This window comes from Numida meleagris, unplaced genomic scaffold (genome assembly GCF_002078875.1).
Source record: "Numida meleagris isolate 19003 breed g44 Domestic line unplaced genomic scaffold, NumMel1.0 unplaced_Scaffold218, whole genome shotgun sequence".
Classification (NCBI taxonomy): Eukaryota; Metazoa; Chordata; class Aves; order Galliformes; family Numididae; genus Numida; species Numida meleagris.
Window position 1 is genome coordinate 417228 of NW_018363981.1, and position 71279 is coordinate 488506.

The 71279-nt window shown below is 42.0% G+C and overlaps 3 protein-coding genes and 1 long non-coding RNA gene across 8 annotated transcripts in view; 1 reads left to right on the forward strand and 3 right to left on the reverse strand.

The window, feature by feature from the left end:
• Positions 1 to 1582: 1582 nt before the first annotated feature.
• Positions 1583 to 8598, reverse strand: LOC110390842. 3 transcript variants are annotated; one of them, XR_002433907.1, is made up of 4 exons: positions 8264 to 8598; positions 3200 to 3364; positions 2711 to 3099; positions 1583 to 2248 (listed from the first exon to the last, which is right to left on the reverse strand). It is a non-coding gene; the product is annotated as an uncharacterized LOC110390842 (long non-coding RNA). The 3 variants fall into 3 exon arrangements; XR_002433906.1 differs by lacking the exon at positions 8264 to 8598 and having other exon boundaries at positions 2711 to 2868; positions 2971 to 3099; positions 3200 to 3689; XR_002433905.1 differs by lacking the exon at positions 8264 to 8598 and having other exon boundaries at positions 3200 to 3689.
• Positions 8599 to 19231: 10633 nt separating this feature from the next.
• IGFBP3 (insulin like growth factor binding protein 3) lies at positions 19232 to 39252 on the forward strand. Its single transcript, XM_021382343.1, has 4 exons — positions 19232 to 23245; positions 26379 to 26605; positions 30853 to 30972; positions 36212 to 39252. Exons 1-4 carry the CDS (start codon positions 22870 to 22872, stop codon positions 36335 to 36337), a joined length of 849 nt encoding a protein of 282 aa, XP_021238018.1. The 5' UTR covers positions 19232 to 22869; the 3' UTR covers positions 36338 to 39252.
• IGFBP1 (insulin like growth factor binding protein 1) lies at positions 30979 to 55170 on the reverse strand. 2 transcript variants are annotated; one of them, XM_021382345.1, is made up of 5 exons: positions 54689 to 55170; positions 52710 to 52888; positions 50909 to 51037; positions 39176 to 39240; positions 30979 to 33000 (listed from the first exon to the last, which is right to left on the reverse strand). In XM_021382345.1, the coding sequence occupies exons 1-5, from the start codon at positions 55065 to 55067 to the stop codon at positions 32940 to 32942; spliced, it is 813 nt and encodes a 270-aa protein (XP_021238020.1). In that variant the 5' UTR covers positions 55068 to 55170; the 3' UTR covers positions 30979 to 32939. The 2 variants fall into 2 exon arrangements, with proteins under 2 accessions (XP_021238020.1, XP_021238019.1); XM_021382344.1 differs by lacking the exons at positions 30979 to 33000; positions 39176 to 39240 and adding an exon at positions 48847 to 49765 and having other exon boundaries at positions 54689 to 55166.
• Positions 55171 to 66187: 11017 nt separating this feature from the next.
• The window catches only part of LOC110390840, a 9243-nt gene continuing 4151 nt past the window's right edge, over positions 66188 to 71279 (reverse strand). For both annotated transcript variants that reach the window (XR_002433904.1, XM_021382385.1), the window contains exon 3: positions 66188 to 71279. This exon is cut by the window's right edge and continues 810 nt beyond it. The gene's annotated coding sequence lies outside the window, so the exon portion shown is untranslated.

Sequence of the window (71279 nt, forward strand, 5' to 3'; positions counted from 1 at the left end):
ACACTAATTTGATCCTCTTGGATACAGTCTCCTATTATATTTACAAAGATCTGCTAACTATTTAGTCTTTCTATTTAGTCTTTAGTATTTCTATTTCTTATTTAAGAACACTTTCATTCCATGTGACATTGAGTATCTAGCAGATATAAAGCCAATATTGAGAGATTCTCCTTTTTGACCCTTAGAATGACACCCAGATTTGGCCAAGAGGCAACAATACAAATTTTCTTTTGAAAATCCTCATCGCCTTCCTCATATTAGTATAATGAGCAGAACTCTTGGCAGATGGCCAAGGTAGCTTCTGGCCACACTGAATGGGAGCCCTTAAAAGCAGGGTGGAAAAGCCTAATTTCCCAGCAACCTCTTCTTTTAATGTAACATATAGCCCAAAGAATTAGTCTTTTCTCAGAAAAATTCCCCATGCCTCATCCTACTTCCTTCAGGCTGGAGGAAATCCAGTGAGACTCCATCCAACCTGCTAAGTGACTCTGTGAGGGAAAAAAAAAAAAGACAAAAAAAGGCCACCATCGCTAGATAACGTATCTGGATGGGTAATTTAAGCAGTCCTGAATATTTTAGGTTTCGCTATCTATTGCTGATACACAAGGTCCTAAGTGCTGCCTGAAAACATACAAGAAAAAATTGAAGCATTTAGATGATGTGTGTGGACACTACGGATTTTAGAAAAATCTGAGTTTGTGTTAGCTGTGCAACCTCAATTCTCTTTGTATTAATATATCCTCTTAAACTAAGCAAGGCTGTAGATTCTAACCAAGATGTCATGAAAAATTCATATGGGATTGTGGGGTATTTTTTTTAAGAATGGCAATAACTGAAAACAACATAATACTCCACTGCTTATTACGTGAGTTAAATAAACCTTGATAATCTTTTAGGAACTTTCCTCCTGTGGTATTCTGAATCTCTGTTTACAAAGAAGGCAATGGTAGGAATTTTGAGATATTTGTCTATATCTGAACTTCACCACTTAGTCATTTTTGAAGGCATGTGTTTCCTTCCTAATTTTCCATACAACTACCCCAGTACCTCAGAAACTGTAGTATATGTCAACATTGAATCTTTGCGTATTCTTCCTCAGTTTCCTCCTTTAATATTCCAACAACAAATTCATATAATTAAACTTTGAGAATAATGGAAGAGCTTTACTGGTAAGGATAGGGAGCTATCAGCACACAGATATTGTTACATGCTCTGAGTACATGCTTCAGTAAGATGTTTGTTGCTTCCTCTTAAAATACAGAGTATTATACGCAAATCTTGGGAATGAAGCTATTGTTACTGGTCAATGGGCAAAGCAGAGAAAACAGGAAAGCTCTTATGTTTGTACTATACTTAGAGCCAAGATCTAGTTTCCCTAGTAATGACAGGAAATGTTGAGCAATAAGATTCTTGCTCCAAGAATGACACTGAAAATTAGATGTTATGATGCTCCCTTTATAGAGTAAAGGATATGGATAAATAGCAAGTGAAATAGTGAATAGTGTGCTACCCTTAACAAAGAGAATGTTGCATTGCTATGTTCCAGAAATGAAACTTTATTTACTGCTTTCTTTGAGACGAATACTGTTGATGAAGAAAATTAGTTGATTCTAGACCACCAAATACATTATTAAGAGGAGAACAAAGGGGATTGAATAGAGTTGTAGATACTATTTATTAGTGATATTATTATTATTTAATAGCACTATGATATACACTGATAACATGAGAGACAAAAAAGAAGGAAAATCAAAAAGAAGAAAGGAAGGAAAGAAATGAAGAAAAGAAAGAGGGAAAGAAGGAAAGAAAGACAGAGTGAAAGAAAGATCAGAACAGCTGGAATTGCATTTTTCATTCAGAAAATAAAAGCAAAGGTTTATTATAGGAATGCAGAGATTGTTACCACCGCAGTGTCACAATGTTCCATGAGTCTGGTCCATAGTGGGAGTCAGGGAGGGATGGGTGCAGGTTCACTCTTTTTCTCTCCCTCGGTCAATCGCAGGGAGAAGGAAAACACAACAGTGGAAAAGACACACACCCAGATTTTGCAGAGTCCATAAACATACTGTCTGGTTCTTCTTGGGTTGCCCATAGTAACAGCACGTCCAACACAGGTGCAACAGTCCGGTACAGGCTTATCGGCATCAGAGAATCTGGGGCCTCCACACAAGGCCGAACCACTGTATCTTGGGAGTAGCCCGGAAGATGATAAGCGTCAAGACCCTTATCTTCCTTGTTCCTGACACCCCTGTGTAGACAGAGACACCCCCAGTTGTACTTGCACTCCACAGCAATCTTTGAGACAAAAGGAGTTTTTGTACAGCATCTCACACCACCCCATGGCTCAAAGATTGCAGGTGCTGAGTATCAATGACTATGGTGGTAATGAAATAGAGCAAGTGGAGAGGAAAGTAGGGGGAGTGTCAGGGAGGATAATAAATGCTTTACAAAGTATTAATATACAGTGCCTTACAAAAGGTTAATAATGGCACAAAAGTTAACATATTTTGGATCTCTACTGTACTCAACACTTAAATTCATGATAATATGATTTACTAACGAGAAGGGATAATACGAAGAAGACAAAATGCCATAAGTCTACCTGGGGCTTTGAGAGTACAGTATCCCTAAGTGCTTGCCCCCAAGATGTACTATCCCACACAGTTCTTACATAAGGTTTCTTAGGTTTGATTACAAGCATTGCTCTGACCTGTTGGACTTGTCCATTGGTATATGCAGTCACAAGAGGCAGAGAGCATCCAACATGTTGAATGAGCTGAACAAAGCATGGGATCAGGCAAGGTACAAATATAAATGCATCAATAGCACACAACAGCTAGAACAAAATGTGTCTCACCCGTAGGTTACCTGGAAGCCAAGAAAAGAAATCAGAGTCCAAGCCTTTCCAAGTTTGGACAGGAATGTGGGTTAGTTTTCATACACCTTGGGTGATCTGGTTTACAATATTACCATTGTAATCAATCTTCAAACAGTAGGTGGAAGCATTCAATTTACCACAGACCCAAACTTCTTCAGCCAGAAGGTAATCAAGAACCATTCAGTGCTGAAATACTGCCGTATGCATTTGCATGGCTTGATCTGCCAGGAGATTAAGGAGATAATTGGTGATAATTTTGAGGACAGCTTGTAGCCTAATTACACGATTTAAATTGTAGGTAGGTTCTTGAGCATCACTTACCCATTCATTAGGGTTCCATTTGCTGGTCCATAATGCTTAATTATGCGCTGAGAAGGCCAGTCATCTTTACCCCATGACTGGCCACTTCCACTTGTTACAGAGGTGTCAATGCATTGCCATTCTCATTCAAGATTATCATATATCTTGATTCATTACCATCATTCCCTGGGAGCAGAAAGAACATTGGGCGGATCATCCCTACAAAACATACCCTAGTCTAATTCACAGGTAGTCATTTGTAAGCATAATGGCCACAGATCCAATAATAGCCCTTCAAGGCCCAAGTGCCATTCTCAAATGGGCCCTCTGCCTTACTTCAGGGTGTTGGATGTCCCAAGGCTGTGTATCTTCACTCCAAAAGGAGTCATTCTTAGAATCATAGAATTACCTAGGTTAGAAAAGACCTATAAGATCATCGAGTCCAACCATCCACCTACCACCAATAACCTCACTAAACCATGTCTCTCAACACTATAGCTAAATGCTTCTTGAAAACCTCCAGGGATGGTGACTCAACCACCTCCCTGGACAGCCCACTCCAGTGCCTGACCACTCTTTCAGAAAAGTAGTATTCCCTAATGTCCAGCCTAAATCTTCCCTGGCGCAACTTGAGGCCATTCCCCCTTGTCCTGTCACTAGTTACAAGAGAGAAGAGGCCGACCCCCAGCTCACTACAGCCTCCCTTCAGATAGTTATAAAGAGCGATAAGGTTTCCCCTGAGCCTCTTCTCCAGACTGAACAATCCCAGCTCCCTCAGCCGCTCCTCTTAAGGCCTGTGCTCCAGACCCCTCACCAGCTTCGTTGCCCTCCTCTGAACATGCTCCAGGGCCTCAATGTCATTCTTGCAGTGAGGGGCCTAAAACTGGACACAGTACTTGAGGTGGGGCCTCACCAGTGCTGAGTACAGAGGGACAATGACTTCCCTACTCCTCCTGGCAACACTGTACCTGATACAAGCCAGGATGCCATTGGTCTTCTTGGCCACCTGGGCACACTGGTGGGCTCACCAGTCTGGTCACTGGTCTCAGCCGAGCATCGACCAGTACCCCCAGGTCCGTTTCATCTACACAGTCTTCCAGCAACTCTGCTCCAAGCCTGGAGTGTTGCCTAGGGTTGTTGCGGCCAAAGTGCAGGACCTGGCACTTGGTCTTGTTGAACCTCATCTCATTGGCTTCAGCCCAGTGATCCAGCCTGTCCAGATCTCTCTGTAGGGCCTCTCTACCCCCAGGCAGATCAACTCTTCCTGCCAGCTTGGTGTCATCTGCAAACTTATTGAGGGTGCTCTCAATGCCCTCATCCAGGTCATCAGTAAAGATATTGAAAAGGACAGGCCCCAGCACCAACCCCTGGGGAACACCACTCGTGACCGGTCGCCAGCTGGATTTAACTCCATTCACTACCACTCTCTGGGCCCAGCTATGCAGCCAGTTCTTTACCCAGCAAAGAGTGTTCCTGTCCAAGCCACAGGCTGCCAGCTTCTCCAGGAGAATACTGTGGGAGACAGTGTCAAAGGCCTCTCCCTCATCCACCAGATGGGTCACTCGATCATAGAAGGAGATCAGGTTGCTCAAGCAGGACCTGCCCTTCATAAACCCATGCTGGCTGGGCCTGATCCCCTGGTTGTCCTGCAAATGCTGCATGATCTCCCTCCGGACAATCTGCTCCATCACCTTCCCTGGCACCGAGGTCAGGCTGACAGGCCTGTAGTTCCCCAGATCCCCCTTACGACCCTTCTTGTAGATGGGAGTCACATGGGCAAGTCTCCAGTCTTCTGGGACCTCTCCAGTTCACCAGGAATGCTGATAGCCAAGCCGTTTTCCATCATCTATCTCCTCCACCAGCTCCCTCAGTACTCTTGGATGGATCTCGTCCGGCCCCATGGACTTGTGGCAGTCCAGGTGGAGTAGTTGGTATCTGACCGTTTCCTCCTGAATCATGGGGGGTTTATTCCACTCCCCATCCGAGACTTCCAGGTCAGAGAGTAGAGTACTCTGAGGATAACTGGCCTGACTTTTAAAGACAGACGTAAAGAGGGCATTGAGAACCTCAGACTTTTCATTGTCCTCAGTGGCCACATTCCCAGCCATGTCCAGTAAAGAATGGAGATTCTCCTTGGTCCTCCTTTTACTGTTAATATATTTGTAAAAGAGTTTCTTGTTCCCTTTTATCCCAGCAGCCAACCTGAGTTTGGGCTGGGCCTTTGCCTTTCTAATTTTCTCCCTGCACACTCTAACAACCTCTTTGTACTCTCCTGTCCCTTCTTCCACAGGGGGTAGATTATCTTTTTCTCCTGGACCCTCAGGAAAAGCTCCCTGTTCATCCATGCTGGTCTCCTTCCCTGCCGGCTCATCTTGCGGCTCAGGGGGACAGCCTGTTCCTGCACCTTCAGGACTTCCTTCTTGAGGAGCAGCCAGCCTTCCTGGACCCTTTTACCCTCCAAGACTGAATCCCAAGGGACCCTCCCTACCAGTCTCCTGAACAATTCGAAGTCTGCCCTCCGAAAGTCCAAGGTAGCAGTTTTGCTGTCCCCTCTCCTGGTTCCACCAAGAATTGAGAACTCTACCAGTTCATGGTCGCTATGTCCAAGACAGCTTCCAACTTCCACATCTCCCACGAGACCTTCCCTGTTTGTAAACAGCAGGTCCAGCAGGGCACCTCCCCTGGTAGGTTCTCTCACCAGTTGCAGAAGGAAGTTACCTTCCATACACTCTAGAAACCTCCTAGACTGCTTCTTCTGCGCAGTGTTGTATTCCTAGCATATATCAGGGAAGTTGAAGTCCCCCATGAAAACAAGGGCTGGCGATCACGCAACTTCTGCCAGCTGTTCATAGAACGCCTTATCTGTCTCTTCATCCTGGTTAGGCAGTCTATAACAGACCCCCACCAGGATGTCTGCCTTGTCAGCCTTTCCTTTGATCCTAACCCACAGAGATTCAACATTATCTTCCCCAGTTGCAAGCTCGATAACATCAAAACACTCTCTAACATAGAGAGCCACGCCGCCACCCCTCCTTCCTTGCCTATCCTTTCTGAAGAGCTTGTAGCCACCCATCGCAGCACTCCAGTCATGGGAGTGATCCCACCATGTTTCTGTAATAGCAACTAAGTCATAGTTTGCCTACAACACAATGGCTTCCAGTTCCTCCTGTTTGTTGCTCATGCTGCGGGCATTGGCGTAAACGCACTTCAGCTGAGTCCCTTGCCTCACTTGTAATCCTGATGCTCCCCTAGGGGCACCTCAGCAGGCCTGGTTTTATCCCCTTCCCAATCCTCTCTAGTTTAAAGCCCTCTCTATAAGCCCTGCCAGCTCCTGGGCAAGGATCCATTTCCCCCTTTCAGACAGGTGAGATCCATCAACAGACCTCAGGCCTGGTGCTGAGTAAACCACCCCATGATCAAAGAACCCAGAATTCTTGTGTTTGCACCAGCCTCTTAGCCATGTGTCTATGAGATGGGTTTTCCTGTCCCCTTTCAGTGTCCTTCTCTGTCAATGAAGGGATAGAAGAAAATACCACCTGTACTCCTATTCCCTAAACTAACCGCCCGAGTCCCCTGAAGTCATTTTTGATAAGTTTCAGGCTTCTGTCAGCAACCACATCACTGTCGGCCTGAACTATTAATAAGGGGTAACAATCAGAGGGGCAGATCAGACTGGGGAATTTTCTAGAGATATCCCTGACCCGGGCCCCAGGGAGGCAGCACACCTCCCTACAGGTAGGGTCAGGCTGACATATAGGGCCCTCCGTTCCTCTCAGAAGGGAGTTGCCTACGACAATCACCCTTCTGTTCTTCCTGGCAGAGGTGGTCTTGAGGCATGGAGTTGACCGCCTCACCCTAGGCAACTTTGCAGGCAGACCTCCTCCTGCATCCTCACTCACCTCTCTCTCAGGTTCCAGGGCCTCAAACCTGTTATACAGGGGCACCTGGGGAACAAAGGTGGGCCAGGATGGGGGTTGCCTGTGTTGCCGAGCTGGGACCTGTTTCCATTCCTCCTCTTCTCCCAGTTTGTTTTCCTCAGCTCGATTATGGCAGGTGAGAGGATCTGCCACCGTCTGGGGGGTATCACTCCGATATCTTCCCTGCAGAGAGTTACACCACCAGTCTATCTCCTGCTCACATTCCCTGATGGATCTTAATCTCTCTACCTCCTCCTTGAGCTCCACTACCATGCTGAGCAGCTCATCCACCTGCTCATACCTCACACAGGTGGAATCCCTGCCACCCTCCCCCCGGCAGCAGCAGGATCAGGCACTCCTTACAGCCTGAGACCTGAACAGCTACATCTCTGGGCAGGCCCTCCGTCTGGGTCGCCACAGCCTTCCTGAGGTTAGCCCGCTGCCTGGTAGAGACCAGGTTTAAACTTATGGTCTCAGTGACTGTGAATGCGAGAGCAGGTCTCCTGGGCAAAGAGGGACAGCATTTACACACCCTGCTCCTCCACCCACCTCTCACACTCACTGCAGTACAGTATGGGCAGTGTAGGCTGTGCTCACACACTGATTACCCCCTCCTTGTTCTCAGTGGGCAGCAAAGCTCCTTGCTAACTGCGTGTGATCTGTGGAAGGGAGTTAGCTCCTGCCCTCCCCGAGGCTACTAACAGCCTAAGGTCACGGATAAGATTAAGAGTGCCAGCTCCACTCCTGCTAGCTCAGCAGCCTGTCCACAAGTTGCCAGCTCCCCAGCATGAGCACCGCGCTTTTCCTGGCTTCAAAAAGCCCTAAAAAGAGCTTTTTTTGTGGCCCTTTTCACTTCAGATCCCTTGCCCAGTGCAGTCTTACCTGCCCCAAAGCTGGTTCTTAATTTTACTGTACCTACTTACCAACCTCTTGAGGGAAACAGGGAATGCAATCCATGGCCAACTTTCAAGGCCAGTTGGACTGCCACAAATCCAACGATTGCTAAGGTTGAATGCACAAGCTATCTTATACCCTAGAGCTATGAATGTGTTTTCCCAGTCATAAAGCTAAGTGAATTCCTCGCAGGCCACTGAGACTATAAGTGTGAGGAGGATAATTGACCAAAGCAGTGATGTCAGTGGTGCCACAGACATCACACGAACACAACCTTGGTGAGGAGGGAAGCTGTCAGGCACAGCAGCAAGATCAGCATTTTCTTCCTCGGGTACCTGAAAGACAAAAAGGAACAATTCTGGTCCTAAAAGAACCGGAGTTTAAAAGAAGGGAAAATCTAACTGAGGTTGATTTTATACATTTTACCCCGGTCATCCTCAGCCTTCTAGGTGTACTTATTGAAGAGTTCTGTTGGGATAAGGGGGACAGGCCCCCCCATTAGGTAGGTCAGCCAACACTTGGCCAGGGTAATAGTTGTGTCCCACTACTTTATCTCTGTCTGCATCAGCAGTGATGGGTACAAGTGATGAGGCTTTGGGACAGAAAGCATTAACTTGGGGACAATCATTGATTCCCCAATTCTCATTAAAAAAAAATAGTTTATTGGCCATAGTTACAAAAATAAAGTATGTTTTGTCAAGAGTTCTTCGTGTAGACATAATGTATCTATGGGATGCACAGCAGCCCAAATGGCCACCACTGTGTGGACATTTGCCTATATGTAAATAAAGGCATCGTTTTCCCTTGGCCAAGGTCATTTTATAAATCAAGAGTAGCTCCATCCTAGAGCAAAAGGCTTCCCAGTGGTGTGAAGGAAGGATCAGGCCCTTTCAGACTAAAAAGCATATGCTGAAAATAAAAATTAAAAGAAAAAGAAAGGAAAAACCCAGGTTTCCATTAGGTAGTGAAGATAAGATCAGACACTGCAAGCCACTGAAGCTCACTTGGTGTACACCAACTTATATCACTGGACAATCTGGCTAATAACATCACAAATACTATTCTCTTTCTATATATACTCTTTTTACTGTATTTGTGGACTTGATTGTGGCTTGTACATGTGTAGTAAGTTCATTTCTTGTTAAAACTGCAAGGTGGAATGAAATAAATCGGGAACATGTTAAGTCATGTGCTGGCTGATTTCCCCTGTAAAAAAAATAATTATTAATTTTCTCAGAGGAGGTGGCACCGGATTTACTGGCAGATTGAAATTATGGAAATGGACACAACTGAACCAATGCACAGACAACACTAAGAACGGCTAGTGTCCACAGGCCCACTTCAGAATTCCAGATTCCTGTCACCTTCTATGCTGGATCAGACCTGATTGGACCTGTGGTGACTGGCTGTCCACACGGCTGCCATGGCAACACCCACAAGCTGGGCTCAGAGCCTCCATGCCCTGGGCTAGGGGTGGCCCAGTAGTAGTGCCTAGCCCCATGGCTGGGTGGTGTGGTGGGCCGAGCACCAGCGCCCAGGGCAGGGAGACACGAGGGCCTGTGACATCGGTGGCCTTGGGGACAAAGTCAGCCCTACCTGGGATTGATCTGGGTAGATGGTTCTGCTCCCAGCTGCCTCACAAGAATCAGAAGGGAAGGCTGAGACTCATGTGCGTTGGTGCCACACATCTCAGTTCAACTTGGCTCATCTCAGCTCAGCATGACTCAGCACAAACAGCTTGCCCCCTCACCCGCCTGCATGGCCACCCTGCTTGCCAACACCAGCAGAAGTGCAGTCATGTAGCAATACCCTCCAGGGGCTGGCCTGCCCTCAGGTGGAGGTGTATACGTGCAGAGCCAGAGGACACACTTGTGTGTGGTGCTACTACTTCTTGTCAATAAGTAATTTGTAAAACCTTATGTCTAGTACCAAATAGGATGCACAAATCATATACTTAATACATAGGCAGTTTATCTAAGTTATTGGATTTTTCTTTGGGAGATGACTGGAAGAACAGCATTTTGATGTGAGCAAATGAAATAAAATTGCTAAAATATAACATTTTTCAAGTGGATACTCATTCTTCCACTCTCTCCTCCCACTTTCATATTAGTGTTACCTAAGTGCTACCAAAGCTTTAATTCTCTGTTTTTTCTTCATTTCAATTTAAAGTTATTTTATTAGGGACATTACAAAAGAAAGCTATTATTACAAGCAAGTGAAACATGCTGATGTTGACATAATAAACTCTTTACATAATAAACCTGTACAAAACTCTATTAGGCTCAAATTTTGTACACCTGGCTGTAGCTGACAACAAAGTTGTCTGCTTGTTTCCCTTTGAGACCACTGCTGAAGCTGTAATGGCAGCATTACTCTCTAGTCACTTTGTGGTATATCTTCAGTGAGAAGGAAGAGTTCTTACAAAAAAAGACAGCCGATCCATGATCATGTATCTATGCATAAGTATAAAGTCCTGGACAACTGAGCTAAATACTGCTGTGCCTCTGTGACTTCTATGAGCAAGGAAATGTCTTTAGTGCTATGGACCACAGGTCTGTCAATCCATAAGAAAAGAGCATACCTCCTGACTGGTCTCCTAATCTCTAGCTGGTTTTAGTTCAGAGGATTTTCTGTAGCTGATGTGGTTTGGCTATTTAGAAGCTCTCAGTAGACTTATCTTCCAAATATTTGTCTGATCTGCCCTTGACCCTGCACAGCCCCTTTGCATGCTGAAGATTATGAGTCTGTGTTTATACTTTTAAACTAAACAGTTCACAAGCACAAACTTTGTCCTGAAGAGCTTGATACTGCTAATTGTAAGTAAGAGCTGTGATACAAGGTAGTTGTTACTGTCTCAGACAAATCCTGGGCCATCTGAAGCACCAGCACACAAAGCTCTACTCTCTCTCATGTCTGGGACAGGAAGGTAGATGTCCACTGGGGCTATTTCCTGAAACGATAATCCCAGTAAGGCTCTGTGGTTGCTTGGTGACCTGAAGGAGATGTACTGGGCTGCTTTTGAAGAGGCTACTCTGTCCTAGGGGTTAGGAGAGCTTAGCAGTGCAGATATGAGTCTTGTCATGCTAGTTAGTGTTGAAGCCAGAGAATGCCTCTCATCTTGTTTTACCTAACAGCACATGTGCCAACAAACAGACAAACATCACCTTCTGTGTCACAAAGGTACTGAGAAACTCTTTGGCCTTCGTGGCAGGTATAGGATATTTAGTTTTTAAAGAACACAAGCATTAGTAACGTTCCAGGAATTTTCACTTCATACAGGAGATAAATTCTCTCTTTTATAACATCTGTAATAAGCTCTTCCTGTTAAGTAGTGAAGTGAGACCATCGCTAACTATAGTGCATGTGCAGTGAAATTGGAGATCACAGCCTGAACGAGTCGGCGAGCCGAATGACCGGCGCGGGGTAACCCCCATCAACCCTTCCTCCCCCCCTCCCGGTGGTACCTCCGGCCGTGCTTCCGAAAGCGCGTATGCACTCAGAGCCTGCGCGATTTGCCCCCGCCCTCGCCTTCCGCCTTCCCCTCTCCCCACTCCCGCGCTCTGGAGTTCGAACCGGAGAAGGCTGCATTCCTGAGCTCCCCCTTTTTCCGAACTGTTGCTGGGAGGGGTGAGTTAATTCATCTTTCCTTGTTACCTTATTCTATAGCGCCTGTATCTCAAATAAAGGCTCTGTCATCGCTTTTGTTTGCTTTACAGCATGGATAGAGGAGGGCATCCTTCTCAGTCCTTCTTGTGTTCCTCGTTGTCTTTCTTCCTGCCTAGCACCTCAGCTTCCAGGATTCACAGCTTTACCAATTCCATGCTGTGTGTGGTTCCCGGAATAATGGTGTTACAGAAGCAGTCAGTCAGTTTTGCTGTTGAGAAAGCACACATATTAATAAAAATGTAGGCCGCTTCAAAGCTTGTGGTCATTGAGAGTGTTGGTGGAGACTGCTGTCTTTCCAAAAGAGAGGGACTACCACAGCCCTGTGCCAAGGTGATGCAGGAAGGACTCTGTAGGAAACTGGGAACCTGCTGTCATGGAGCAAACACAACATATGGCAGCAGCTCTGCTCTACAAAAGAGCCTTGTCTTTAACATGAGATCACATCAAGAGTGAGAAAAAGATCCACTCTATGCATTCAGTGTTTGTTCAGTGTTATGATATGCCAACAAAGATGCCAGTCAACTTCTCACTACATGCAAGTTTCTTAACTAAAATCTGAACCTTGTTGACCATTCCCCATATGGATCCACACTGCCATCAAATAATACAGCTTTATATCTGTCAAAGCAAGAGTCTGCAAACAGAAGTCAGCTTGTGACACTGTTATATGAAGGCAGTATTTTTGTTTAATAGAAAAATTTCACACATTGTGGCTGACAGTTTTTTTAAGGAGAACCTCTACTCTGGTCACTGCCATGCTGACAAAAGGCAGCTTTTGTCAATTCAAGTTAAGTCATGGAGAGATCTGGTGTAGTTACACTAGTACAAAAACTGCTCTTCCTGTTTATACGCGTATGTATTTGTATGTATATGTATATGTACATTTAACATTGCATTCCTGTGGCAGCAAAGCCTGTTTATAAAGCTCCTACCCCAGCAAACCAAGCACCACAGTTTGTTGCCCTTGCTGCTGTGCTGCCAGTAGTGATTGCAGACCACCCTCTATAGCTCCTTGTTGAGAGACTAAACAGTCTAATGCTCTCCATCTATTTGAGCAAGATCATTTCACTTATTCATGTTGCAGTGTGAAGAGTTGCATCTCTGCTTCTGAGCAGATGACAAAGTGCTCTACAGAAATAAGTAGAAACAAGTAACTAGACATTGCTGTAGGAGAATTGAGTGCTTCATACTGTCTTCCTCAGAGAAGAAAACCATCATTCAGTTGTACTCAGAATCTGCATTGGAGGACTCTAAATCAGAATATACTGTATCTTGAGCAACCTCTTTGACTATCTTCCATCCAAGATAGTCCTTGCCATAGAATCCCCACAGAAAGGACTAAGATAGTCATATATTTGTACATCTACCAACACAACCAGTCTGTCAAACTATTTCAAAACTTTGATTGCTATAGAAATAATGATATTGCTATTACAATGTCATACAACAAGAATGATAAGATTATGGTGAATGAAATGCTCTACTTTTAAGTCTGCCTTTTGTTAATATGGAAATCATGGCAGACCATTGTAAAAATAATTCTATACCTAAGATTATGTAATTTTAAAATGAAAGACGTGGTGGTCCAAATTCTGGTACAAATACCACAACAAAGTGATGTATAAACTCTGCCTTTGGAGTGAATTGTCTTTTCTGATGAGGTTTGTGGCTATTTTGTATGTAAAATATATGTAAAATAACATCTTTCATATATAAAAAAAATATATATATAAAAGGATATATATATAAAAGGATATATATAAAAAATAATCCTCAGGCAAAAGAAACTTTCATTCTCACTGCATTAATCACAAATAATCTGTCATAATAAGTAAATACAGGCTTGTCACTGTTTTTTATTTGTGGGGGAATAGTTTCAAGCATCATATAGATGATGAAGGATACCGGCTGATTTCATCTGTGCATGTAGGTAGAATTCCAAGTATTTTTCTCTTAAAAAATTATGATCCTCATTCTGTCCAAAAATTCTTATTGCAGTCATCTCCAAGGTCTAGTAGACATTATCAGAACTAAAATGCATGAAAAAAAGTGGCATTATCATTTAAGAGTTCCTAAGCAATTCACTTTTTTACCAGCTACTGATAAGTTTAGGCAATTGAGAGATTTAAGACTGTTTAAGATTGGATCTTGGTCAACTCAAGGTGGAGGATCTTTATGTAACTTGGCCATAAATTTTCCAGTTGCTTGAATTTGCAAGATATACTCCTGTCAATGGCTACTCTAAAACCACTGATTTGTATGCAATTCAGAGCTCTGCTAAGATTTCAGATCACATATGCACATCTACGGAAGCAAGCTAGAAATCTTGATATGCCATGATGGGCTCAAAATTATCCATTTCCACTCACTAAGTAGAAAAGGGAAAAGCACAGTTTAGATCTAGCCTTGCCGAGTCTGACACCTGTCACATAAATGTTTAAGCAATTATGCTTTCAGGTGGTTGATTTCATAAAAGTTGAACATAATAGTAAGGAATAAATTATCAAAATTTATAATTAATTATTCTCCTTACACTGGCAAACGCTGCTGACTCTTATTTCCAAGGTCCATGGGACTATATCTTTTATTATTCTGGTGATTTATGCTCAGTCCTGAAAAGAAACAGAAAAGAAAATTTTTGAAAGTTTTCAACCTTTCAGTGACTTAAGTAGATCTTTTCGTTGTCACACTAAACCCGTGCATGTCTCTGATTTCCCCAAGCTGTCTTTGGTACTTTCTTCTTGTTTTTGTGATACTTGGGCTGTTTGTTTCTCTTCTAAGTGCATGTATAACCATACTCCAGCAATGCCCAGCTCCCAGTGAAATCTCTTCACCCACGCAGCTTAGCATCAGACCAACCATGTTCGAAGCCTTTGTTTTGGGTTGTGGCTCTCTATTGCTTCAACAGTTGCATACATGAGGAAATTTAACTGCTCCTATCATGTGCCCTGATGAAGGGTAACTCCTGCGCTCAACTGTTTCTGTTATATTTCAATTCAGTGTTAACAGCATTTTCCATTGCAAGTAGTCCAAAGATGATCTGCTTTCTGATGCTTTTGTTTGTCTTTGTTCTTTAATAAAAATGGAATTAAATTATACACAAAGTTTAAACCAGCTTCCATTTGCTTGGAGTATTATAAGGCTCTATTCTTTACTGAGCTGTGGCATTGAACGAACCATAATTATGGGCTCTGATTTTTGCTGTGAAGAGATGTATTTTATTTAGATGCCTGTAATACCATAAATTAAAGTGTGCACAATTATCATAGCAAATAGTGTTACAGTATGTCATGAAAGGTATTGCACCAATATGGAAATAATAGTGTCCCCAGAAGACGTAAAATACTGCCTTCATCTTTCTCTACAGTTTTAATATGTGGCTGAAAACGATAGTGCTGTTGCTTTTGAAAGTGCAAAATTCAGTTTAGCAAATTCATTCCAAATGTAGATTTCCTCAAAGAACTTTGTGGTTTTGTATTGTCTATTATTTCCATATCTAGTAGATCCCAGAACATGGGACAGCAGATAACGTAGTTCAGATTATTATTCATTGTTTTTAGTAGTTTTAACATCCCAAAGGAGGGTAGGATTATTTATATGTTTAATGATTTCCAGATTTTTGAGCTGGTAGTCTGTTCAGTTCTCTGGAAAAAAAATCTGAGGGCTATTATTCATCTTTCTTCATTCAAAGACACTTTTGGGCCTCTGGTTAAATTATTAAAGCAAAACTGCTTGGTGGAGTTTAGACTTATTTTCACTTTTTGCTTATCTCTAATTGAGAGTTAAAGAATTGTTTTAAAAAGTATTCCATTGCATTTCTTATTTTGATCGCACATATTAAAGTGGCTATGATTGTATGATCCATATTTTATTAGGGAATTTTTAATACAATTACATATTTTTATATCTGCATATATTTATCCATGTAGCTATTGGTGCCTTACCCCATTCTTGCCCTGTTTCAATTCTGCCAGCATTACTAGTCCTTTACTATCATCATTATGGGGAAGGCTGTCACGTTTTGAGAAATTTTATCTGATGCCAGGAGTACAATTTCAGTGGCACAGAGTGCTGAAGAAGCTGTTATCTAAGGTGAGAATAGAGGCTAAAATTGTTCTGATTGTTTAAGACTGTGTTCCTTTGAATAATCAACAGTTAAGTGTAGCTATGTATACAGTTACTGCTCTTTAGGAAATGGAGTCTAGGAATGACAACAGATTATTCCTATAATAAATATCTCAGGTCTTTGGATTAATACAGAAGTTGCCTAGCTTAGAAAACCTGGCCCAGTCTTTCTCTGAAGTGGCTTTAAATTTATCCATTCTCATCATAGCAAATTCTCAGTGTAGACTATTATAAGATGATTCAGTCCTTAGACTATTATAAGATGATTCAGTCCTTAAGATGATTTAATTTAGAAACAAAACAAATACCTTGAATAAAAAACTTCAATTGTAAGTAAAACAAAGTAGTTTATACTCATGCATTGCTTTCAGATAAGCTTATTTTTTGTAGTGCTAAGAAGAATTTTTGCTTAGAGCCACAGCAAAGACATTCAACACTCTTCTGAGTTGTGGAGATTGGTTATATGCAAGAGTAGCTATGCTGAAATTTGGAACCAATTTATTTAGAATTTTTTTTTGTTTTGAAATTTTCTAGCTAAACCTCGGGGTGATGTCATTTTCAAAAACAGAACAACAGGAAGCAGCAGACAGAATGAAATACCAAGTATGCATTGTCAAACATGACGTATGTATTTTAGTTGTCTTTCTAGGTATGACTTTCCAGACTGAAGCATGTGACTGTATTAAAAAATAATAATAAAATAAAAAGACAGAAAGAAAAAGAGAAAAAGTTTTTCTGTTGTGTTTCTGGGAAATTCTTCCTTTTTGTCTATACCGAATCTGAAGATCTCTTTCTGTATTTCCCATGTCTGGTTGCCACATTCATTCACAGTTAAGGACCTTCACTAATTGCTGCTAAAAGGACAGAGATTCCTATTATCTTTGATGGATTTAGGATCACGTCACTTGTACTGATGTTACAGCACTATGCCAGTCTTCTGTCATCAAGAGATATTTCATTGTTGTGGAGCTATTAAAATTTTTCAGCAAATACTAAACTCAGCCATCATTTGATTTTGTTATTGCTGTTCTGAATTGGCAGAAGATAGAAATGTTCACTAATGACATATCTGCAATCAACAAGGGATCTATTGAACCTTATTTGTGAGAAAAGCTGTTAAATATCTCATATCCATAAGACTTTCTCCTATAATTTAAAGTGTCTACCCTAATCCTTTACAGGTATAGCACTTGTTTTTCTTACAGAAAGGTGTAATTTTTGTGTTGTTCCTTGACTTTGCACTTTTATAATTCTGTGCATATTTCTACACTACTCTTGTAGTATGCAACTGTAAAGAAAATAGGTTTAAGACCAAAAACCTAACAGGTCTGTTAGGCATATGTTGTGCAATAAGCACTAAGAAGTGCTTAATAAAGCTTTAGAATCTACAAAGTAGCATTTTTAATTGAGAGTATACCAGCATCTCCAAAAGAATCACTTTACTTTTGAAGTTTTCTTATTGATTTGGAATTGAGATTTGAGACCTTTTAAAAGCGAATTTGCAGATCAGTATTTATTTATTACTTGATCTCTGTTGACATTCTCATGCTGGATATCCAAATTATTTAATTAATTAGCAGAGGTTCTCAAAATTATGAGTTGCTTTTAAAAGGGATATTATAAACACTTAAGTCTTACAAGAGATTGAAATTCTTGTCAAAGAAATGCAGAACATGAGTAAACAGAGATACAGTGCAAAATGATGTTAACTGATGTGTGTTTTTCTTGTTATTATTTACCTAACCTGAATTACTGTTAAAATGATGTTCATAATAATTGTTTCTTACAGGACTGTGGTCTGTCACTTCCTTCAGCACTAGCAGTCAGAGGAGGAGATGGAAACCATGGTGCAATTAGAAAACTATGACCTAGTTGCTATCACAGAAACATGGTGGGATGAATCACGCAACTGGAGTACTACGATCGAGGCCTACAAGCTTTTTACAAAGGATAGGCAGGGCGGGAGGGGTAGAGGAGTTGCCCTCTTTATTGAGAAGTGGATAGACTGCAATGAGCTGTGTCTGATAAACAGCCACAATCAGATTGAGAGCTTGTGGATTAAAGTTAATGACCAGACCAATAAGGGACATGTGGTGGTTAGGGCCATCTGATTAAGGGGAGCCTGTTGACATGGCCTTCTTACTTCAGCTACAAGAGGCATCGCAGTTGCAGGCTCTCATCCTGATGGGGGATTTCAACCACATGGATGTTTGCTGGGAAAGCAATATAGCAGACTGCAAGGAATCCAGAAGACTTGTGGAGTTTATTGAGGATAAATTCTTGATCCAGGTATTGGACATTCCAACCAGTGATGAAGAGTTACTGGACCTGGTGCTCACCAATGCAGATAAGCTCATTAAAGAGGTTAAGAGTGAAGCAGTTTGGGCTGTAGCAACCATGCCTTGGTTGAGTTAGTAATCTTGAGGAGTATTGGCCTGTCAAAGAGCAGAGTCAGGACCACGAACTTCAGGAGATCAAACTTCCATTTGCTAAAGGAATTATTGTATGGTATCCCCTGGAAAACTGCCTTTAGGGATAGAAACAGAACAGAGATGACAGTTCTTTAAGGAGCACAAAAGCTCTCCATTCCCTAACATAAGAGATCAAGCAGAAGAGGCAGGAAACCATCATGGCTGAGCAAGGTCCTGCTGGTCAAACTCAGAGAGAAGGAAATATACAGACAGTGGAAGCAGAGACATGTGGCCTGGGAAGAATACCAAGGAGGCTGTGGATGCCCCATCCCTGGGGGCATTCAGGGCCGGGCTGGACGTGGCTCTGGGCAGCCTGGTCTAGAGGTTGGCAACATTGCACACAGCAGGGGGGTTGAAACTTGATGATCGTTGTGGTCCTTTTTAACCCAGGCCGTTCTGTGATTCGCTATGTTGTCCTGGCATGCAGAGGTGGGATCAGGAAAGCCAAGGCGCAGATGGAACTGAACTTGCCAAGGGATGTGAAAAATAACAAGGGGTTGTCACGGTATTATCTAAGGGTCTGCGTCCGTGACAAGGGGAACAGGCCCGAAAGAAAAAAAACGAGAAAAGAGGAAGGAAAGAAAAAAAATTGCCGGCGATAAAGGCCAGCCCCTGGGCGGTCCGGTGGCTAAAGCGGCAGAGAAGCCGCGGAGCCGCAACCTGGGAAGACAAAGGGAAGAGGGAAAAAGAAAAAAAAACAAACAAAAAAACAGCGGCACCAATCTGAGGAGGAACAACCAACTTTACTAAATATATCAAAATGAGGCTAGTAGAATTATATTAGAGAGTTTACAGGCTGAAAATCTTACACAGTAAACTGCAGGAGGACCACGTGCTTTCTCCGCCGGGCAGGAAGGAACAGACCCTGCGTCTCCCACGCGGCTTCACCACCCCCTCTCACGCAAAGACCCCTGGGGAGTGCACCTCCTCCCCTCCCCCTCAGAGGGCCACACCAAAAAAGGCAGTTTGCAGTAACCAGGGAATTAACTCTTTAACTGCCCGTACCTTACATGATGTAATGATGTGGAATACCGACAACAAAAAATCACAAAACCATAACAGGGGTTCTACAGGTACATTGATCGGAAGAAACAGGGCAAAGAGGGAGTGCCACCTCTGATAAATGAAAAGGGAGAACTGGCCACAGTAGACATGGAGAAGTCTGAGATACTCAGCAAGTTCTTTGCCTCAGTCTTCACCAGCACCCAGGCTTCCCACACCTCTTGTGTCACTGAACCTCTAGGCAGGCGTCAGGAGAGCAATATCCCTCCCACTGTAAGAAAAGAGCAAGTCAAAGGCATCTTCGTGAGACTGAATTTATATAAGTTTGTGGGGCTGGATGACATGCATCCTGTGATCCTGAATGAACTGGCTAAGCCACACTCCATCATATTTAAAAAGTCATGGCTATCAAGTGAATTCCCTGGTGACTGGAAATAGGGAAGCATCAATCCCATTAAGAAAGGGAGAAAGGAAGACCTGGAGAACTATAGGCTGGTGAACCTCACCTCAGTGCCTTGGAAGATCATGAAGCAAATCCTTCTGGAATCTACGTTAAGTTAAGGAGGTGATCTGAGACAGTCAGCACAACTTCATCAAGGGCAGATCTCATGCCTGACCAATCTGGTGGCCTTCTGTGATGCAGTGAAGGCAAAGGAGGGCAACTGATGTCATCTACCTGGACTTCTGCAAGGCCATTGACATGGTCCTGTACCACATGCTTGTTTCTAAATTGGAGAGATGTGGATTTGAAGGCTGGATTATTCAATAGTTAAAGAATTGGTCTGATGATTACAGATAGAGGGTTGTGGTCAGTGGCTATATAAGTCCAGGTGGTGGCTGGTGACAAGCGATGACTCCCAGGGATCCATCTTGGGACCAGTGCTTTTCAACATCTTAATCCATGATATAGACAGTAGGGTTGAGTGCATCCCCAGCAAGTTTGCTGATGACACTAACCTGAGTGGTGAAGCTGACAAAACAGATGTAAGGAGTGCCATCAAATGGGACCTCAACAGGCTTGAAAAATGGGCCTGTGAGAACCTGAGAAGTTTAACAAGGCCAAGTGCAAGGTGTTGCTCTTGGTTTTGAGCAATCCCAGATACGTATACAGACTGGGAGAACTACTTGAGAATAGCCCTGCAGAGGAGGACTTGGAGGGGGGGGATGACAAGCTTGACATGAGCCAGAAGTGTGCACTTACAGCCCAGAAGGCCAGCTGCATCCTGGGCTGCATGAAAAGAGGAGTGCCCAGCAGGGCAAGGGAAGCAGTTGTGCCCTTGTACTCTGCACTTGTGAAGCCTCATCAGGGGTACTGCATCCAGGCCTGGGGGCCCCAGTACAAGAGCTGCTGGAGCAGGTCCAGAGGAGGGCCACAAAGATAATCAGATCAGATTAGATAATCAGAGAGCAGGACCATCTCTCTTATGATGAAAAGTTGAGAGAAATGGGCTTGTTTAACGTGGAGAAGAGAAGGCTCTTGGGAGATCTCATTGCAACCTTTTAGTACCTGAGGGGAGTTTATAAACAGGAGGGAGACCAACTTTTTACCCTTCTTAAAAATTAAAGTGATGTTTGCCTTTTCCTAGTCACCAGAGACTTCACCTGAGAGCTATGACTTTTCAAATATAATAGAGTCAGGAACTTTGTTCAGGACCCTGGGATGCATGTCATCAGACCCCATAGACTTGTAGATGGTCATTTTAAACAGGTGGTCTCAAACCTGCTCTTCTCTTAGAATGGGAGGAATTTTACTCCCCCAACCCACACCTGGAGGTACTGGGACTTGAGAGACATGGGAAGGCTGACTACCAGTGAAGACTGATGCAAAGAACTTGAGTATCTCAGTCTTCTCCATGTCTGTTGTTGCCAAATTCCCCCAAACAATTTATTTCTCCTTCGCTTTCCTAACTTCATCGGCTCCTAAATTCAGTTCTTGTTTGTTCTTTCACACTGAATCCAGATACTGTCTTGAGACAAAGCAGCAGAGAACAGTGTTTATGGCAAATCCAGTACATTTTTTCTACTTCATAAGTTTGAATGCTTGGCTTTAGAGGGGGATCTGGAAAACAGCTGGGCCCTTAACCTGGAGCAGGCCAGCAGGAATTGTCATTAAACTTAATTTTTAGAGAGGTGACAATTCTGAGACACTAATTCTTGCCCTCATTAAAACAGTGCTCTAGAAAATATTTTTTAAATTAAGGTTATTTTGGCAACAGAATAGCAGTGTTCCACAGAATGGGAATCCCCAAAATGAAACTCTTAGCATTTTGATTTTCATTGGTTCAAAGTCCCTGTTATACCAACTGACTTGAGTATTCTGCTGAAAAGCAGGAAAATATTGAGAAATCCAATGTATAGTACCACCCCATATGTTAGAGTGGAGTAGGTTGTCTGAGAGTAACATCTGTGTGTGTGTGTTTGTCCGTGCATGTGTGCATTTCCCCGTTTTCTTAGGAAATGCAGCTGTCATGTGAACTGTAAGCCAGTCCCATGTTACATCCAGAATCTGTATGCATGCGTGTGTGAGAGAAAAGATTGGCCTCTCCACTTCCTGGGTCTCTCAGCCCCAAAGCAGACAAGATTGTACACAGGAGTCCAAAAAAGGGCACTCTCCAGGAGCTTTGCTTATGTATCCTCTACCGGTGCGAACTGGACACGAGGACACACAGAGTACTTGGAACAAAAGGCAGGCAGAATGCCCTTCTCCCCGGAGCCATACTCTTAAGCTGATCTCGAAGAACCCGTAAACCCCACGCACTGCCGCAACCACCTTCCCCGCCCCCAGCTCCGTGTCCGAAACCTGGATTTGGCGAGTAGCAACGCTCCCTGCCGCGTGGTGCCGCTGGTAATTCATGGCGCGGGGCGGGCCAGGGGCCGCTGCGCTTTATAGGCAGGTCCGGACGGCATGCGAGGACAGATGGGTGCAGGGTCGCGAAGAGGAGATGGCATAAGGAATAGAAAGGGAACCTTACTTTCATTTTTTTTTCCTCATCTATTTTTCTCCCCTCATGCCTGCTCTTCTGCCTTCCTTCTTTTTTCAAGCATTTTTGGACCAAGTTCTCTTCAGATCGTCTGGACTTGCTTTTTAAAGGTTGTTTTTGGGGGTTTTGTTCGTTCATTTTTCCGTTTTACAAGACTTTTTTTTTTTTTTTTTTCCGTGTATGTATGGCAAAAAAAAAGCTAGCGTCAAGCCAAGTGGTTGAGGCGCTCTGCAGGGGGGCGGGGGGGGGAAGGAAGGAAAAGTTGCCTTTGTTGCCAACAAGTTATTTTATTACTAAAGGCCGGCGGCTGAAGAAAGAACGGGTCGGTGCGCGCGTGCCTGGAGCACAGCCTTCCAGCCTCGCTGCCTCACCGTGTCGCTCGGGCTACGGGAGGCCGGGGCCTTGCCGCCCCGCAGTTCTTCCGAGGCGGCGCGGGCTGTGAGCGCACCACCGCGCCCCTCGACTCTCCAAGGCGGTAGGGCCCGCCTTCGGTCGCCGCGGCGCTCCGGACGAGGAGGGGCGGCCCGGAGGTCCTCGAGCCCCAGTCTGGGCCGAGCGGCTCTCGCCGCCGCTCTCCCCTTCTGCCGGAGCTGCACGGGGGCGCCTTCCGGCGGTCCCCTCCGCCGGTTGCTATGGTGTCGCGGCCCGGCGTGCTGTGGGCAGTGGCGGCAGCGGCGTTGGCGCTGGTGGGCCGGCGGGCGCTGCCGGCGCCGGTGGTCCGCTGCGAGCCCTGCGACGCGCGGGCGCTGCAGCAGTGCAAGCCGCTGCAGCCCGACTGCGCCGAGCGGGTGCGGGAGCCAGGATGCGGCTGCTGCCTCACCTGTGCTCTGCGCCTGGGGCAGCCCTGCGGTATCTACACCGAGCGCTGCGGCGCCGGCCTCAACTGCCAGCCGCGGCAAGAGGAGGCGCGGCCGCTGCAGGCTCTGCTGGAGGGCCGCGGTGTCTGCACCAACGCCACGGCAGGCGACAAGCTGCGGGCCTTCCTTCTGCCGGGACCGCACGCTGCAGGTAAGGGGCTGCGCCTCGAGGCGGGGGCAAAGGAAAACGCGAAGCGTCTGCATGCATGTATGCTGCCTTCTTGATTGTTTCAGTGTCATTCTTTTTTAAGTTAAAAAGTAAGTCTCACGCACAAGAAGGGTCGGGCGGTGGGGGAAGGCGAGGCCAGCGCCGTCTGCTGCTTCGGCAGTTCTCGGCAGCCTGTAGCCAGGGCTGGTGGAGTACTGCGCGAGCGGTGTTGTATTTGTTTGTTTGTTTTTTTCCGGAGGAAGCATTACTTGTTTTCTTCGCTTTTAAGTAGCTCTTCACAAAGGAAGCGAAGTTGCTCTTTTTAAAAGAAGTCTAGGGGGGAGGGAAGAAGTTGCGTATTGCTCCCTTGGCTGTGTGAGGCTGTCAGGTTGAAGAGCCTTCTTACAGAGAAGGTGAAATACTTGTGATTTGTCACTAGTGTTCCTGGAAAGAGGGTGCGAAAAAACTACAGAATGCGACCTGACTCCTGCAGCGTGGTTAACTCGCAGGAATGTTAAGCCTGGGAATAAAAAACTTTTTAAAAAAGAGAAAATAAAAACGTAATTAAGTATTTCCCTGGTCCTAGAAGTTGATTATTAAGAACAAAGCATTCGCTCAACAGTGAGAGGACACTGCTTTTCTTTGAATTGCAAATAAATCTTTGTCAAACAAAGCTTTCCCGTGCTTCTTGCATGTCTTGCAAATGAGACATTCACAGAGCAGGTTCTATTTGGTTTGAAGAGGAAGAGACGGTTGGAGAAAGTTCTGTTAACGTGCATATTTAGAAACTTAAGAGACAGGAAGACCTGGGTTTCAGATCAAGAAAGCACAGTCCCTCTCTGCAAGCATTTCATTAAACTGTTTGCTAACCAACAGCAACTATGTTAATATTTATTTAATAGAAAAAGTGTGTCAGAAGTCTTTCCACCATTTGCACTTTTTAAAAACTAGAGTTTTTTTCTGCTAGGTTACAGGGACTCTTTGACTGGCCTCTCCTTAGCTGAGGAAGTGGCACCAGTGTTTCAGTTAAAAACTGGCTGCTATGAGAGTAAGAGATGTGTTATTATGATTACTTATGTGCTGCTCCCAAGCTGTGATGCTTTGAGAGTTCAGAGGTACTTATTGGAATTTTAAATCTCATTGGAGCATGGAGTAGCTTCCTTCATCAGATGAACTGGGCTTTGACTGTTCATCCTTCAAATTATTAGAAAACTGGGTGTCTCCTCAGTACTTGGAACTTGGTGCTGTTTAATGGAGGGGCAGTGCAACAACCCCTAGAGGAAACAGGAGAAAGACAGACCTCATGAAAATATTTCCATTTTTTAGATGAAGTAGTCAGAATATTCCTGTTTTGCATTCTTGGTATAGAGAGATCTCCTATTTTGAAACAAGTAGGAGTTTTGATTGCTTAAGAAGTGCAAAGTAGGTTCCAAACAGTTCACATTCAAGGCATGACAATTGAAAACTCTGGGAGCAAGAAGGAAGTAGTACGCTGGACCTGCGTGATGATATGACGCACTCAGTAACCACCTCTTTGTGGGTGCTGCTTCAGTTTCATTGCTAAATCTAACGGTCAGGAATTAAGATTCTGAGGAGGTACCCTCTGTCCCTGAGCAGGATCACATCCTCTCTGTTATACGTGGCTGGGTCCTTCATTAGGTGCTGCACTTCAGAATGTTAATAGTGATTGCTAGAAATCAATGGGCGGTATGTATTACAGGAACTTCTTAATACCACCTAAAGTAGGCCACTGCTTTTACAGTTCAGATTTCCTATCCGTTTGCACTGGGAGCTGAATTTTCCCAGTCAATTATGTCTGTTGCCATCAGTGGCTTCACTGAAACCCCCAGTACCAAGATGTTGACTCTGATCCCTCCTCCTCATTTTCCTCTCTGGTTCTTGTGTATTGCCAGTGGAACAATACTGTCTGTGTTGAAATACCAAGACTCAAATGAGCTATGGGAACAGAGACTTTCAGTTTTAGCACTGGATTTCTTGGCTTTTCTGGTTTTCCAGTGAGCCATCAAGTATAATTTTAATACAGGTGTTCAAGATGTTTCTTGCATATCGGTTATTATTGTGCACCCCCAATATGATTTCTTTCTTCTTAGCTTAGCTGACAAGTATTCATCCTGTAGAGGAAATGGAGCCTTTTACAGTTACATTGCAAGAATCTTAGAAGAGAGAAATGCAGTGTAGACAAATTCCTTCCTCATAAGGTACAGGAATACTGGGCTTATGCAGTATTCTGGAAAAATGCATTTCTCCTCTAGTTCTGTGGATGATAGTTTAAAGGAAAAGTATTTTTGAAGCTTGTAATGGAAGCAGATGTTTACCCTGTGATGCCACTACAGAATGAATGGCATTTTTTCGTCCATTACCTCTAAAAGTGTATTTTGTACATCTAGAGATGTTTTAATTCCTCTATTTTTAAAATCAGAAACATTTTTTTCTACTATGGAATAAAGCAAGGAGAAAAATGGTGTTGAAATAGTTAACTAGTACCATCAGACTCAGCATGGTAGAAATATTGCAGTAAGGATTTTCTTTTTGTTATTCTACTAGGGAGGATCATTAATTGCTCTCCATCCCCTAAGTTTCCCAGGCTAGATATGTTTAAAGTTGCTTAAATCCCTTCTGGGTCAGAAGTACATGATTTGAGTGCTCTGCATGTCCCATGTTGGTTGGGCTGCTAACAGAGCCCTGACTCAAGGCCAAGTGCTGGCAGCACTCTGCATGTGGCAGACCTTCCTCCTTCTGCCAGGAAGGGAAACTAGCAAAAAATGAGGACTGAGAAACCTGGGCAGTAGTGGTTTGCAAATAGTTGGAAGTGAAGTAAATATAAATCGTTCTCAAGTGATTAGGAAGGCAGCATGTTTAGAGTCTTTCAGCACAGGTGTTGGAATGACATAGTGCCAGGAGGGAAGAGAGTCTTTAGTTAGAAAATTCATTGCAGTTCTTTACACTTAGCAGTGGAGGTGCTAGTGCTTACAGAATACTGAACTGTTTGGTTTTATATACATTTTTTTATAAAGAAAAACTAAAGTTGTAGACAAGTCCAGTGGTCTGTTGCCCTTCCAGACTCAGCTGATAGTCAGTTAACTTTGTTTCTTCACTGAATTTGTTCTTTTCAAAGGAAATTCCAGTGATTCAGAAGAAGAGAAGAGTACCAGTAGCTTAGAAAATCAGCCCATCCAGAACTTGCACAGGGTGCCAGATTCAAATTTGCCTCCACAGCACATCAGAATAGATGTCATCAGGAAAGAGCAAGCCAAAAATACACAGCGCTATAAAGTGGAATATGATTCACAGAGTACAGATACACTGAATTTCTCTTCAGAATCCAAGCAAGAAACTGAGTATGTAAGTAAATTCTGTAAGTGGAAAGACATTTTCCTACTTCTGAATGTGAGGCTGTATCTGCATGCTGTGTTTCAACAAAATAAACAAGAAAAGAACCTAAATGGTTATATTTGTTGTACTTATCTAAAGCATTCTGACTGTTTTGCCTATACAGCTGTTCAGTCTGCAAATGCAGACAAGCAGCTGACCAAACAGATCATGTTCAGAAGACAAAGAGGCCTAATGCACTGGTGTTTATGTTGATATGAATATGATTTTCACAAAATAAATTCTTAGCAAAAGTGCTTGTTTCCACCTGTTTCTGTCAGTGGACTCAAGACAGGTTTAATAGTGTCATTGTTTGATAAATATGGTTGCAAAAAGCATTATTGGGGGTTTCAATAATAGAAAAAAGGAAGACACTTCATATTCAGTCTGGTGACATTTTGATTGCACTCTATGGAGCGTTAGCGTAGTTTGAAGGAGTAGGGCATGGGTGTCCAACTTTTTGGCTTGGCTGGGCTGCATTGAACAAAGAGGAATTGCTTTGGGTTGCATGTGAAATATATAATAAATGTAATGTATTTAAGAAACAAAGCTTATGTTGTAATAAAAAATAAAATGTAAACCAGGGAGCAATGAAAACATAAAACTAGTGGGATGTTTGACCTTGTTTTTGTGAAACTGGTGCATCAGTCTAGTTTGATGGCAGTGGTTGCCATTCCTAGTGAATTCTCAAGGTGTTCACAGAGATTTTTTGATTGCAATATTACTCTTCCTGTGCTTCATCTTTGACAATAATTATTCACAAATGTATGTACTGCCAAAAAGTGATGACATGAATAAGGTGTGACTGTGAAGCGAGGGATATTTTTCTCTGGTAAGTGAGGTTTTATGAAAGTCTGGTAAAGAGACGTGACCAAATTTTTCTTGAGTTGAATGTCTGATTGCAACTCTATACATTACTTGCAAATTTTCCCATAGAATGTGTTTATGTTGACTGAAAATGGAGTCACAAATACAGAAAAAAATGATCCTTTTTTTTTTTTTTTGGAAATCTTCAAACCTGTTCTCGAATTTCTTTGTCAAAATGGAAGGCATGGGTGCATGTTTTTCACTGTTCACAGACTGTGTTTAGCCAATGTATCAAAATGCATGATATTATTTGCTTTAGCTTGAGCTTGCCATAATTTTAAGTTTCATTTCAAACACTGTTATTGTCTCAAACATAGCACAGATAAGGTAGCTTTCACATTGAAGATGAGTGTTTTAACTCATTTAAATGAGCAAATCCACCCAAAAATGCTAAATCTCTGAGTCATTTTTAGTCTTCACATGGCACAAATTTTCTTGCTATTATGTAACTAGCTTTTGTAACAGAGTCCATTAGAGTTTTAACTTTTCCAAAAATATTTTGTTGAAGTGACAGACTTTTTTTAGTCTTTACGAAGCATTTGATAATCAGATGGCTGGAGGACCTCCCACGGGGGGACAGGTGATAGAATTGGGGCTTTCCAGCCTGGAGAAAAGAAGGCTCTGCAGGGACCTTATAGCGGCCTTCCAGTACCTGATGGGGGCCTACAGGGAAGCTGGGGAGGGACTGTTTACAAGGAAATGTAGTGGCGGGATGAGGGGTAATGGCATTAAACTGAAAGGGTACATTTAAACTAGCTAGTAGGAAGAAGTTATTTGCTGGAAGGGTGGTGAGATGCTGGAAGGTTATGGACACCCCTCCCTGGAGGTGTTCAAGGCCAGGCAGGATGGGCCTTTGAGCAACCTGGTCTAGTAGGAGATTGGAACTAGATGATCCTTTAAAGGTTTCTTCCAACTGAAAGCATTCTATGATTCCTTGATATGCATCGAATTTGGCAGCATGTTTCTGCATACAATGTCTTTTCAAATCGTAATCTTTGAAAACTGACATGATTTCCTTGCAAATCAAGCATAGCACCGTATTATTTGTCAGCACTGCACCGCACTCGCCTCATGTCCCAGGGCCAGGCGAGGCAGAGCTGCCACCATGATGATGTGGTAGCAGGGGGTGCAGTCTGCATTGTGAAGGGGTGCTGAGCTGCATGCAGCCCATGGGCAGCGAGTTGGACATGCCTGGATTAGGGTCTTGAGTGAACAGATATTCATTGCACATCATGCTGAAAACCTCCTCCACTTGCAGTCATAATTTAGTGCCACAACATGAGTGTAATGGCACAGAGGCAAAGAATATGTCCATTAGAAAGAAAGGATTTGCAGGGCAGCAAGAGTGTGGTGAATCTGAGGGGACATTAATTCCAATTCAAAGACTTCTTGGCTGCTAGCTTGGTATCCTCAAACATGTGCCAGAGAACTTAAAAATATGGCTGGATATGCTTTGGCCTCTTATCAAAACAGTTATGTTGAAACTAGACATAGCTTCACACATGCAAGAGATCTTGAAACCGGCGTCAGGTGGAATGTTGTATCTGAAGAGTGTGGCCTCCCATGATGACACAGGAGGGCAGGTTAAACTGTGTTGTTCAGTTTGTTACTGATGACAAGCTATCTAGTAAAAACACTTAAGTATCCAAGTTTTAGTGTGTCCTGTTCCCAAAAACTTGAAATAGTAAACCTCTTCCAGTAAGAGTGAGCTTTGTTAGCTCTGAGGAAATAGGGTCCTCACCTTTATGTAGGATAAATGTTTTACTTACACAGTAAATGGGCTCTGTGTGACTTACCAAAGCTACTCGTATCTGTAGGAACCAGAACTAGGTCCATCTGAGGCAGGTTTTTCAGCAAGTAAATGACCTATCTATGTCTGTGTGCTAGCTTTTGATATTCATCTCTTTGACTTGTGATGCCTGCTTCAAAATAATGGTTAAAAAAAGCTGTTGCTCGTTGTGTAGGCTGAACTCAATCCCAAATCTTTCAGTGTGTGATTTGCAGTCAGTGTGTCTTAACGTTTTTGCTTGCTGCCAATAAAAGCAGCAATTTAAATCACTTGTTTAGAGCTTATGAGGATTGATACTGAGAGAAAACTGCAAGGAAGATTTTTGCTTACCACAAAACCAATTTTAAACTGCAGCAGAATTGTGGTGTCTGTACCTTTTCAGTCACTCATGTGAAAGGCACTTTATATGGTTGAACTTGTAACATTACTACTCAAAAGTAGCAGTGTCATTACTTCACTAATTAATAATTTCACCAATGGGTCTTTGTGTTGATACAGCAACTTAAACATTTTAAACTTATGTAACTTGTGCAAAGGAAGTTTTGGTCTCCACTGAAGAATCAAGTTGGTGAACTGAGTCAGTAATAGGCTCAGAGAGGAGTGTGGCTAAACACGGAGTATGCAGGATGTGATTCTTGAATTCTGATCCTGCTGCTAACACTGACTGCCTTCCTGGCTTCTGGTAAAATTTTAACTCCTCCTTTCCTAGTTTTCTGACTGCAAAATGGCGCTGGTAACGCTTTATACTCTGCCCCTTTAGAGCTTCAGTGAGAAATAATTAATTTAGGTTTGAGACATGCTTTTAGAAATGATTCTGGAAGTTTTCATCTCAATTGCCATATTGCTAATCCACACTATGTTATTGTCTTCTTTTTACAGATAAACTAGTGCAAAAAGTTACATACTTACATAATGAAAATGTCATGTGCAACCATTCATTTGCATGACTGCATTCATTTGCCTGACAGCATCCATTTGGTTCTGCTGTAATTTGGAGTAGTTGTCCAAAGTTGCAGTATATTTATAAACACATGCACAGTATGCCAAACTACTTATTTTCAATTTAGTCTGTTTTATTCAATCCTTTAAATCCAGCAGAATTGCAGAAATCAGATGGCACTGGGGAAGGTTTGCCAAGTGTTGTATTTCCAATTGCCTACATTCTTCTTTTCCCACTTGATAAAGATCAGGTTTTCGCAACTTAAGTTGTGTTTCATATGACTTATTGATATACAAGCTGTCTTCTGTTACATATATGTGGCTGTGATTTCAGCTGGAAATACCACTGTGTGTGAGCATGTCATGAGGCCTTCGGTGTGTAGAAATCAGAAGGATATTAGAAGTTAGAAGGATATCAGAAATTAGAAATTATGCTTTATCCTGATTAAAGCATAATGTCTGAACTTTATCTGTGAGTGGTTTTCTTTTGGGCATTTCCTTTGTTTTAATGGAATTGTTTGGTTTAATGCGTCCTAATCCTTTGAAGATCTATTAAATCTTGTGTGAAAGACAGTATTTGGGAATAAAGTTTCATTTGTGTTTTCTACATCATGCTCATTAACAGGGTCCTTGTCGTAGAGAAATGGAAGACACTTTAAATCACCTAAAGATCCTGAATGTCTTGAGTCCTAGGGGTTTCCATATTCCAAATTGTGACAAGAAGGGATTCTACAAGAAAAAGCAAGTAAGTACTGTGTCTTGATCATTACAGTGAATACATTTCACTTTTTCCACATTGTTCTTATCCTTCTACTGAAGGCTTTTGCCAGCAAGGTGTGTTATGTATCATTTTACAGAGGAACTGGTTTAATTCAGGTTTTAGGTTCTGATGTGATATTGTTGAACCTTGTTAAGTGGAGACAGTGTTTTTATTTTCTGTTGTTCATAACGGATTAATTTGAGAAACTTTGTGCCTAATCTCACATGGGTTGACCATTGTCCTAGATATTAATGCCCTTCAGTTTAAAAAAAGCAGTGTCTCTGTAATAACCTACAGAGCTAAATGTTGTAGTCACCATATGACTGCAATAGATCAATGCTTTGAATTGTAAATAGCTGCTTGAAAGTTCCTAGAAGAACTGCACTGGGTTATATTACAAAATGAAATTTGAGAAAGACATGTGTCTGTCCTTTATGTGCTACACAGATCACTTCCAAAATCCAGGTCATGTTATCATGAAAGTGATACATCTAGTAGTTGCTCTGCAGCAAAGATGGCCTTCCTTGGTTTTCCATTTGCATTTGACTCCGAGGTTGTGACCCTTCTTCACAAATGCAGACCTAAGCTGCAGGTATTCATGCTTTAGTTGTACTGCAGCAGCGTTCTCCATCCAGAGCTGCCCTTGATGCTCATTCAGGAGCTTGCAGAAGTGCAAGACACAACGGATTGTTTGCTTAGAGTGCACATCTCTTCTAATTCCATTGTTTAGTTCGTGACCTGTCTCCGAATGTATGTCTTGATACAATTACAGAATTTCTTGAGCTCAAAAGACGCAAGATTTTCCTCAAGACAAACCTCTGTTGAAGCTACAGATTTTGTGAACTATCTTGTCTCTCGCATTTGGGTTTACATGAGTCAGCCTCTTTAGCTGCATTAACCGAGAGTGGCTAAGTGTGTTAGTGTCTGATGCAGTTCATGATAGGCCAACCTCAGAGCAGGCCACCTCATTTTAGGAATGGCATCTCCTCATTGTTTGTCTTCCAACTTTCTTAGAAACAATGTTACACTTTCAGATATTTCCTGAAGCTCTGCAATTAGCTTGCAACTTCAGGTGGACTGTTTGAAATAGGGACCAGTTTTCCTTCTGCCATCAGTCTAGCAATGAACTGTGTTGTATTACCTTGGCTGTGTGCTACTGAGCTTATCTACACTCCCAAGCTTTTCCAGAGCTGGTTGTGATAACTCCCATGCAGGGAGGATTGTTTCTGAAGTTTTGAGAACTCAAAGTCAATTCATGTCTTGTTGCATGTAAATTAGCAGATAGCAGTGCTCAAATCTCAGTCTGCATTTGTTTAGGAAATTCCACAGACTGCTACATGAGCTCCTCTGTGGAGCAAGTATAGAACTGTGTTTTGCTGCCATACCATAAAAGCATATGCTTAGCTACTTCAGAACAGCATATCACTTAACTAAGACACGCAAGTGTATTGTAGTCCTTGTTCTTCTCTAGGTATTACAGAAGACCACAGACTGGTATTTACATTGTTCAGTTGATAGTTGTTCCTTTTACCTGTCTTTAGACTGTAAGGTATTAGTTCCATCACAAAAAGGTGGTGGCTTGCATATTTTCTCTGGTGTGTGCATATAGTAGATTGGATCCACAGGAAGCACATACTCAAGTGCCTTACTGCTCGGTCATGGCTCTGCCACTGAGGCAGACAGTGAATTGAATTGGAAGGGTGGCGGAGGGGAAGGGACGATGAAAATATAGATACACATTTCTGGTTTTTGTTCCTAGAAGTTCACTTACCTAGAGTGAGGTGTTGGTACAGAGCAAAGACAAACTTCTGCGCTGTGTGTAGTTCCTGTGCTATCTGGGGTCTCTCAAATAGCTTTAGAAAAGGTGTTAGCAACAGCCCATTGGGTCAGCAAACATAAATCTTGAAGGGGTACTTCCATACATGGCTGGCCTTGTCATGCGCTGTGCCAATTTATACAAGTCTCTGCAGTTGCATGGCAGTTTGAGACAGCTCAGAATCTTGTAATAAATACCTGCAAAGGGAGCCAGTGTGAGTAAATACGTGTAATGCAGTTTGAATGTTCCTCCTCTAAATGAATTGTAATCAACCACTGGCATAGGCTTTCACAGGTAGTGCTTACAGGAGCAGGCTGCTTCTCACGCAAACAAAATGTAAATAAAACAAACAAACAAACATGCAAGTATTTCAATTACCATTGATTAATTAACTCCTAGAAAAGAAACATCAGATAAAGAAATGAGTGAGTTCTGGCCATACTGAATTCACTCTTTGCAAGACAGTACAGCAGTTTTATTTGTTTTTCTTTTTGGAGCCTCAAAAGTTAGGCCTGACATTTTTGGGAACCACAAACAGATATGAAGTAATTTGCATATATGCAACAATTTCAAGAATATAATTTCATCTGTCACGATGTAACATAAAAATTATTTTAGACCTTGTTTATATATATAAACTTTGTTAAAATCAAGCATGCTAAAATTTAGACTTCTTTATCTTAATGAATCTCACATGTAAACCTGAACTATTCAAGTACGGTATGTAGGTGTATTTACATGGACTAGGTTAATATGGGCACGTTTCTGCCTCAGGCATGTATACCAGATCCAGATATTCACCTAAATGTGAGCTGGAACTGTTCCACTGAAAACAGAGCTGGACTTGGCAGGAGCCAGCACAGCCTGAGGTGTACGTCAAGGCTGTCTGCACTGTTCCAGGAGAGCACAGTTGTAGCTCGACAGAGACTTCTGGGCTGATCAGAATTCCACTCAGATACCATATGTTTTGCTGTGCCCTACAACTGCTTCTGTGGCATGTCTTTGTGGAGAGCAGAGAGGCAGGTGGCATAAAGGTGGCAGCTGGTGCTGCTACCAGAAGTAACTATCGACTCCACTGCTTGGGCAGTTTTCCAGCTTTTTTGGACTTCCGAAGTCATACAGAAGGCAGAGCTGAGAAATGTATGTGGAGTACAAAATGCATACTTTTTCCATGCATATTGTGCACCCTTTTAGTATGGAATGCAAGCTAGCTGTTTCAGGATAAAAACATCACATTTGAATCTAAAATGTGTTACTCTTGACAATATTGCTGAGCAAGTAGTACAAAATCATGGGACTGCAAAAGGTCGTTTTCTTCTTTTTCCCTCGGAGTGTTATTTCAATGGTGAAACTCTAACTCAAATGTTCTGTGGGTTTCATTTTCAAGTTGCTATTGTGAATTCCACAAATTGAGTATGCAACTGTAAAAAGCAATCCAAACCTCCAACAACATGAGATAACTTCAACTGATCATTTGTTTTGACAGTGATACAAACCTATGAATCGTTTGAGAGTTGTGTAATGTACTTCACATAGTACTTCTAAAAGGGGAGGCTTCATTGCTGTTATTAGTGGAAGTTTAGTTTTCATTGCCAGAGAAACAGATCAACAGCAAGAAATTAGCAGTCTAATTTGGGCTCCATCTGTGACTGCGCTTTTGGTAAAAACAACTACAGAATTGCTACCTCAGTCTCCTTATTTGTAAAATTCAAATGATGCAAAGGCAGTTGTTTACAAATTACTTGATACTGAGCAGAAAGGATTTAGCATGCTAAATGTGAATATCACTTAAGGTCTAGCCAAGTCCACCAAAAGTAAAGTAAAAAATCCTGTTGGCATCAGTGACCTTTGAACAGCCATTCACTGAAATCCTAGAGGACATGGACAAATACTGCTCTGTTTTTTGAGACAATGCATGATTCTAAAATTCACACTGATCTCATATTTAAAGACTTGATGCAGGAAGCCAACTAAGGAAGTGACTAGAATCAAGTATAAGCTAATCATGTAGTTCAGCAAATTATTAATGTAGCTGTTTTCTCAATAGGCTTGAACTTCTTCACCCTCTCCTTTAAAAAAAAAAAAAAACAACAACCTGATAAATCAAGCTTAAGGTATATATTTTAGAATAATCATCACTGTAATTGAAAGTTAATGTTATTTCATTTAATATAAGCCAAGGTGGAAACTTGGGTTCCTGCCAAGGAGGAATGTTCAGAGATTTGGTTTAATGTATGATCTGCTCTCATCTCTCTTTCACAACTTCATTGTGAGTACTGTCTGTGCTCATCTTTGCTGCCAGAAATTAATTGGCTCAAGGGCCTATCTGCTGGTGCAGGCAGTCCACAGGAGTAGCCCATATTCATACTTTCTGACATACCACCCTTTCACCTGAGGTCCTAAACTAGACATCAGAGTGTCAGATGCTTTGGGCAACATGTGATGCACAGTATTTACTTGAAGTTTCCTTACGTACCCAAGCATGGGAAACACATTTAGCTTTGTGGATCACTGGCATGGGAGACTGGGACGTGTATGAAACTCTGGTGAACAATGCAGAAGAATTATAGTAGAAAGTTTACCTGGCCTGTGGCAAATCTACAGCTGGTACCCAGCATAAACTTCTGAAATACTTGAATTGCTCTGAACTCAGGTGTAGCATTTATTTTGCTTGTATGATAGCCTTTTCAGTACTGTGTCTGGTCCATTCATTTTCGCACAATGGTACAACAGATGAAACTCCAGCCTTTGAAAAACTAGGTGTATTTGTGACCACTTCTGCTGGAGTCGGAATTCCTTCTGTCCTGACTAAATGTCAGCATTTAGTTAGCAACGGCAAACTGTTAGCATTTGCAGTGAATCCTCTGTCATCAAATCTAAGCAACTGGACATAGATGGAGGCTATGTCTTAGCAAGGACGTTGATCTGAAAACAGATGCAAACCAAGGTGGCTGCAAGTAAGCCATTGCTGCAAGAGTAGTCTTTGCCAGACTTGTGCTTTAGTGTAGAACAAACCTCTTGACTTTCTTTTTCCAAAGATGGGTCCAAGTCATCAACCTGTACGGTTGCATATAGTTCTAGAATTCAACAGGCAACAACTGTGTTGCTTAATATAATAGGGAAAACAGCATTAATGCTGTTTTCTGGTAATTCTCAGAGTAGTTTTGTTATGGAATAATTAGATACAAAATGGTTTATGGGCAGAGTATTACATTGTATATTCTATTGTCATACTTTGTAGTGGTGTTAAATCTGATTCTAGAAATGTCTTCTAGCAAATCTTCTATTTGATTCTATATATGGCTAGAATATAGCAATGCAACTATAAAACAAGGTTCCTGCTTGTCATAACTCCAAGAGCAGAATAAAACAAAAAATATGTTAATTAGGTCCTACCTTCTGTTTCAGTGCCGTCCATCCAAAGGCCGAAAAAGAGGTTATTGCTGGTGTGTGGATAAATATGGACAGCCGCTTCCTGGATATGATGGCAAGGGAAAAGGAGATGTCCACTGCTATAACTTGGAAAGCAAGTGAGGGCTGAACGCCAGCTCTTCTGGCATCTGTGTGTGGCAGCTGGACCTAGCAGAGACCTTGGAGGGAAGTACTGCATTTTGCAAGGTGTTATGATCTCTGCTTCCTGTCTGTCTCCTGTGGTGGCTGGGGGGATCCAGGCCTGTATAGGTTCTGCAGCTATACCTGGCCACTGACATGTGTTGAGCTTTCTATAGAACGTGTAGGGAGCTCTGAATTCCCATGAAAACCTGCACTATTGACACCAAGAGAGAAAGAAAAACACAAGGCACTTCAGAATGGATTGAGGGAGTCTCCACTGCCATTTTAAAAAACTGCTTGTGGCCAATTTGATTCTGAAAGATTGTGGTTTTAATTTGAAAGAATTTATAGATTGTAAATTTGTAAAATTAATAAAGCATCAACAACAAAAAGTAACACTCAAGGATTTAAAGGCTAAGGGTTTTTCTACAGGTCTGACGGGAAACTTATCTTCACGGGTAAAATGTTTTATAAAAATCTCAAAGAAGTTTTTAAGAAACATATTTCTAAAATAAGGACATGACTATTTTTTTCTGTAAAGTATATTGTGAATATTCTGTTAGTCTGTATTTAATATAATTGTTTTAAAGTAAACTTATTTAAATGTAACATGTGAATACCAAACTACACAATAATTCTAGTGTATACTTCTGTATGCAAAGAGAAAGTAAGAATATGGGATGATTTACAAATGTGTATAGTTCCAGGTGCATGAACACTGACCTATTCTAGATATTAGAAATGAATTTGTGGAGTGAAGGAAGTGTTTCCAGAATTGATTGTTTCATTATATGAAGTAGGTACAAATACCGTGAAAATCTTTTAAATTTTTTAAATTATTTTATTGATGTTTCTAATGTACCCATCACTGAATTATGCCACTGGAAAAAATTGTTCAGTTGCACTGAAGCTTTCTGTAAAGCATTCTTCATCCGTCCTTAGCTTCAGTTAGTGCAACAGGGCTTATGTTTTGTCTTTTTCCTTCAAATCTCTTCATGCTAGTATGGATTTATGCATGGATCCATGCATTTATGGACAAAAAAAACCTGCCATTACAGTACCAGTCTTTCTGTTTGCTGATTTATTTTTAAAAGCTGTGTCCATTCTACGTTGTCTTAATATACTCTATCAAAGCACACATTTGCTATGAGGAGCTTAAGTTTAAAACAGTGCGAATGAGGAGATTGTGTACTTGGCTGTTGAAAACTGTGTGTTTTGTTTGTACTACATGCAGTAGTTTCTTCCTTTGACTTTGGTAGAAATTATTTGCCTGTATTTAAGCACAGAGTAAGAACCACAGTTTAAACATCCAAACCACCTGCCGTGACATTATATGTCCTTTTAATTGGAAGATAGGTGTTTTGGTTTTATTCTAATAGGTGATGTTTTTATATAAAGAAGTCTTTGGCAGTTTTGCTTTTGTTTTGTTTTGGCTGATGGTTTATTGAACTTCATGGGGAAAAAAAAAAGTATGAATGAAATATGGAGAAGGAAAGGTGGCCTGTGAAATGTACCAGCTCTCTGGAAAGTAATGCCATACTTTGTATATGTATTTATTTATATATTTTATATAAATATCCTATATATTTATATAAATATATAATATATTCTTCTATATGTCACTATAAATGTTTGATGTCAATGTAATTTAAAAAAATAATAAAAAAAACCCAACATATCATCATTGTAATTTCTTGTTGGGTTGGGAATATGATGGAGAATGAGAGCAATACTGTCATGTGCCTTTCCAACCACTGCAGCCAGTGGTTGTGCTGATGGATCGGAGACTGTGAGGTGAAAGAGCCTGTTCCACTCCCACCCTGTGAGTTACAGCCATCCTTGTTTCCTGCCAGCATTGGCAAATGTATTGAAAATCTGATGTGGAAAGATTTGGATACTCAGCTTGCAGGATCAAGAGGGCAGTCACTTTAAATCAGATGTTTAAAACATTACCCTGAAATGTATTAGCTGAACAACCCTGTTTGAATTCTTTGCTTATTCCTAATTTATATCTAATGAAATGAGTTCTCATCATCATTAAAACTGAAATTTTAAACTTAACAGTAAGAAATAGAGGGCATGTGAAGTTATACTTAGTCCAGACTGATACAGACTTCTTGGCAGATGGTTACAGAGAGCTTTGTGAGTTGAAGGTGTATTGCAATGGTTTTAATGCTACTGCAAATGTAATGCCTGCATAGATTTGTTGGATAAACAAAAAAATAAATGCTGGGCTTTTTTTCTTTTTTTTTTTTTTTCCTGAGTTGTAAACCATTTCATTTCGAATACATACACATGGAGACTAAAGTTATATTTAGCAACATTTGGTCATGTAATGTACAATAATAAGGGTTGGATTCATAAAAATGAATTATTAGTATTTCCATTTTTTACCATCTCTATCTCATGAACCCTCTCAGAAGGGAAAACAACCTCTCACCAAAAAAGGTGGACAGCTGCCTTCCAAACCACATTTTGTGAAATGAAGAAATGTTTTAATAGCCTGGGACAACTTTTCTGATTGCTGTTTTTCTTTAAGTTTTCAGCTCTTTCTGTTTTGCCCCATCATTAAAAATAAAAACGTGTTGGCTGGTATGGGTCCTTAATTAGTACAAACTTATTTAGCCATAGAAAAGTAAAAAAGGTTGTGTAGCTGTACAAACCAGTTTGACTACTTTGTATCCAATAAATATCTTTAAAGCAAATTGTCTAAAAATAGCGAATATTTCTTACCTGTGATTTAAAGCTACACCTTATTCAGAAATTACTTGTAAGTATTCCTTAGGAGCACAATTGCTTGCACTAGTATTGGATACTTACTGTTTTGTGCATGTTCCTGGCAGCTGGCATTCTTGGTATTGAATAAAAAATAAAGTTACTTCCTCCTGCAGAATAAAGATGATGAGTGGTAGTTTGGGTTTTTGTATTATTTTTTTTATTATTAACATTTCTATGAAAACAAGGGTTCAGTTCAACAGACGAGATGCACATCATTCAGAGATTTTTGTCCTAGCTATAGGAGTCAGGCTGCAATTCAAACAAGATTATTTATAGGCTACATTCAAGCATTTGGATGTGGACAACATGAAGCAAATGTATGAATCAGTATCAGCTCAGAGGAAGATCTCTCCCTGCATGCACAAGTTAGAAACATTTCCTGTTAAGAGCTGCAGAGAGTGCAGGAATTTTTTGGTCACAGAAATGGAATGTAAGTGCTGGAAAAATACCTGCTGTTTTGGTGCCTTTGCTGCTTTTGGCTCAGGTGCATGTGTTTTTGTTGTTGTTGTTGTTTTGTTTGTTTTTTTTCTTCAAGTAAACATCTTACAGCATTTTTCTTACTTTTAATGAGCTCTTTCAAGAATCTTGTGCAATTCAGGTGAACACTGTGAAGTCTCATAAATACCCTTCTAACTTAGTTAACATTATTGACACCTTAAATATTTGCACAGAAAGGTATGCAACAAAAGATTCATGTATGTACTGCAAATCTTTTTTTTATTTTTTTTTGAGCGTACTTCATCTCTAGATGCTACATGGGTCCTATATGTGGTACATATTGATGTGGAAAATGCTTTTTTTTAACTGGAGTAATAAATAGGTGCATAAACCCCCTAGTTGGCAAGAATGCAAGTTCAAGTTGATTGCAGACAGCTCTATAATCTTTTGAACTATTTAATAAAGTTCTTTTTTTTTTCAGTAAATCTACTGTGTCTTTTGAACTCAGAATATCCCTTTTCAACTTTTTGGCATGCACGCTCTTCAGGGAATATCATTGGCTATTTGTGCACAGGGGAAAGGAGGCTTCAATGAGTACCAAAAACCACAGAATTAATTAGTTTTTAGTACAGTCTGAACTTTTTATGACTAAATTCCATAGAAACCTTAACACAGCATAATTCTTTATTGAACTGAACCCTAAATTTAAGTAACGGTTTTATAAATCTTTTGGGAAATCATGTTTGGTATCTGTAGTCACTCTAAAACTGTGTAACCTAGGATGGCTCCACAGAGATTTTACATATTAGCAATACAAATTATAATTCAAGTATGAAAAGTGCTGAGCAATTTTCATGGATGCCAACACATACTTGTATTCAAAATGAAATGTTACTATGAGTAGCTGCTTTGTATGTGCTCCTGCTGTGCCTTTAGGAACTCATCTGTTAATATCAGAAGAATATGCTTGCTTCATTAGAAAGCACCGCCTCTTCCTCCCCTAGTCTGCCTTTTTTTTTTCTTTTTTCTTTTTTTCTGTGCAAAAATAAGATCCAAAAACTGGTATAGAGTATTCCAAGGGCAAGCTTTTTGTGGCCAGTAGCATCTTCATCAGCATGTATACAAAACTCGTTCTGTTTAAGGACATTAAAAGAGAAGTATTTCTGTATGTCCAGTGCACCAGTGTATCTTCCAACTGGAAGGCATTTAACCTGTCAGTGGATGGTAGCTTGGTGTCTGGAGTTCCAGCACATAGGATTGTTTGCATTGTACAACACATCAGTTGAGAAAATACTAAATATTTTTCCGCTAGAAGGGAAATTTCCTGGTAAAATGGGATGTAGCACAATTTGATGTTCACCAGAAGAAGTTTTAGTTTTAAAAGTTTTTTGTCATTTTATCATAGAATCATAGAATCATAGAATTGGCTAGGTTGGAAACGACCTACAAGATCATCCAGCCCAACCATCCACCTACCACCAATAACCCCACTAACCCATGTCTCTCAACACTATATCTAAATGTTTCTTGAACACCTCCAGGGACGGTGACTCAACCACCTCCCTGGGCAGCCCATTCCAGCGCCTGACCACTCTTTCAGAAAAGTAGTATTTCCTAACGTCCAGCCTAAATCTCCCCTGGCACAACTTGAGGCCATTCCCCCTCATCCTGTTACTAGTTACAAGAGAGAAGAGGCTGACCCCCAGCTCACTACAGCCTCCCTTCAGGTAGTTATAGAGAGCGATAAGGTCTCCCTTGAGCCTTCTCTTCTCCAGACTGAACAATCCCAGCTCCCTCAGCTGCTCCTCATAATGCCTGTGCTCCAAACTCCTCACCTATTATGTTAAACACCCTATTATGTTATATAATTTCTTGCAGTTCATCTTTTGCAGCTGTGGAAACATACACACCTTTGTTTTTGCTCTTACCTTGTATATATATTTAAAAATGTTAATGACTTCAAGGCTGAAAGTTGCAGCAGAAAAAAATATGGAGTCCAGGTATTAGCAGAAACAAAGGATAATGCTGCAAATCTCAGTTTGTCCTTGCAGAATGCTCATCCCGAGGTATGTGTCCTGAGTTTCCACTTCTGCTGACCTATCCAAATTCCTTGAGAGCCTTTCTCCGTCATATTGCTAATTTCACCCCACTGCGCTCTCTGTGAGTGGTATAGAAAGGCAATAAAGTTATTGCTGCAAAGAGCAGCTGAGATTTCCGCTAAAAAATTCTGTCAAGCTGCACAAGATGTCATTGGGATGGATTGTTTTCCACTGCCACGTGCAGTAGGACATTCCAGAAGTGGGGTAGTGGAAGAGCTTAGTTACGAGAGCCAGTCTGAGCATTATTTCCCTAGCTTCCTGCAACTGGAGAACAGAGGCTATTTTTGCCTGGTTGTACCACACAGAGAATATTCAAGGTGAAGGTGTGTTTCCTGCATCTGCTACACATCACATAACTTGCAGCCAGTTAAAAGGGCCTAACTGTCTGAGCTTGAAAAGTTGATTATTGCTTTATCACAGAGGTGCCACATACAAACTTCAGCCCTCAGATCTTGCTACGTATCTCCATAGCTGCTATTACCCTGCTAACAGTGACATGCTACAGCTCTTCTTTCCCTGCTCCCTTGCTGAAGCCAAATGGCAAGGGCTCAGCTGTTGAAGCAGAAGCTGCAGGCCATAACAAAATACAGAAGAAGAAGATGATGATGGTGATATAGCAAGCATTTGTTCTATGTCTTCATAGACATCTGACACTAAGATGCTTTTCCAAGGAACCTCAAGATCTGTACATCATTAAACTACAAAGCACTGTTAATGAGAGAGAAAAATAATCACACAATTTCTGGCATATTTATTCAATTAAAACCTCTGTGTTGACACAAACGGGCTGCTCTTTGTTAGCTTAACAGCAGATGAAGAACACAGAGAGCAGGCAGTGCTGTCTTGAGCTTCTGCGGCAGTGGTCTCTGCCAGAACAGCTTTGCCTGCTGGCCAGGCACCCTCTATACTGGGAAATGCGCCTCCTAAAGAAGCAACAAGGAGTGAGGCATGGATGTGGGCATCCAGCCCTTGCCTCTGCTGGGTTATCTATCCTACCACTCAGAGGTGATAATCCACTATAGAATCTCAAAGAGCAAGCAGCAGCTCTTGCAAAATGAAACACTCAAGATCTGGAATGGACTACCTTTAGATTTTTTCATTTGACCTTTATTCTACATCCAGGAGCAAGCTTGCTCCCGGGCCAATCCCACAGGAAATTTCCCCTTTCCCTGGGCCATTACATTAGTATACCTGCAAGTCTTTGCACCCCAGGGGAGGAGGGAAGTCAGTGGAGGGGGAAATGAGAGAAAATAAAATAAAGCCCTTGTCTGTTGATAGACCTGTCATCGGAGGTGTTTTCATTAATCAAAGAGCTAGTGCTGGTGTGTCTGGGCTACTGCTGTACTTTCTGATAATACATAACTAACTGGCAGTGTTCCTGTCGGATCTTGCCCTTCTTTGTCCCCTCATTACCTAAATGTGACTAGGTGATAAGTGGTGACATGTCAGTAAGAGAATCCCTCTACTTCCCTCACTCTGCTGTTATGTTATTTGCTATATATCATCCACACAAGTCTTCAAGAAGGCAAATGTACCAAACACAGGTGCTGGTTAAGACGCTCATAACCCACATTTTCCTGGGCATTTTGAGTCTCTGCCTTCTTCTCAATGCAACATCCAATAACTGCACAAAGTAATTGGTCCATAAATATAAAACGTTTGTAAATAAAAAGCCTAGGACCTGTCTTCATCCCTACTATCCTCTCCCAGCTCTAACCAACACAAATTTTTCCACTTTACCTCAAAGTGATGAGCATAACTGACTCAGTATGACTGGACACCAATACTTGGCAGGTTGTCTTGGACCGATTTAGGGAAAAGGGTGAGTAGAAAATAAAGTACAGAGCGCAGTGACCTCGTTTCGTTGCTATGACTATTTTGCAATTGGCAATAGGCCAGCGGCAGGAGGAGGAGTGGTTGGAGCAAATCCTGCTGCAACAAACATGGCAGGGTTTTGACAGAAGGAAGCACAGACTAGGCAGTGTTCTCAGATAACATTAATCAAACATTACAGATGATTACCTTATACCTTCCCACCAATTCATTTATTTCAAATGGGATAGAAGGAGTACAAGAGGGTGTGAAGGCAGGCAGATAAAATAACAAGGAGTGGTATATTCCCTTTGGACATCCAGCTGCCCTTCAGGTGACCTGAGCTGCCCAGATCATCCTGCAGCACCTTCCCTGTTTTCCTACGTATTCCCACAAGGATAGGCTTGCCATCACAGGAGGGACTTGCGCAGTGGACACATGCTAAAGCCAGGACTGCCAGGTGATACATGTGAAAAAAAAAAACCCACAACAAAAAACAGCCCTACAGACAGATAAATAATAATAATAAAAAAAAAAAGCAAAAGGAAATGACATCTTTGATTTTTTTTCATCGTATTACTGAGACTGATAATAATAATCATGAAAATCACAGTGCATGACATCTATGGCTTAAACATAGGACAAGCTCCTTGCTGCACTCCCAACAGGGGAGACAGAGTTTGCCTTCTTTGCCTCCTTGCATTAGTCCTAATCCCAATATGCAGAAGAGTCTGGCCTAAATCAGACAGCCCAGCCTAGAGCAGTTCAGCAGAGATTTGTCCTGAGTCCCAGCAAGATGTCACACAAGGCCAGATTGCAGATAAGGAGGCACCCATCCCCTGCTGTTTTCAGTAGGATGTAAGAAGACCTTCTAAGAAATCAGTCTGTTGTGCCCAAATGCGGTACGAGGCAGCTTTTGTTCCTGGGACTAAAATTTAAAGGAAAGAGTTCCCTAACACCAGTCCCAAAAAAACCGTAATTTCTTGCAGCTAGGATGAGAATTTGCCATTCTGCAAATATTAGAAGTATGTGTCCACTATACTGCAAATAGACTGTACTATTAAAAATTATTAACATGATACACTTCTCTCCTACATGTATTGATCCTGACAAAAAGAACCAAATTCTGCTATTTAGTGATCAACTCAATGCAAGGCTGTTAGTGTGAGAACAGTCAGTGCTTTTAGGTGTGTGCCGCAGCTGGAAGCATACAGTTTCCCTTCCTTCCCTCACCATTTTCCCTTAGAAAATATATGACTACTGCTCAATGCTGTGGGCATGCTCTGTGGAAACACTCTAAGATTCTGCCCCATTCTGCTGGGTTTTTTCATGATTTTGATACAAGTGATTGCCAAGCATTTTGAATAGTGAATACAGTTTTACAACTAAGTGTTAGCCAGGTCTCACTGAAATTCATTAAAGCGAGGTTAGTCTTTTAATTATTCATAATGCCAATGCTTTCAACTGCCTTTGCAGTTTTCTTGGAAAGATCTCAAAACACTATACAAAGCAGCTCAGTAGCATATCTATAATTTTAAATCTAGGGCAGTTAAAAGTTTGTTTATTTGACCCCAATCGGAGTAACTAACACAAGTGGATAGATATAGTCAGCATGTTCAGCAAGTACACTGTGCTGCCATAGAACTGTAATACACAAAGCAGAGATTTACATGCTTGAGCTTTGCAGTTTCTGCGCACAAGTTCCCACTCTCATTTCAAACCTAAAGCTCATCTCCAGAAACTGACCCTTTTTTGCTGAGCTTCCCTCCAGTTAAGCTTTTAAAAATGTTATCCCCTCTTCTCTGTACCTTTTCTCAGGCAGGATTGGTGCAGCCTGTTTCCACCTCTGGGACTTCCTAACTCCCACACCAGTTTAACTGACTCACATCCTGCCAGCTCTGCTGAAAATGCACCAGGAGATACACTCTGCAACTAGTGGAGGGTCCCCCACTCGCTTGCCATCTGGCAGAAGGAGGGGGACCAAAGAGACAGAGAAGAATGGAAACAGGACCCTGCTCAAAGTGACAGATAAACCCCCTTCCAGCCTGCCTCACCTTTCCAGGTGCCCTTACACAATAGGAATGGTGTTCTGGAACTTGAAGGATAGGGAAATGAGGATACTGATGAAGATCCATCCAGGGGCTATCTAGGGTGAGTCAGTCAAACCCATGCCTTAAGACTGTCTCTACCAAAAACAAAAGAAGGGTATGGTCATAGGATACCTCCCTCTGAGGGAAACAGAGGGCCTAATATGCTGGCTGAACCCTACTCAAAGTGAAGTCTGCCCCCTCCCTGGCACCCGTGTCAGTGACATTAGAAAGAAGCTCCCTGGTCTGATACGGCCCTCCAGTTATTACTTACTTTTGATTGTTCAGGTCAGCATTGATGAAGTTGCAGAGAGAAATTCAAGAGCTATGAAAAGGGACTCCAGGGCACCAGGGTGATTAGTTGAAGGAGCAGGAGCACAGGTAGTGTTTTCCTCAATCCCTTCAATATGAATAGCAGGGAAAAATACTGAGAGGAACAGGAAAACCCTCCTGATCAACACATGGCTAAGAGGCTGGTCTCATTCGTGGATTTTTTTATTCTTTTTTTTTTTTAATCATGGAACAGCTTGTACAGCACTGGGCCTGCTGGCAACAGACAACATTCATCTGTCTCAAAGAGGGAAAAGGATTCTAGCCCCGGAGTTGGCAAGGCTCATTGAGAGGGCTTTAAACTATGTTTGAAGGGGAAGGGCATAAAAACAGGCTCGACAGAGAAGAGACTAGGGGCAGCATTCCAGGGTTGAGGGTGAGATCAGTAGCTCAGCTAAAGTACATCCACACCAATGCACACAGCGTGGTCAACAAATAGGAAGAACTAGAAGCCATTGTACAGCAAGAAAACTATGACTTAGTGGGGAGTTGGTGGTGAAGAAGACTGGCCTGGCTGAACAGGACGCCTTCACTGAGACTTGGGGAACAGAATAAATCCCCCACAATTCAGGAGGAAGCAGTTAATGACCTCCTACTCCACCTAGACTGTCACAAGTCCATGGAGCCAGATGGGATCTACCTGAGGACATTGAGGGAGCTGGCAGAAGTGATTGCCAAGCCATTTTTCATCATTTATCAGCAGTCCCTGTCAAGTAGGTCTCAGTCAGCTGGAGAGTTGTGAATGTGACACCCATCTACTATGTGCAGTTTTGGACATCACAGTACAAAATGGACATAAAACTATTAGAGAGCGTCCAAAGGAAGGCTACAAAGATGGTGAAGGCTCTAGAGGGGAAGACGTTTGAGGAGTGGCTGAAATCCCTTGGTTTGTTCAGCCTAGAGAAGAGGAGGCTGAGGGGAGACCTCGTCATGGCCTACAGCTCCTCAAGAGGGGAAGTGGAGGAGCAGGCATTGATCTCCTCTCTCTGGTAAATAGCAATAGAACCCAAGCAAATGACATTAAACTGCAACAGAGGAGGTTCATGTTGGATATCAGGAAAAGATTCTTCTCTGAGTGGATGGTCAGGCACCAAAACAGCCTCCCCAGGGAAGTGGTCATGGCACTGAGTTTGCAAGAGTTCAAGAAGCATCTGGACAGTGCTCTCATACATATGATCTGATTTTTTGGTGGTCCTGTCTGAAGCCAGGAGTTGGACTTAATGATCCTTACAAGTCCCTTCCAAATCAGGATATTCTATGATTCTATGAAGAGTCAGGATGATCCAAGAAACTACAAGCCTGTCAGCCTGACCTCAGTATCGGAGAAGGTTATGGAGCAAATTATCTTGACTGCAATCACTCAGCATGTGTGGGACAATTGGGGGATCAGGCCTGGCCAGCAGGGGCTCATGAAAAGCAGGTCGTGCTTGATCAGTCTGATCTCCTTCAATGACCAGGTGACCTGCCTTGTGGATGAGGGTAAGGTTGTGGACAAATTCCACCTGGACTTTAATAAAGCCTTTGATATTGACTCTCACAGCACTCTCCTGGAGAAGCTGGCAGCTCATGACTTAGACATGTATACTCTTCACTGGATAAAAAACTGCTAGGATGGCTAGGCCCAGAAAGAGGTGGTGAATGGAGTTAAATCCAGCTGGTGACCGGTCACAAGTGATGATGTTCAGGAGTTGGTACTGGGGCCAGTCTTGTTTAATATCTTTATTGATTATCTGAATGAAGGGATTGAGTGCACCATCAGTGAGTTTGAAGATGACAAGAAGTTGGGAGTCTCAATGGTTTATGGGTTTTCAGCCCGCTTCCGTGACAAAGCGGACGGGGGACCCACGGGCCCACACCCCGGGAAAAAGGGAAAAGGGAAAAAGGGTAAGGAGATGGCCCTGAGAGCAAAGAACAGCGGCAACAATCTGAGGAGAAACAAACTAATTTACTAAATAAGATATCGGAATGCAAAACAACACACTATAATACAATATAATTACAATTTAAGCTGATAAATCCAATACAGAGAGAGAGAATGTCCCAAAATCAAGGTAGCCCTTACTCTACTACCGACGATAAGACGGCTGGAGAGCGAGGTGCTGCGAAGATGAGAGACGGCGGAAAAAGGGACGAGGTCTCGTGATCTGCAAGTTTTTATACTGTGAGCTTTTATCTTATCCCTCCAGCTGGAAAATGGTAACAGAGGAGAAAAGTACCGTGGGGACTGTAGTAGTCCTTCTCTTCTGAGAACCAGGTACATCCACTACATGATGTTATGATGTGGAATACCAATAACCGAAAATCAAAAAACCATGACAGGAAGCACTGATCTGCTTGAAGGTAGGAAGGCTCTACAGAAGAATCTGGGTAAGCTAGATTGACGGGCTGAGGCCAGTTGTATGAAGTTGACTAGGATCAAATGCTGGGTCTTGCACTTTGGTCACAACAATCCCATGCAACACTACTAGCTTAGGCAGTATCTGGAAAGATGTGTGACAGAAAAGGATCCAGGGTTCATAGTGAACGTGGGCCAGCAGTGTGCCCAGGTGGCCAAGAAGGCCAGCAGCATCCTGGCTTGTAACAGAAATAGTGCGTTCAGCAGGACCAGGGAAGTGGTCATTCCTCTGTACTCAGGAACTGGTGAGGCTGAACCTCAAGTACTGTGTTCAGTTTTGGGCCCCTTGCTACAAGACATTGAGGCCCTGGAGGCTGTCCAAAGAAGAGCAACAAAATGGATGAAGGATCTGGAAGAAAAGTCTTATGAGGATTAGCTGAGGGAACTGGGATTGTTTAGACTGGAGAACTCAGGATAGACCTTACTGCTCTTTACAACTACCTGAAAGGAAATTGTAGAGGTGAGAGTTGGTCTCTTCTCCCAGGTAACTTAGTTACCAGCTGCAAAAAGCTGGCACCTGTGTGCTGTGCTGCAAAAGTAAGACACTGGACCTTTGTAGAAGAAATTATTTAATAACTTATCTTAAATAACATGATAATGTCAACATGTGAATAATTCACATTTGTGGCACAGAATATCCTGTTGTTTTGCCATATATCCTGTACATATATATGGAAAACAGAAACAAATACTGTCCCATCGTGAGCTTCAGTGTATAATCAAGGTTTAGACTTTCTTTTTTAAGAAACAGCTTGACATTGAAACAGAGGTGCCAGAGCAACATGATAAATAAACAAAACAAGTTTTAAATTAGTTCCAAAGCATGTTCCCTACTGAAAGCTATTTTTTAAAATTCCGTTTTACATCTATAAATACATAGTACAAAAATGCAAGTTTACAAACCATTTTTTCCCCAATAGACTTATGTCATTTGAAGTTTTAAGCAGCATTTTTTCTCCAACATAAGACACATAAATTTAAGGGCAACAATACTAAGTATTTACAGATAAAATTATGAAGTGTTCGAGAATATAAATTAGTAGGAACACAGACAAAAACACACTCATAGAATAAATAACAACTTTACATATGAGAGTATCTCTAATATTATACAAACATAACACACAAGACCACAGGACTTGATCTTGCAGTGCTTGTATCTAACTGTCAATTTTGCATCTAAGTAATGCCAGTACAGTAAAAAAGGTATTTCACAGGGCTGTTCATGTGCTAAAAATCAGGTGCCTGTAACTATCTTCCTGGAATGGCTCCTGCCTGAAATGGTTCCTGATGAGGTCAAGCTCCACAGAGAACCTGGTGTAAATGAATGTGACTAGTTTCATTCTTGTGATCTGAGATACTGTTGACAATCAGAGTCTCCTTTCACTTCTGGGGATCCAGGAATTTTTATCCCATTTTTTGGATAGACACACCAGCACCCAGCGGACTCTCCATCCAGTGAAGTTTCACACTAGGATTATTAGGAAAGTTAATCAAGACCCAGAATAAGTAATTGTCAGCAAAAAACTCACTACAGAATACTACAAGCAGAGGTGTTGAACAACACTAGAACTGAAAGCTCAAGAACTGCAATGCGTGGACCCGTTTAGAATGCAGTGATACCACTCTCACAGAACCTCTAACCAACACACTTAGTTAGAAATTCTTGATTTGAGCTTAGCTGCTTCAACAGCAACTACAGATTTAAAACAATATGCCCACTCCTTGATAAGTGGTAATATAAAATAGCCATATCTTCCAGTATGAGAAACTGATGGAAGGCAGAATATGTAAGGTAGAGGAATGAAAGCAATAGCTTGATAGTCTGACTCTTCACACATGGAGGGAAATGGGATTTTTTCTTCAGCAGGGGAGTTAAACAGGTTTCTGTGTATGCCTGGTTAGATCCCAGGTCACAACGAGTCACATGGTGGTGCCACATTCTAAAACAATAAGTCTTGGTGACACAAATTTGTGCAAACCCACTAAATTTTTGTGTATGGCCTACGGTTACAACAGTGTGATTTATGTTAACTATACAGATTTCTCTCAGTGTACTTCACACAGTAGATACTGTAGATATTATAATGGATATAAGCATTATCAATAACATAATCTAAAGGCAGCACAAATCAATACTTTTTTTTTTTATAATTTCAAAGGGCTAATCTTGCTTCAGAGAGCTTTGCCTCTGCAAGTGTTCTTTAATGTGAGAGCTGAGATCCTCCTGTCTCCATAGTGATTATTAAATATGCACTTAACAACACAGGCAATATGGTGGATATTATGGATTAGCATTGGCTGTGAATATGCTGACAAATTAGATGCATAGAGCTTGACTTGGCCTGGTAAGAGATGGGGTCAAAACATTTTAGAAAGGCTTTGCGTACACCTGTTCTGTGAATAGAGAAGACTTCTGCCTCCATTTTTGTCAGTCCAGAGCATGCACTTCACTTTTAAGAGGACTAACCATCTGTTCCCACTACTAAGTATCCTATTTTCACAACCTTTTCCAGCAGCTGCAAACTTGTGAGCTTGGGAGCAGAGGGTTGTGGAAGAATTGTCTGTGCCAAATTGCGATGCTGCTGTGAGAAGACAGGAAAAAAGTTCATACCTGTTTGCTGTGGTAAAATCCGTTCTTGTTACAGTTGGGCAAATAGAATTTGTAAATGTCCCCTCTACTTCTCTGTTGAGCCTTTGCCAATTTATACAGAGCTCTATAGAGCTCCTTCTGACAAGGTCCCTACAGAAAACCATACAAAGATTGTCAGTACTGAAATCACAAAGAAACCAATCAAACAAAAAATGATCAATATAAAGCTAGCAAAAAAGCTTGCAGTATTTATTAGTCATATAATCTGCAGCATATAACACTGATTTGCATGTAGTTTCTACATGTTTCAATAGGAGTGTGGCCAGAAAACTCTAGTGTTGCATTTAGGCTTTTGTTTTTATTCTTTGCAGTATTTTCTGTCCTCAGAAACATGAGGATTAAAGACTTTAAATTGCCACAGAAGGAAATTCAACCTGTACTGAGTAAACACATTACTACTCTGAGAGTACAGTATCTCCTATTATGGGGAGCTGCACATTAGAAAGCTTGTGTACGTGAGGCTGGCCATGTTTTGTGGGTTGCCATGGTCCTGTGTTCTGTTGATGCATGGAGAATAGGTGCAAGACATATACAGACAGTGTGAGAACAACCATCCAAATGTTATCTTTTGTATAAGATATGGTTGTCACCAAATCAGAATGGAGAGCACTGCAGTGACTCCAAGACTCAGACCCAAAGTACCCAAAACTGGGACTGAAGAACTGCTTGCATCATTTACTATTTTCACTGTTCTCTTGCTCCTTTTTTAAATTTTTTTGAAGTCACTGCATAATGACTACTGTATCAACAGTGCCCAGCATGCTGAAATGAATGAAGGGGGAGAGGTGACTGAACAAATATTTTTACTTGGGAGTGAAAATAATTTCATCCTCTTCTTTTTCAAGACCTCCCCTCACATTAACAGTTCTGTTCGAATCAGTGGGCTTATCTGTTGCTCTGAGTCAGAAATGTAGAGGCTTAGAAAACAGAATCAGAAGAAATAGCCCTTAATATACAGTAGTCCAAACTAAATGAGTGCTTAACTTCTGCTCTGGATGCGCAGCCAGACATTTTAGCTTTTGGTTTGTTTGTTTGTTTCCGTCCATTTTGTTTGTGAATATTATGAAAATAGGATTCTGTTGTGCATAATTCTAATTCAACTCCATGCCGCGGGGTGAAGCACCCCATCCGGGACTGCGCTAAATGTGGTTCTATGGTGCCCTCAAGTGGAACAAGAACCTATTTGCGCACATCCCACGCGCCCACTAGGCATTGCAGCTTTACAGTATTGATGGTAAAAGTGTACTATAATTGCTGAGCTTTCTGTCTTTTCATGCACATCAACCTGCTAGTGTTTTCCCTTGATCACAAAGAAATATGTTTTGTTTTGTATAGGTGTTTCATCAATATTTGTACATAAGTACTCCTTTTTGTTTCTCTGATAAATAGACCAAGTACAAAAGCCTTTTATTTTTTTAAATTAAAACAAGAAAGAAGTCCAAGATTTTGAGGAAATCCAGAAATTAAGGAACCATGTAATCACCTGATGTTAATTGCAGAGCAAGATTCAGCCTCTACATGGACTCTGTATAGGACATATCTGATGCACGCCTATTTTTACAGTTACTGCCATTCTGCTTGTTTCTCAATCTCAGAAAGGCATTTCTAAGGAAGTCTGTTTGCTAGGTACCCAAAATAACAGCATCTTGATGTTGGAGCTAGAATTGATATTAGGGTTTCATGCACACTTCCATTTTGTAGTCAGAATCAGTAGCATATACTGAAATGGTCTCTGAAAGGCTTGCAAAAAAACCCCACTCACCTGTTCTTTCCATTTCTTGACTTCAGATATTCTCTTTGCTTTCATGTTTTCATATACAGTGATGACATTCCAAGAGATGGATTTGTCCTGGTTTATGGGAAACATCAACTGATAGTTCAGCATCTGATCCTGTGTCATTTCAGTGCTTTCTAAAGGTATATCCGCAGGCTCAGTAGAGTCTGGAATGGAATTTTATTAAGGTAAATATCTACGTTGACCTTCAGCACTTTTTCCTCCAAAGGAAAAAGGTGAAAAAAAAAAAAGAGGAAGACTTACCCTCACATACATCACCCATTCCCCCCCCCCCCCCAAAAAAAAAAAAAAAAAACCAACAAAAAAACGTAATATCTAAAACAGATCCACTACAGCTGGAGAAGAAATAACTTACATTATTATCCAGTCATATCTGGACACAGGGAAATGGTTCCAAACTTACAGAGGCTAGACACAGGTTGGTTATAAGGAGAAAGCCTTTTACCGTGAGGGTGATGAAGCACTGGAACAGGTTGCCCAGAGATGTGGTGGAAGACCCATCCCTGGAGACGTTCAAGGCCAGGCTGGACCAAGCTTTGAGCCACCTGATCTAGCTGTGGATGTTCATTGCAGGAGAATTGGACTAGATGACCTTTAAAGGTCCCTTCCAACTCTATGATTCTGTGATTCTATGATTTGGAATCACTTTACTCCTAAAGATTAAGCTGCAGCCATTCTGTCAGAAATGAAAAATCTTTCTTGACTACAGTGGGTTGTAGCTGCTTTGCTAAATGGGGATAGTCTTGAGAGAAACTTTGTATTTTTATCAGCATGATGTGTTTCAGTTTTTATTTAGGAGATGGAATTGGTCCAGACTTGAATTCATGGTATCCTGTACTTTATTCTGCGGCTTGCGTCACACTTATTAACGGGTAGCACCTATAGGAGCTAGCAGATGCTCACCTTGTCCTGCAGTGGATTGAATAGTCAGGGAATGGAAGAAACTGTTTGCATTTGCCTGAGCATGGCCCCTGTGCCAGTACTTAAGTTAGAGACTGTGAGCTCTCCATTCTTGCTAAGACCAAATGAAGCTCTTACCAATTGCAAGAACTTATAATGTTTGATGTTTATAATGTTAATATATATGTTAATGTTTATAATATAAATAACTTGTTGGAAATCAATCATACAATGACCAAAAATAACCATTTCCCCCCCCCCCCTTTTGATGGAATAAAAGAAGAGACAGATTGAAATAAAGAATGAGATTCATTATTATATCTTTTTAACTGATGGAGTCTTAAGCGCTCAGTTTAGTACAGGATAATCTCAATTTACTACCACTAATGGTCAGTACTATTTTGAGTCAACCATGACTATTTTTCTAATGTTACTGAGTTACCTTAATCACCACTACATGAATAGAGCAGCAATGATGGCAAAAATGAAAATAAATTGTATAGTAATGAAATAACACTGAAGAAGTTTTCATTCAGCATTTCGCATAAGATGCTTGAGGTGTCTTTATACTCAAAGGCAATTTGGTTAGCAGTGCACTACTTAAGGTACATTTCATTCTTAAAATGAATCCAAACATAGAACCTGTTTAGGTATTTTCATTCTCTCTCAAGACTGTCCATCAATAAAGTCCCCAGAACATTTCTCCTACTCTAGTTACAGTTTACTACTAAAGGAAAACAATCTACAGTTCCAGAAACCTTACTGTGAATAGTCTACATCTTCCCATTGCTTCAGTGTTTTCCTGCTCGCTGCCCATGGCATAAAAGACTTCTCTGAACATCTCCTGGATCTGCAACAGGATGCCTCAGCTCACACTGATCTGAGCACGTTCTTCTTGAAAATGCTGTCCACATTTCCTATATTTCAAACATGTGCCTAACTTTGTCCATCCTCCCGAGCTCCCGACTCCTGGTTCCTGCAGCGTTGTCACTGCAGACCCGGTTCCCAGCGCAGCTGCATGGAGCGTGGTCGCGATAGGGCCCTACCTGCCGGCTCCGCTGAGCGCGTCCCTCCAGCCTCGCTGGCGGGCAGGCACTTTCCTTGGCCCTGGATGAGGGCAGAGAGGGGCCGGGTCTCCCCCGACGGGACGTGGCAGCGGAGACCGTGGCGACAGCGGGTCGTGTAGACCCCGCACGGCTGGCCCGGCCCAAGGGCGCAGGTCTGGCAACAGCCGCAGCCAGGCTGCCGAGCCGTCTCTGGGCAGTTGGGCTCGACGGGCGGGCAGAGGGCCAGCTTCTCCAGCGTGCACGGCGCACAGTGCAGGGCCTGCATGGACGAGGCGGCGACGAGGCGAGGGCCCAGCAGCGCCGAGAGCAGCAGGGACGGCAGCCAGCAGCGGCTCAGCAGGGACCGCAGGCAGTTCATGCCGCTGATGAGGGATCGAAGCTCAGCGGCCTGGGGAGCTAGAGGCAGGGTACATGCATCCAGCTAGCCCGAGCCATTTATACAGTGATTTGCCTGGATGTTAATCTTTAACCTCGAGTTAACTATTATCTGAACAAGAGGGCTAGAGAAATGCCATTTCACTGGAGGTTCAAGTTCTTGACCACTATTCTCCTCCCCTTTCACTTTCCTTCTTTTTTTTTTTTTTCCTTCCAGACACGCAGGAATGCCTTTATTCCCTCACCACCATCTCTCTTCCCTAGCATAGTTATCAGGTAAAAAAGCTGCAGAGGTAGAGGGGAAAACGGGCAGGGAGTAATGGATGAGTGGGTGTATCCCTTTTTTGCCTGTCGCAAATGTCTCCCGTTTTTGACATCCATGCATGTAAGATTCCTTGCATTAACCTCTGGTAGAGGCTGTGCTGCTGAAACTGAAGGGTTCTCCCACCTCTGGGTTCACTTTTGCTGCTGCTGCTGGGATGGGAGAAATATCAGTCTGCAAAATAGGGACTTGAGGGAAACCAGTTTTTGTCAAACAATCCAGAGATAAACAAGATAGCTCTGCTTTTCTGACTGTCATGTTAACCTCTTCATCTACTCATATTTCACCTTAAAACAATCTTTCTCTTCTTTCCTTTGCATACAGCAGTTGTCACTATAATAAAAGCAAAAGCATTCAAACTTCACTGTACTGAGCAGATAATTTTATCCTGGTATTTGCAGTATGCATTTGAGCTTGAAATAGCAAATTCCATTGTCAAGTTACCTAAAGTAGCATGATTTTTGTTTGCATGGGGTTTTTTTTTTTTTGGGTGGGTTTTTTTTTTTTTTTTTTGCATTTAGTTCTTTAGTTCTTTTTGCAAATGTGTCATTAGTGTGAAAGTGAAACAGAATTGTAGTGTTGTTTCATGTTTTATTCACTTTTTTTTCTATAGTATTGAAGCCAACATTTTCATTTATAATTTAGTATTGACTGCATTTTCTCCCTAACTCCCTAACATCTTAATTCAGTTCTTGCATTATTCATATTGGTTACAGACTTTCACAACTTAGAGACTTTTTCGCTTTACTACTACATCTTCTAATGGCTTTCTTTTACCAGTTTTCAGACAGCTAATGTAAAAAGGCATACAAAAAAACATGGCAGCCCTTAAAACTCACTTGCATTTTTAAGCATACTGAACAAAACATTTTAAAAGAATTCTTTGGATTTCACATGTATGTGAGTGAGAGCAGACTCTGTTTGAAAACTTGTGGCATGATAATTTTTGCAGAAAAATTCAGCAATTAGACTTTTCAAGCTCTAATGCTTATTTTCCCTTTTTATTTCTTGGTTTTTTTTCATGTATATCTGTCATGGAAGATGATGATTCTTTTATCACTCTGTGTGAAGTGAAAAATATATAGAAATATACTTTATTTCCTTCTTCTCTCAAAGAGAAAAAAATTGGCAAAACAAAGTCCCTTTCACTAGGAATCATGAAAATATATATATAAATGAAATGTAAACCCATCTGAAAAAATGCAAAGACCCAAGTATCTCATATGCATTTGAAAATGTGTATGCATGCACTTGTCTACAGGGCTGCTCTGAAAGTAATGCCCCCTATTTCATTATATTGACCCATGACATCAGAAGTGGATGTTGGTGGTATGGCAGTAGAGGATGAATCTTCCACCCATATTCTGTTAAATTTTGTTGCCATGCGACAGAAGGAAGCAGAGGGGCAGTCTGGCAAAATGGTGTCTGATATGGAAGTGCATATGAAGCAAAGGTATGTAATTGAATTGTTCTGTGCAGAAAAAAATCGCACCCACTGACATTCATTGACACTTGCAGAACATTTACTGAGACCAAACACTGGATATTAGCTCAATGAGGCAGTGGGTGGTTCATTTCAGCAATGGTGATGATGTCACTGCCAGTGGATCACCACAGCTGGTGTGCAGGCTCTTGTTTATCATTGGTGAAAATGCACAGCTAATGGTGGTGACTACGTTGAAACCAGCATTTTGTAGCTGAGAATTTGCTCTATCAAGTAGTTTTATTTTACTCTCTGTATCTACTGTAGTTTCTTTGGAAAAACCTACATATATATGTCCCTGCTGTTTTGGAAGTCTTTGTTGAAACAGAATGGAGGATCATACATATACTGACAGCCCTACATAGGCTTACTGCCTATGAAAAGACAGTACCACAGAGTGACTGCCACAGTCTTGCTTGCACTTTACCTTCCTTTGCTTTTAAAAAGGAAACATGAACTGAGAAGAAATTGCTCCTGATAATATATATGAAACACATTCTACAAAAGATTTTTTTTTTTTTTTTAAACACATCACCATCATTTTTCATTCATTGGATAAAGAGAGGAGCTTAGTGCAAGACTAGAGTCCTTGTCTGACATACAGACCTACATCACAAAACTTTCATTGGTTTAAATGGAAGTTCTTCTTTGGAAGGTATCGTTGTGTTCTCAAGTCTTTGGCATACTTTTCATAGAATGGTTTAGGTTGGAAGGGAACTTTAAGATCACCTAGTTCTAAACCCCCTGCCATAGGCAGGGGCACCTCCCTCTAGACCAGGTTGCTCCAAGCCCCATCCACCCTGGCTTTGAATGCTTCCAGGGAGACAGCATCCACAACCTCACTGGGCAACCTGTTCCAGTATCTCATCACCCTCACGGTAAAGAATTTCTTCCTAATTTATAGTCTAAACCTACCCCTTCAGTTTAAAACTTCAGTTTCCTCCTGTCCTCTGCTACCTACCCTTCTAAAAAGTCCCTCCCCAGCCTTCCTGTAGGCCCCCCTCAGCTACTGGAAGGCTGCTATAAGGTGCTCCTGGAGCATTCTCTTCTCTAAGCTGAATAGGTCCATCTCTATCAGCTTGTCATCTCAGGGGAGGTGCTCCAGCCCTCTGGATCATCTTCATGGCTCTCCTCTGGGCTTGTTCCAACAGCTCAATGTCCTTCTTGTGTTGGAGGCCCCAGAAATAGACGCAATACTCCAGGTGGGGCCTCATGAGAGCAGAGTAGAGGAGCAGAATCACCTCCCTCAACCTCCTGATCACGCTTCCCTTGATGCAACCCAGGATATAGTTGGCCTTTGGGGCTGCAAGCACGCACTGCTGGCTCCTGTTGTGTCTTTCATCAACCGACACCCTCAAATCCTTCTTCTCAGAGCTGCTCTCAAGCCATTCTCAGCACAACTGGTACCTGTGCTTGGGATTGCCCTGACCCAGATGCAGGACCTTGCATTTGGCCTTGTTGAACTTCATGAGGTTGGCATGGACACGCTTGACAAGGGGGCCCAGGTCCCTCTGGATGGCATCCCTTCCATCTAGCATGTCAACTGCACAACTCAGCTTAGTGTTGTCTGCAAACATGCTGAGGGTGCACCCAATCCCACTGTCCATGTCACCTACAAAGATGTTAAATAACACCGGACCCAGCACTGATCCCTGAGGAACAACACCCATCACCAGTCCCCACCTGAAAACTGAACCATTGACCGGTACTCTCTGAGTGTGACCATCCAGCCAATTCCTTATCCAGTCAGTGGTCCATCCATCAAATCCATTTTTCTCCATTTTGGCGATGAGAATCTCATGCAGACAGCATTAAATGCTTTGCACAAGTCCAGGTAGATGACGTCAGTTGCTCTTCCTTTATCCTTTGATGCTGTAACTCCATCATAAAAGGCCACCAAGTTTGTCAGGCATGATTTGCCCTTGGTGAGGACATGTCGGTTACCACGAATCAACTCATCTTTATTTTCCATGTGCCCTAGTAGGGCTTTCAGAAAGATCTGCTCCATGATCTTGCCAGGCAGAGGTGAGACTGAGTGGCCTGTAGTTCCCTGTATCTTCTTTCTTCCCCTTCTTGAAAGTGGGGGCTATTTTTCTTCTTTTTCCAGTCAGTGGGAACTTCACCAGACTGCCATGACCTTTCAAATAGAATGGACAGTGTCTTGGCTACTTCATCTGCCAGTTACCTCAGAACCCATGGATGGATCTCATCGGGTCCATGGATTTGTGCACCTTCAGGTTCTTTAGATGGTCTTGAACCTGATCTGCACTTACAGCGGGCAGACCTTTCTTCTCCAAGTTCTTACCTTTCCTTTCTGCAGCTTGGGCAGTATGGCACTTGCTGGTGAAGACTGAGGCAAAGAAGTCATTGAGCACCTCAGCTTTCTCCATATCCCTCATGACCAGGTCTCCGGTTTCCTTTCAGATAGGGCCCACATCTTCCCTGGTCTTCCTTTAATCACTGATATACCTGTAGAATTTCCTCTTGTTCCCCTTTATGTCCCTGGCTAGATTTTATTCTGTCCAGGTTTTAGCTTTCCTAACCTGATCCCTGGCTGCTTGGTCAAATTCTTTGCAGTCCTCCCAGGTAACCCGGTCCTGCTTCCACTCCTTATAGACTTTCTTTTTGTGCTTCATTAAGTCCAGGAGCAACTTGCTGATCCACGGAGGTCTCCTGGCATTCTTGCCTGCCTTCCTTTTTCTCAGGATGCACTACTTCTGGGATTGGGGGAGATGGTCCTTAAATACTGAACAGCTTTCTTGGGCCCATCTTCCCTCCTAGGCTTTATCCCATGTCATCCTGCTAAGCAGATCCCTGAAGAGGTCAAAGTCTGTCCTCCTGAAGTTCAGAGTAGCAAGCTTGCTGTGCACCGTCTTTGACGCTCTATGGATCTTGAACTCCACCATTTTGTGCTCACTGCAGCCAAGGCTGTCCTTGAGCTTCACATTACTCACCAGCCCTTCCTCACTGGTGAAGACAAGGCCCAGCATAGCACCTTCTCTTGTGGGTTCCTGTACCACTTGGAAGAGGAAGTTATCATTAACACATTCCAGGAACCTTTTCGATTTCTGCTGCCCTGATGTGTTGTCCCTCCAACAGTTATCAAGGTGGTTGAAGTCCCCCATGAGGACCATGTTTTGTGAACGTGAAGCTGCTCCTTTCTGTTTATAGAGGGCCTCACCCATTCAGTCTTCCTAATCTGGTGGCCTGTAGCAGATTTCCACTACAATGACTCCTTCTCCTGCCTTTCCTTTAACCCTAACCCATAAGCTCTCTGTCAGCTCCTTATCTATCTCCAGGTGGAGTATCATAGACTCCAGCTGATCACTGATTTAGAGGGCAACACCCCCCCACCCCGCCTTTTCCCCTGCCTGTCTTTCCTAAAGAGTGTATACCCATCTATTCCTACATTCCAGTCATGAGAGCCATCCCACCATGTCTCAGTGATGCCAGTGACGTCATAGACCTGTGGGCATACACACGCCTGCTTGTTCCCCATGCTCCTTGCATTAGTGTACAGGCATTTGAGTTGGGCTCCCATTGAGGCTGATTTACCAATCTGAGTTCCCTGATCCTTCACTTTAGGTTCTGTCTTACTGGCCTGTGATCTAGCTTTAGGCACAGGGCATCCATTACTAACATCAGCCTCAAAGTGGGATGGTTTGAGGATTCCATCCCTGAGCAACTCTTACTTTAAAGCCATCCTGACTAACTTGGAAAGCTTGTTGCCAAAGATGGTCTTCCCTTTCTCTGAGAGATGAACCCCATCCTCCCCTAGAAGACCAGATTTCTCGAAACTAGTTCCATGACATAAATAGCCAGATCCCTGTTCATGACACCACTCCCTTAACCATTCATTGATTTTCTTAATTCTGTCAGCCTTTTCCCTCCCCATTCCCCTAGCTGTGAGGATTGATGAAAAGACTTCCCATGCCCCCAAGTCCTTCACTGATGCTCCCTGCTCCTTGTAGTCCCTCTTGACATTCTTCAGGTTGCTAACAGCTGTGTCACTGGTGCCTACGTGAAACTGCAGCATCGGGTAGTTGTTAGTGGGACGTACAAGGTCTGGCAGCCTCTCCAGCACATCCTTGATGCGGGCCCCTGGCAAGCATCAGACCTCTCTAGATAGTGGGCCAGGATGATGAGTGGGTGCCTCTGTACCCCTCAGAAGAGAATCACCCACCACTATCACCCATCGCTTTTTCTTAGTTGGGGTATCTGTTATGCAGTGGGGTGCAGATCTGGCTGCCTAACTCAGCTCTGATGACTTACCTGTTACTGTTTCTTTTTCCTTCTCAGTCTGCAGAACCATGAAGCAGTTCTGCAGGGGCACCTCAGGCTTTGGGGCAGGCTTCTTCCTCTTGTTAGTCTTTCTCACGGCAATTTGCTATTTCTCATCACTGCTGCCTTCCCCTCCAACTGGATGTGCCAATGAAGGAGTTTGGGATTGTTTGGCCCCGGACTGTGGATTGAATGCAGGTTGCATGTGAATCCGTCTGACTCTCTCTATTTCTGCCTCTCTGACTCTTCTGACTCTCTGACTGAGTCGAGATTTTTCATTGCTGTGAGGCAGCTGGCAGTATCTGAACTGACCAAGTAACTCTTAGCAGCCTTCTTCAAGAAAGATTTTCTTCAGCTTACCCTGTAATGATAAACAAACAAAAAAACCTTACAGATTATAAAACATTTTGAAGGTGTGATTGTTTTGCTTCTTTTATGATTGCACATCACCCTAGATGGTGGCCTTGCCTTTCTTTTTTAACTTGCTGTCCTTTCTACAATAAAACAAGAATCTAAAAATCTGCTAAAGCAAAATTTGTAAAGCGGTTGCTTACCTGCACAAAAGATTGACACATAAAATCAATCCCTTCGTATTTCATTTGTAGGTATATAATCAATGTAATTTAGGACAGGTTATAATTTAGGACAGTATCAATGAACAGAACAACGCATTTGCATAGGTCATAAGACATCAGTGAAGTGATGGTAGTGTATACGCTCATGTAAGCTCTGATGTAATACTACAACTCTTCTAGCAGTCTTCATCTCTGGCCCTGACATTGCCTGAAAGATCACAAACAGGTAAGAGTCACGAGGTTAAAAGCAGCTGATGTAAAGTAATGTTTACTGAAGGCAGATTTTTGGTGGTAATTTTTAGGTGTTCCAACTGTTGTCCTCTAATTTGAACCACTTGTCAAGAGATGTTACATGAATCCTAAGCAAGGGTTTTCCACAAAATATTTCCTATTTGTTTCTCAGTAATTCTTAACCAATGACCTCATTTTTCATGTTAAATAAAGTTTGTGGTTTCTTATTCCTTAAAATGGTATGAAATTTCTCATAGAACATAAAGTTATATACATTTATACATGAGATCTTTATCCTCTAATCACCAAAAATTCAATTGACTTGCCAAGTAATTTCCTGCTGAGACTGCTTCACTGGAATGTTCACAATGCTCAAAAAAAAAGAAAGAAAAGAAAAAGAAAAAAGAAGTGGAATATCCTCATAATTTTTCTTTAAGTAAGAAACCAATCCTGAATTGTAAGCTTAATATCCAAAACTATTATGCGATACATGTACATACACATACACATATACATGGCATCTAGCATATGAAGAGAAACAGCTATGGTGGAAATGCAAAAAAATCTACTCTCTTCTTTGTCATTTGTCCCCTGCCAAAGATGCTTTAGGATAGCTCTATGGATTTTTAGGAATTTTTTATCCATGTCATTTATAGTGCTTCATCAGTGGTTACTGATGAATAATTTGATTCAAGCATTTATCAATGGTTTGTTCTCATAATTTTTACATTGTGACAATGGCATGTATGATATTTGGTATTATATTTCTATTCTGGTTGTATAAGCATGACTTTTAGATTGTGGGAGCTGATAAGGAGCTGCTCAAAATTTGTTTTGCACAGATATTCTATAACTTCTGCAGAGTGACTTCTTGTATTTTTTTCAGCAATTAATTCTTCTAGAATATAGAAAATATTTTAGAAATACCTAAATGATTTAGTGCAGAGGAGAAAAGTGAGACTGTAGCTAGAAAAGCATTTTTGTGTCAAATCATGGGTTATCAGGATTAAAAAAAAAAAAAAAAAAGGAAAAATCATTCCTTTGGTACCCAAAGCTGTCTCACTCCAATTTATAGGAGGGAGAGGGGGTTCTTTTAATATATGTATACCCGATGGTGAGATTAAGACACAATGGGTCAAATGTTAGCCCGACCAGTTTATTACAAATCCTAGTTGCATAGGGAGATGGAGAAGGGAAGGCAGGCAATAGAAAAGAGAAAAAAGCAAGGAGTCTTTGTAGAAAGCAAGAGAGATAGTCACCACTGTGGGTCCAGCTTTGCTCATGGTTCAGATGCTGATCTTCAGTAGTGTTGGGTCATCAGGGGATGTTGCTCGGTAGATGACTGCTTCGGTTGACAACCGCTTCGGTTGACGACAACTTCCAACAGCAATACGAACTTATTTATAAGTCCAAAGTGGTTGAGTCATCTCTCCTTGGAGTGACAGCTCAAATCCAAAGTGGCTGAATCAGCTCTCTTTGGAATGGCAGCTTCTGACTTTGGGATCTCAGCAGAAACTCCTTTGTTCCCATCTTCCGGGCCTTGCCAGCAGATAAGAGGGAGCAGGGAGGTGCCCACCTGCATCCTGTTTTTCACAGGATATGATGGTATCATTCCCCAGTCTCCCATACCAAGCTGGAGTTATTTGGTCACATTCCAGATCTTCCACCAGTAAATATTCTGAGCACTCTCTTCCTGAGGCAAACAGGTCTGAAGGAAATGCTTTCAAATGTTCACACGGTGATGTTGATTGCCACACAGCAACACCCACCATTCGCCTCCTTGGTAAGTCAGTTAGTCTTATCACAAAAGATACCTCAGAAAGCAAGATTTGAGCCAAAAAAAAAGAAGGGTTCAGACAAAAGCATTAAACCATTTGAGCATCAAATACATCAAATAAAGTGCCTTGTTCCCAGTGTTGTGTATGCATAGACCAGTCAGAAAATTATTTTCCAGAAGTCCTGATCTCTGTCAGCAAGAAAGGTTAAGGAGAGCCAGGGGCCAGTTACTCCCATGAAGTGATGGTTCAAGTGAGAGTTTTCCCTCCTAGAGAAATAGTCTAGACACAATGCAAAGCTGAAACTGCTCTGAGAAGTATGAATTTCTGTGTGGACAGTTAGTATAAAAAAGCTTTGGTTTCACCCCATCTACTCCTATCAGGAATGCTAAACCTTGGTAGGGATATTCCCTGGTACCACCCATGGAAATGAAGGTTTTTCAGTGCCTACCAGAGTAGGATGTGTCTTAGCAGGGATTTTGAAATATTTAACTTATCCTGTTTAGCATTGCCTCCTGGAACATAAACCAGCATCAGACGTTTAAACCTCTTTGCATTTTTCTGTCCATCATCATGGACACAGAAAAAGAAAACTAAAGAAAAAAAAAACTAAAAGTACTGTTCTTTCATCTTTCTATTCTTTCTACAATTTTAATTAAAAACAAGACTTAGTCATAAGATCTAAACCATTGTTAAGACATGAGGTTCATTTTCTCTGGGTCAACTGTGATGTGGGAAACTGAAATTTGTGGATGAGTGTGCCTGAACGGTTCTTGCTGCAGACAGCAGCCTGAAAGTCCCAGAAAGAGGGTATAGATCACTGAATGGCCTGGGTTGAAAAGGACCTCAAAGATCATCGAGTTTCAACCCCTCTGCCATGGGCAGAGTTGCCAGCCACTAGACCAGGCAGCCCAGAGCCACGTCCAGCCTGGCCTTGAATACCTCCAGGGACAGGGCATCCACAACCTCTCTGGGCAACCTGTTCCAGTGCGTCACCACTCTCTGAGGGAAAAACTTCCTCCTAATATCTAACCTAACCCTCCCCTGTCTTAGTTTAAAACCATTCCCCCTTGTCCTATTGCTATCCACCCTCATGAACAATCATTCCCCCTCCTGTTTATATGCTCCCTTCAAGTATTGGAAGGCCACAATGAGGTTTCCCTGGAGCCTTCTCTTCTCCAAACTAAACAAGCCCAGTTCCCTCAACTTCACAAGAGAGATGCTCCAGCCCTCTGATCATCTTGGTGGCCCTCCTCTGCACTCTTTCCAAGAGCTCTGTGTCTTTCTTGTACTGGAGGCCCCAGGCCTGGACGCAGATGAGGCCTCACAAGAGCTGAGGGGGACAATCACCTCCCTCTCCCTGCTGGCCACTCCTCTTTTAATGCAGCCCAGAACATAGTTGGCCTTCTGAGCCGCCAGCGCACACTGCAAGTGCACACGGGGCAAGAGAGATGCTCCAGACACCAAAAAGATAAGCTGTTATAAGAGGAGCATATTTCCTTGGATCATTTACAATTGGCTTCCACAATTAGGCAGTTCACCCCTATACTGCTTTTTGCAAAAAAAAAAAAAAAAAAAAAAGAGTTTGCTCAGCTACTTTTGTCTCTGCTTTTTGTCCTGAGGGCATTTCTGGTTTCAGAAATATCAGTGCTATTCACCATTATTATTAATACTGTTGCTAGAGACAACAAGAATACCTCTCAGGTTTCAGAGCCTCTACTGTTTCATCAGAGAATTAGAGACAGGACTTCAGGACTTCACTCAGTCCTACAGATAGCTCAAGGCTTTCACAAAGAACCAAATCCAGGTAAACTGCTGCTAGTATTCAAGATTACCTTAGCTATTTAAACAACATTACCATTGAATTAATGTCTGATAGTTAGAAAGAGTGAAAAACTTTGATGCTCAGTACAACAAGTATGTGTATTTCCAGTTTCAAGATCTTTCGAGGGGATCCACAGTGAGGTTTAGACAAGTTCATGGTGTCCATAGGAATAAGGATGCCAAGAGATGGTAGCCTTTGGTTGGGATCCCCGAACTTTGCAGTGAAGGGACCAGAACTTGCTGACCTCACAGTAAAGAAGATTGCAGCATGTCCAGAGGAGGGCCATAAAGATGATCTGAGGGCTGGAGCACCTCTCCTATGATGAAAGGTTGAGAGAGTTGGGATTGTTTCATTTGGAGAAGATAAGGCTTCAGGAAGAACTCACTGTGATCTTCCAATATATAAAAAGGGCTTAAAGGCAGGAAGGGGACTGACTTTTTATGCAGAAGAATACTAGATAGTGATAGGATAAGGGGAAATGAATTTAAACTGAAAGAGGGGCGCTTTAGGTTGGATGTTAGGAAGAAATTCCTCACTCAGAGAGTGGTGAGGCACTGGAACAAGCTACCCAGAGAAGTTGTGGATGCTCCATCTCTAGAGGCATTCAAGACCAGGCTTGATGAGTTCCTGGATGGTCTGATCTAGTGATTGACAACCCTGCCCAAAGCAGGGGGTCAGAACTAAATTGTATTTAAGGTCTCTTCCAACCCAAGCCATTCTATGATTCTATGATTCTATTCTGATCTTGTATATTTCTGTTGACTGCTTCCTCAGAGTTGGAAGCTAGCTTAGTTTCTTCCTCTTGCAGGGTCCTAAGACAAGGTTATTGGTCTGACTGTGTCACTGCATGATACCACACATCAGTCTCTCTCTGATTCCTGAATACTATGTTGTTTGTGATTTCCTCACACAACCTGGCCACCTGCTCAAAAAGGTTGCTTAGCTGGGCACACTGGCATGCATGACACACCCCGCAGTGCCCTTAGGCCCAGATTCTGGAGATCCCTACTGCCAAAGGCCTGGACAGCTGTGTTGCCTTTGGGAAATCACTCTGGGTGTATGCATTAGCCTGGAAAGATTGTGGCCCCTCTGTGTGGGTATCTGAGTCAGCACGACCATTGTGGCGGGTGACCACTTTCTTTCAACAAAGAGGGACTGGTGCTACTTTCAGAAAAGAAAGAGAGCAGGCTGCCTGCCACACACCCTGAGCCCTCCCTGCACTTCTATGTAATCAGCTGTGCCATGCCCTCTTTGCCCATCTTATTCATCATGCTCCTGGTTGCTTGCACCTACCTAAAGCACCAGTCTATTTTGTGTGAACTCTATCACACAGAACCAGTTTGATTAGTTGTATACTGTATGGTATTCTCTTGGCAGGAAAGTATACTTTGAAACCTTTTATGTAGGCATTTTCTAAACTGTTTAGATCCAGTTCTTCTCCCAGTAAATTTGTTAGCAGTACTGCCTGTACTTTTTTTTTCCTATATCTAAATCTACATTCATGTTTTCACACTAGATTTGAGTATTCTGGTTCTAGGAAGAGACTCTTTGTTTTTCTGTCTTAAGGGTGTAAGATATTTCTTTTCTCATTGCTAATTTTTCCTCTTTAGGAGAAGTTGTAAGTTTTAGAAGGCTTACAGTATCTACCAGTGGAAGATGATCACCACAGGAGAAAAATCTGCAATGAGATGAGGAAGTGAAAGCATAAGGCAGTCAGAAGAGGACATGGAGAGCTAGGAAAGGACAAAAGGGTGAAATGGAGGACAACAGAAATGATTCAAATGGCAGCAATGTTAAGAAGCAGGAAGGAAATATCTTCCTTTCTTCATCCCTTCCTGTATCCTTCCATCCCTCTCTCCCTTCTTTCCTTTTTTTCATCCTAGGAGTAATGAAGGATGTTTTAACTCATTCCTCTTTCCATTTTTTTAAAAAATAAATATGAATTTAAACAAAACTAATAACATTCCTCAGGTGCAAGACAATGAGTCACTGAACTATGATGAAAATTTAACCTTTTCTAATAAATGCTTAGACAAAGTAGAACAGCTTTCAAAGGTGACGCTTAAAAGCTGTGACTACAAAGTAAGCCTAGAGATGGTGATTACTGCCTTGTGACCTCAGACTCTTTGATTTCAAAGTTCTGTTTCAAAGGACAAGGGGATTTGAAATGTTTTGTCACACTTCATAGAGTTTTACCCTGTGGGCTGCTGAAACTAAAGGCAGATGGATATACATACTCACTGACTGGTGTCTTCTACAAGTCTCCTTTGTACACATTTCAGGGTGGAAAGGTAGGATTGGTGTAGCTAAAGTGCTGTGAGATCACATGCATAAGTAATGCTAAAAGGACAGTAACCAGGAGCTGATGTCATGTTCTACGGAGTTAGCAAACCTGTTAGGACTGGCTGCAGTGAAATAATAATAATAATAAAACTGATACATTAGGCACCTACGTGGCAATATGACAGCTGAGCAGCAGATCTGAGGTTTTCTAGAGGGAAGACTATCTTAGGTGGGACCCAGTATCTTGGCCTAGGTCTAGTTTTTGATTACATTTGAAAATAATAGCTAGTAGCTTCAACTGGTCCAGCTCTTCTAAGGTTCTGCTAACTTCAGTCAAAACTTCAGTATATTTGTTCATTTTCTTTTTCTATTAAGTCAGATATGTTGAGTTGTTTTAATAGGCACTGCAGCCTGCAATGACAGAGAAGAGGAAGCCTGTAGACTTGTATGTCTTATAGACACTATGGAGCACAGATCAGGGACACTGCTGTATTATTTATTACTCAGTTTTGTCTGTAGGAATGAAAGTATGCTGTGATTTGGAGAAAAAAAGTTTTCACGGTTTCTACTTTTACTAGTCATCCTAAAATTGTTCAGCTAGGATCCACAAAGAATTTACTCAGTTACCTGTTATATTTAAGTTTGAAATATGTTAAATATGTGTGCTAAACATTTTTTTTCTTTCAACCTGTTCTGCTACAGCAGCACGTCAGCTCGGTAGAGCACTCCCAGTTCTGTCAACAGAAGCATTACTGTTGCTTCAGTGGGAACAAGGCTGAGCTCATAAATCCAGGGTGAAAATGTTTTTGTCTCTTTCCTCTGTTCTTGGTAGTGTTTTTGTTCTTCTCCATCCAACCGCATGCTTAGTCACTATCAGCATGTAGATTGCATAATATCCATTCAGAAACAAGTGTTCTAAAAACAATTCCCTAGGTCAAGGACACAGCTTAGCTCCTAAAGGAAAAATACTGGTCTAAAGGAGTACTCTCTGGGGGGGGGGGGAAGGCTGTTCTCAATTTGCAAATGTTCAATGTTGCATTTGAAAGCCATGACAAGAGCAAGGCTCAAGAAAATATCAAAGCTCTGATTCATTCATGCAGAAAAGGTTGGTTTTCTAAATACCATAACATTTTTTCAAAACATAGCGTGTTGAAGATTATCATTAATTTGGTGACCATAGTCTTAAATCTTTTCCAGTCTCACCACCCACTGTTAATACAAAGGCCTATTTTAAAGTGATGTTGCACTCTACAGCTCCCACTATGGGTTTTTGTACACTGGGTTGTTATTGCAACATAAATACGCATAAAGGAACTTTGCACCTGATGCAATTCACTAAATAGTAATTCTCCATTGTTGCTGCTGTAGGATTAGTATTAAACAAGATTAGAACAGCACGCTACCAGAACCTCTCAAAGTAAATGTATCCATTACAATAGAAAAGTAACCTAACTCTCATTAAGCTTCCTGGGAGTCTGCTGGAGAAACAAATGAAAGTAAAAACCTAGTAAACAAAATAATTTTATTCTTTTTCCTCCAGTACATACACATGAAGTACAATAATAGCAATTATATGTAGTTTCAAGTTCCTTAACATCATGGCTTTTAAAAATTAGAGACAACTCTTTGTTTGGGAACATCATTCACTAGGGGATAATGTAGATTATCACTAAATAAGTCTGATTACTGATCTAGGTCTGATGATTACTGATCTAGGTCTGACATTCCACAGAGAAGAAATAGTAGCAGTTTCCAATATCTTGAAAGCCCCCAGTTTTACATGCCTGATACAGCTGCAGGACTTGTGAAGACCCAGTCAAAGTCAACTCTGTGTTACCACTCCAGGCAATTAGTTTACTCCTACTGAGGAAAGTCTCCAGGATTTTATTACCACCAACTAGTTTCATGAGTTTAGCAGGGAGCAGACTTGCTCCCTAGAAAACTTTCCCAGTGTTTACCATGTCCCAAGACTGAGGAAGCTTTGCTTTGTGTTGCCCTTGGATAAGACTTCTTAGCATCTATATTCCCTGGATTATTCTTGTATTTCATTTAACCTGAAATAAGAACTGAGCAAGACCTTCTTACCAATTGCATGCACCCCTAGCCTGCCAAGGGGCGAGTCTTCTTTCAGACAGCCTTCAATGACTTCCATCATGGACAGATCAACCTAAGACTAAGGCACTCAGAGGCATGACAGCTGAGACTGAGTTTTGGGCAGAAGACTGACATCAATCAGGGGGGGCCTTTGAAGATAGGGAAGGAATACAGCAGTGAAAATCAGGCATAGAAGCCTGTGTTTTATAAGGAAGGAGCCGGTAGAGGCCAGATTAGAGATGACATTAAATAGAGACATTTGAAGACATGAAAACAGGTTCAGGAAGGAGACAAGGGTGACTTTGAAGTGTAATTAGGAGAAAGAAAAACAGAAGCAAGATCAAGACTTTCTGAGACCAGGCCAAGAAGCCCGAGAAAGGAACAAGTGCAACTGGCTACCTGAGAAGGTACAAATAATCAAGAGACAGATCTCAGTCACTTGGATTAAGTGTTGGGTAACATGGCCAGACAAATCTATGCTTGTCCCAGGGACAGAAGAGGGCTACATTCTAGCCTGGCATTGCCTGATCTTAGTTCAACCCCCTGCACAAATCACAGAAGCTGATGAAATCCCCAGTGAATGTAAACCCAAGGGAAATAGAAGCACAACTTCAACTATGCCAGTTTTTTTTCCTCAAGAGCAGCTTGAGATCTACATTCAGACAGAATCTCAGTTACCAGAGGAATCGGTGGAGATGAGACAATCTGTGAAACTAACACACAAATAAATACCAGAACATTAAACATCAAACCAAGTGATTATACTTTGACTAGCAACCTGAGGGGCAGTATCACCCCTTGATCTAGCTACCACAGAAAGTTACATCTGACGACCACGCTATTCCCTTGAGAAACTCTGGAGAGTTTAATATCAGGGATTATTAGTAAAAATATCCTAACTTCCCTTAAGTCTTACAGGAAGCTGTAAAACCACAACTCTGCTCTTGTATTTTTGTGCATAACACAGCTGCTATTGGTTGGTGTAGATCATGGTTCTACTTGTCTGTAGTCTAGGACAGGAGACAAGTTTCAGTGTGTGTAAAGGAAAAGTACTGGTTTCCCTTGCCTCCGTGTATAGTTTGCAACTTACTTTGAACAGGATCTCTCCCCTTTGGAGAGAATCAATAGTAAGGAAAAACAGATTGCTGGCTTCAAAACCAGTACAGTCAGATAAGCACCTGTGCTAGAACTACATTAGAATCAGGTTGAGTGGTAAATCTATTGTGGCTCCCTGTTTCTGATGTCCCATTGATAACTTAAAAGTGATCTGCCTAAACATTATGTTACATGCAGCAGCACAAATTAACACAAGCATTATGCATCTGG

Coding starts and splice junctions, on each gene's coding strand:
- IGFBP3 (XM_021382343.1), top strand. CDS start 22,870: ATGGTGTCGCGGCCCGGCGTGCTGTGGGCAGTGGCGGCAGCGGCGTTG. Junction 26,606..30,852: donor CCAAGCAAGAAACTGAGTAT/GTAAGTAAATTC, acceptor GCTCATTAACAG/GGTCCTTGTCGTAGAGAAAT. Junction 30,973..36,211: donor GATTCTACAAGAAAAAGCAA/GTAAGTACTGTG, acceptor CTTCTGTTTCAG/TGCCGTCCATCCAAAGGCCG.
- IGFBP1 (XM_021382344.1), bottom strand. CDS start 55,067: ATGAACTGCCTGCGGTCCCTGCTGAGCCGCTGCTGGCTGCCGTCCCTG. Junction 52,889..54,688: donor GCGCTCAGCGGAGCCGGCAG/GTAGGGCCCTAT, acceptor ATTCCATTCCAG/ACTCTACTGAGCCTGCGGAT. Junction 49,766..50,908: donor GATTTTACCACAGCAAACAG/GTATGAACTTTT, acceptor TAATAATCCTAG/TGTGAAACTTCACTGGATGG.